Raw genomic sequence first — 60948 nt, forward strand, 5'->3', positions numbered from 1 at the left:
TCTAGTTATGAAGCTTCTTTTCTTTACAACCCTAAAAACCAAACTCCTAAGCTTCTTACTTGCCATTTTCATAACTGGACCCGTAGCTTCCTCTCAATTTCAGTTTGCCTACTGGCATTGCCTAGATGTTGGGAACTACACAATCAATGGCGCATACCAATACAATGTCATTAACCTCCTTCATAACCTAACAAACCAAGCTTTTCTTTCAGGCTTTGGTAGCTCTTCCGTTGGTGAAGGACAAGAAAAAGTATACACAATTTACAATTGCAGAGGTGACCTTGATTCACAACAATGCCATGATTGTGTGAAGGAAGCAGCACAGGAGATCCTAGAGAGATGCCCTTCTGAGAAAGAATCCATTGTTTGGTTCGAAGAGTGCATGGTTCGGTATGCAAATCGCTCATTAATCTCCCTCAAAGAAGAGAGTCCTTATTCTTGGGGTTATTTAGCAACAGTAAATGATGACCCTAGTCCACAATTATATTCTATAGTTGCAGAGAAAATTGAAGGTTTGATAGAGCAAGCAGCCTACAACAGAGCTACAAGAGGTTTCGCTTTAGACATAGCCAATATTGCACTCCTTGACAACCTATATATACTGGTGCAATGCACTGCAGATATTTTAGGAATGCCATGTGAAAGATGCTTAAGAGCAGCATTCAAATCTATGGCTGAATACGCCGAGATGGGAAAAAGTATACCTTTGATGATGTTGTATCCAAGTTGCCACATTCGCTATGATCGTGAACCCATTCTGCTAAATGGGGCTGACTATTCCCCAAGTTATCCACCATTGCCAGTTGCAGCTTCTCCATCAATTTATATAATGCCACCAACCACAGGTAGTATGCTACTGAAATAATGTTTCTTCTTCAATTTCTTTTAATTACAATACGCTTGTTTGCTGAAATTACTATTCTTGATGTGCACAAGCCAACTGATTAAAGTTTTATTTAATTATGCAATAATCCAGGAGCGTGGAGTCTCCTTGTTCTGGCATTTCAAAATGTAACTGCGGACTTTTATTCTATTCTATAGTGGGTAATGACTTTGGGTGCTTTAGTAGATTTTAGAGAAGGGTATACATGTTGGATAATCGTTTCCTTATAGTAGATTTATCAACGTTCATCGGGGTTCATCAATTCACTTTCTAATACCACTTAATACAATCAAAACTGATGTAACTAATATCTATAAGAGAATTCATATTGAAATAGAATAAATAGAACAAACTCAAACTGAAAATCATCTCGACAAACATATATTCAGTAGCGGACTGTAGACAGTTCTTGAAGCTGTTGTATGCAGGTCAAACTCTGCATAAATTGCAAGCAGTAAATACATAGAGTTGATACCAAGAGTTGAATTATGCATTTATATGCAGGGAACAAACTAATGATTATGAAGTCACATTTGAACCTTTTGCCTAAAAAACATCATATAAGTTGGAAAAGAATAGGAAGACACTGATATATTATGAAATCAGGGGAAAACAGAGGAAATCTTAGGGATTATATTTCCATTTGAAAGGAATCATTTCAAACTCAAGACACAGTTCAGAAGAAAACATGTACACCAGAAAGGTTTGGAACAATAAATAGATGCATGAACTCAATCAATCTCTATACGACAAAATTATAGACAATGGAGATACGAATTCCACAAAAAATACTAGAGAGATTCTTTAGCAATTGGGAGCATCCACAGCAACCATTAAACCACACACATTATCGCGACTCCACATAAATTTCTAAGTCCTTGAAGTAAGAGTCACAGTTCATCATATAGAAGTACTACTACATAGGAAAACTCACGAAAGTTTCATTCCTGACATTTCAAAATTCTAAGTTCTTCTCCATGAACAAGCCAGTGGCCACTAATATATACTTCATATACATATTTGAGGTATTTTAAAAATAAATCTCTTCAACCTCCGTATCAAACACAATACTTTAGAAGCACAGTTGTTTAATCTTTCAGCATAATACACTTCTTTTATCAATTCCCTTTGATTTTCTAACCTTCAATTAGATAATTCAACTTCTTATATTAGCTAAAAGTCTAAAACCCTTCTTTCAGTAACATCAATAATTTCACAACCACAATCAAACGTAGTCACATAATTAGAGAAAACATAATTATTCAACCAAACGGAAGATCAATTTTCCAATAATTTCAAATGACGACAAAATAAGAAAATTGAAATTACATTGCAATTAATGTTCAATAATTATTTTCCAAAAACCCCGCAAATATTATCAATGAACAAAAAAAATCATAGGACGGCATTTATATGCAGGAAATAAACAAATGATCATGAAGTCATTTCTGAACGTTTAGCCTAAAAAATATCATATAAGTTAGAAAAGAATAGGACGACATATATTATGAAACCAGGGGAAAACAGAGGAAATCATAGGGATTATATTTCCATTTGAAAAAAAGTCATTTCAAACTGACACAATTCAGAAGAAGACATGTACACCAGAAAGGTTTGGAGCAATAAATAGATGTATGAACTCAATCAATCTCTAGACGACAAAATTATGGACAAAGGAGATAGGAATCCCACAAGAAACACTAGAGAGATCCTTCAATATTCGGGAATACTAACAGAGTAACAGCCACAACAATCGCAAAACCAAGCACAATTCAACTGATGCTGCGACTCCACATAAATTTCTAAGTCCATTAAGCAAGAGTCACAGATCATCATATAGAACTAATAGAAGTTTAACTTCATAGGAAAACTCACGAAAGTTTCATCCTTGACATGTCAAAAGCCTTACAGAATTCAAAGTGATTCTCCATGAACAAGCCAGTGGCCACTAATATACATTATGAATTTTGTAGTGAACTTGTCGCAGCTCATCTTAACACCAAGATCATATCAGCAAACATACAATGGTAGCATTGCGGAATTCCACCTCATTCGCCTCAATTACAAGTTTTCAGCCAAATTTGCCTTAAAGGTATTTTTAAAATAAATATCTTCAACCTCAGTATCAAACACGAGACTGCCTTGAAAATTCTCTTCCTTTTAAAAGCACAATTATTTGATCTTTCAGCATAATTCACCTCTTTAATCAATCTCCTTTGATTTTCTAACCTTCAATTAGATTATTCAAAATCTTGTAAGCTAAAACCCTTCTTTCAGAAACACCAATAATTTCACAATCACGATCAAGCATAATCACATAACTTGAGCAAACATAATAATTCAACCAAACGGAAGATCAATTTTGTAATAATTTCAAATGACAACAAAATAAGGAAATTGAAATTACATTGCAATTAATGTTCAGTAATTTTTTTCCAAAAACCCCGCAAATATTATCAATGAACAAAAAAATCTAAAGAACTAACACGATTAATTGCCTGAGAATCACACTAATTGGAAAAACACAAGAATTTCAACCACAATTATGAATAAAAGAGTGTATCAAACTTTACCCAAATGAAAATGTGAGAAAATTAAGTACTCACCTTTCGCCGGAATTAGTCCGCCGATCACCGGCGCTACTGTTTGACCAGAAAACATAATTTCGCCAGAATGTCGGTGGAGTGTTTTGTATGGACAATTCAACAGAGATCAAATACTATACTGACTAGGAGAGTAGGAGCATCTAGTTTTTTTAGCTGATTCGTTAGATGAAATGACAAGGTTAACCTTCATTTATAAGGTTTTTTTTTTATTTTATTTTTTTACAAAGAGATCAATTAATTAATTAAAAGACAAGATTATAACCTAGACTAAGTAAAAGGAAATAAAAGGCAACACACACTTAAAACTAGCTCCTACAAACCAAATTGAAACAAAACAATAAAAGTTGGTAAATTGCAGCTTTTGCACTTGATGGAGCCCTGTTGTTGGATGAAATCCACAAACAATGGCAGCCAAACCTATCAAAACTAACTTTACTTATCCTATGCCTTGACATCAACCCATAACACTTGTTGGTTGCACAATTGTAGGAGATAGTGTAGAAGTTGGGTCGAATACTTGAAGATGAACCGGTATACACCAATAGAGCTTGACAAAACATGAGAGTAGTAAAAAGAACGAAAATCCATGGCCTGATTGAGAGACACTTACGAGCAAGACTTGATGCTCACAATATGAGCAATCCCAATGACCCAAATTAAGAATAGTCAAGTGGGATTCTTGGCTCATTACCACAACTCGAGTCACATTTCCTTGTGACTTGGTACCCATTTGAAAGGGTACAATTGGTCTATCCTCCTCGAATGGGGTAAGACACAATTTCATTAGAGCGCTATGAACCTCCAAACATTGTGGTAGGGGAGCCTTTTTAGATAGAAATTTTTAAAAACAATGACTTCGAAGATCATTGCTAACTGGCATAGGGAATTACCTTTCCTTATTAATTCCCTCACGACCCTCCTATACTCAATCATATCAAAGACCAAAAAACACAGTACTTCGTCCTTCCACAATCAAATACCAGACCACTACCTATAGTCACCCTGCTTTCAAAACCCTCTAACTCTACAAAGTGAAATAGGATAAAAAAAAATCCCATAAAACTAGCCCTATCGAGGATAACACAGCCTAACCTCGAAACCACATAAAGAAAAATAGCCTGTATTAATAAAATAAAAAAAATAAAAAAAAATTCCCAAAACAACTAGTACATATTAATAAAAAAAAAATTAGATCTCATAGTAAAATTGAATGTTGAAAAGGGTACCTAGGGAAGAAAAATTATATTATTATTGTTAGAGTAAAAAAAAATGCTTTTCAGAAAATAATATAGCTGGAGAATTTTAATAAAAAAATATAAAAATCATAAAATGATGACATCATTTATAGTTTTGGAGGGAAAATTTTTAATAACTACATGACATGTGTCTAATTTTAGGATAGGATGATGTCAGCGGTTGCTACTTTAGTATTAGTTATAAATAAAAAAAATCTCAATAAGCAAAAGTGAGAATAAGTGGGGATGAGAGAGAACATGAAAAATATTAAAATATGATGTGAGAGGACCACTAATGCGGATAATAATAGTAAAATATTGTTATAAATTTCCAAAAAAAGAAATGGAACAAGTAATAAAATAAAGCGCGAACACACCCCTTTATATCTTGCACCGAAAGACAAGTCCATTGTGGGATTTGACAATTCTTCATATAAATTTCTCGTTTTATTATTATAAATGAACATATGATCAGTTGTAAAGCTATCAAAACAAGGGAAAAGTACTAGCTCATAGACCCTATATATTTTGCAACTAATAGAAAGGCAAAGTTGTAAATAAAAGTTAAACAGTTGATTAAAATTATAAAAAAAAATATCTTTATAAATATACTACTCTTCGTATCAATAAACGAGTTTACGAGTCAATACAACTAAACTGGGTTTAGATGTTTACATCATCGTCAAATTCATCACATTCGTGACCCTTATACAACCAATTATTGTATTAGAACTTTAATTCCTAGTTCGTAGAGGCGAGTGTATCATGGGCATAGTACATCCATTTCCAAAAAAAAAAAAAAAAAAAAAAAAAAAAAAAAAAAAGGAACATGTTGTAGAAATATAAAGAACATATAGCTATAATGAAAAGGACATATGGTTAAAATTAAATAGACATATACCTAGAGTGAACAAAACATATTAAATAATGTTTTTTTATCATAAAACATGATGTACTTTATTTTTGTTTGTAATGTACAATTAGCTATTAACATTATGTTTCTTTTATATGTCCATTATATCAGATAATAATCTTTATTAGATCTTTTAATAAACTAATGCAAATGTCTAAATTCTTTGATTTTTTTTTTTTTGAGTTCCACCCGATTCACCCTTTGGGTAATTCGGATTAGGGGCTCAATTCTGGATAGTTAGGTTCCAGTACCCTCCTAATTGTTATTGCGGGGGATCATACGGTCCTTCCTACCAAGTGCAACTCCAATCACCACTGCACTAACATCCAATTGGTATGTCCTTTGATTGTAAGTGTAATATACTTTTAGTTATGACATAATGGTCATTGCTTATTGTAAAATGTTCTTTAAATTCTTGTCTTTAGATCATGGTGGGTAAATATAAATAATGTTAATTATATAATTTTATAATGTTCTTTATTAATACTAAGAATGTTCTTTAGGTACTTAAATCAATAATCAATAGAGAAGGTAGCTATATATATAGAGAGAGAGAGAGAGTATACATAGTTATTAAATGATAATTAATAATATTTTAAAAAACATAGAATTAAAAAATAATATTCAAAATTATTATTATAATAATTAAAAATGGTGTTAAAAGCTAATTTAAGAATAACATATATGTTAAATCATAAATTATGTATCGCTCAATACTTGAAAGAACATAATAGTTAAATACAAAGAATATAAGGGCTAAATTTAAAGAACAATGTGCTAAATTACATACAAGATTAACGAATAAAACAAAAACTTAGAAGAACTATATAAGAGAAATGTCAAAAGAACATAAGAGATATATAAAAAGGACATAAGTAACATTTAAACAGAACATGTGAAATTAAATTAAAATTCAACATTGATTTCAGAGTTATTAATAACAATGAACATAACAAATTTATTTTTTTATTTTTTTATTTTTTTTTTATTTTTTTTATAAAGAACATCATCTTCCACCTTTGTCACATTGATATCAAATTTAACATACAGATTCATCAAGAACACCATTAACAAAGCGACGATCAAAATCACGACGAAATTCTGAATACGCGCATCCATCGTCTTCGATCTCTGGAACTTCTCTCTCTCAAAACTTTCTTTCTCTCTCTAACTAATTAAAAAATTGAAAATATAGAGAAATATACAAATTTCTAAATTGATATCCTATTAATATGGAAAATAATTTCCAAACTCCTTCAATACGAAGCAAATAATTCAGTTTAAAAACTCAAAACTTGGATGTTCTTTAAGAAATAGTAGTATTGTAGGCGTTGCTCGAAGTGCGCCTACGTGGAGCATGTGTCAATATTCTTGGCAATCATATAGCCGGATTTGACATATGATGATAGGGACAAAAGTAGGAAGTTGTCAACAAGTTTTTCAGGAACTTGTAAACCATTCATGGATCATTAAAAGCAACCACGAAAAGGGACAAACTGAAGGCAACAATGACTTGATCCATGAAGGTTACACCCCATTCATAATCCATGAGATTACTAACTCCATAGTGGTCCTGAACCACAACTGGATATTCGGGGATGATGGTAAGGATTGAGTAATGAGCACAATGCCGCCCGTATTGGCCTCTACTCGATTCTTATAGTGACATGTATTAATTGGAACCCAAAAGACATTTAAACAATATTCAATTCGCTCCAAACTAATTAATCTAAGTTGGTTGAATATTTAATGCACACATAAATCTAGCTATTGTGATCACTTGAATTAAACGAGAAGATTAATAGAAACCTAAACCGATTGTCCAAATTATCTTATCAGTCATGATTTTCTGTTACATATTCTCAATTAAACATGCAATATTAGTGATCATAAAAATAAAATAAAATAAATGAAATAGATTAAATAAGTATGCATAGAAATATCGGAAGCAACTCAATAATAATTAGAGAACAAATTAAAAGCATCCTAAACATGATACTAAATGATTATTAATAAAATCCTATGCATGATACTAACAAGATTAATTTAAAGCCTAAACATGATGTTAATAATTAAAAATATACTACTACAAAAAACCCCTAATAAGTTGGACTTTTAGAGTCACCTGTATATAAGGTGCGATTTATAAACATATCGAGTCACCTCATACTTATTAGGCGACTTGTTAAGTTGGGATTAAAATCATCAAATCATCTAATGAGTCAAAGCACCTAACGGTCGCCTAATATACATGAGACGACTTGATAGGTTTACAAGTTGCACCATTTATGCATTCAACTCTATAACTCGACTTATTTGGTGGTTTAAATTAGATTTTAAAAGTCACCTGTATATAAGGTGCGACTTGAAAACCTATCGAGTCACCTTATATGTATAGGGCGACTAGATAGGTTAATGAGTCGCACCTTATATACAGGTGACTTTGAAAATCTAATTTAAGCCTTCAAATAAGTCGGGTTATAAAGTCACATACATATATAGTGCAACTTGTAAACCTATCAAGTCGCCTCAGTATATTAGGCGACTCGTTAGATGCTTTGTTGATTTAAACCCCAACTTAACAAGTCGCTTAATAAGTATGAGGCAACTTGATAGGTTTATAAGTCGCTCCTTATATACAGGTGACTCTAAAAGTCCGACTTCTTAGGTGCTTTATCATACTTGACCACTACCTAATAAGTTGTGTAATACGAATGACGCGACTCGATAGGTTCATTGTTACAATTTATTTAAAATATTTACAATCTCTTATATATATAATGTAACTTTGGCATAATGGCAAGAACTTCAACCTTTCAGGCAGATCAAGCATGTTAAGTAACATAAACATTGACATTATTATATGAGATAATAAAAACAGTTGGAAAAATTGTTGATTTTTTACGAGTAGTCTCTTTCAACACAAGCGACACAATAGATTAACCTATGAAGTCGCCTCTTTCAACAAAAACGACACAGTAGCTTAACATATAGAGCCTCCTGACAACTAATGTATCGAGTCGCCTCTGAGGCGACTCGTTATATCATTTACAGGCGACTCGATAGGGGTTTTTTGTAGTAGTAATAACATCCCTAAACATGATGCTAGCAAAAATAAATATTATATAATTAATTAAACGAAAGAATAATTAAATCTACATACTTCGATTGCGAAAACTTGCAAATACATCATGAATAAACGGTTAGTAAACTTCAATAAAATACGTAAGTTGAAATAAACTAAATTATATCAAAGAAAACAAATTAAATTGAGTTTAGATTGAAACCCCCAAGGTTTATGATCAACCTTTCACGCCTTGGACTACCGATAGAGCTTCGGATGAAGTATTGATGTCTAGGATCACTTGAAGGAGGAATTTTGAAAGGTTTAGAAAGATGAAAGATTAAGATAATAAGAGTATAAAATAAAGAGAATATGAGCAGAAAACGGTCTTCGTAAACCCGAAAGGCTACGATTTATATAGGAAAAAGACGGAAAAAAGATAAAAAAATACACCGCCGGAAGGAAACGACCATCACACCATGTCATCACCTGGCGACACGCGATCGCTCAGCAACAATTCTTGGCGCCAAGAGACAGTTTCTGGCGCGTTGCGCCAAAACTGGCGTTTCACGACAGAATCCCGATTTTTGCGGCTTTTGTTTTATCATAACTTTTGATCCCAAACTCAATTAAGGTAAGTAATATATTGTTGGAAAGATCTAGAAGTCTACTTTCCAACCCAATTAAAGTCAGGTCAATATATTTTCTATTCAAAAGATATTGTCAAAATAGTGCAAGGGTGTCGGTTTTAGATCGAGTTTGGTATTTTGATCATATCTTTTTTGTATAGCTCGGAATTGGGCATATGATATATCATTGGAAATATTTTTTCAAGGGAAATCCAATCATGTAAGATTTGGGTAAAAATTACGAGGCACAAAAATCATATTTGCTCAGTTTTGGGACTACAGTTATGAAAACGGAAAGTTGGACCAAGATATGTGGATTGTGGACTAAGAAAAGTGTTTGGGCTATTGAAATGGCAAGAATGGTTCATGAAATGATAGAAAATGGAAATGGTATGGATATCTAAACAAGAATCAAGTATTCCTTTTTTTCAATACTCTACTCGAACCAAATGGCAATGAAAAGTTTTACTCATCATTAGGTTTCGATCAAGGAGTCATTTTTAGGTGTCTACTAGTATGTTTTGGAGTTAGTAATGCAGTCGAAAAGGTTTTATGTCATACTTAATTGGGTTAGTTCTTCCGATCGAGAAGGAAAGAGTAACTCCTTGGTCGAAAACTCATTATTGTACAATTATCCGCTATATGGTCGTGACCTTGTACTACACGACCGTGTGATATACATGGCCATGTACCTTACTCTGCACTGTCGTGTGGCTTTGCATACGAACCTATCTATACGGTCGTGTACCCTCTTCTACATGACCGTGGGCGTTAGGTATTATTTAAAGTGGTTATCAGTTGGGCCTAGTAAGGCACAACATAAACTGATCGGTGGTTTGGATTTATTTTTTTTCTCTGTTGGAACTTTTATAAATACAAACAACGGCCTCTTCAATGATATGACTTGTGAAAAAACCCTAAACACATCAAATACAAACCATCCCTTTGAGATCTGAACAATTCTTGAGCAATTCTATGCTTCGAGTTCGGGTACACGAATTACGGAGGTCATGGTGTAAACATGGGGGAGGGGGCGTGCGTCACTAGGAAATCTTTATTGGTGGTGGCGTATTTCGTTTTTAAGGCAGTGGTTCCTAAACCACAGCACAACCAAAGGAGGACAGATTTTTGATCCAGAAAGTGCTTTAATTCTCCGTTGTTTTTCTTGGAATCAACAGGTATTTTTCCAATAATTTAGAAGCGAAATAATATTCCTAATCGTTATACTATTGATTTCTTGAAATTGGAGATTGTACAAGAAATCTTGAAGAATAAATATTTGACGAAATTCAAGAACCCTAATTTATGGGATCTGTTAATTCAAGTGTCAGATTGTGAATTTTGTGTCCACAATTGATCGGATGAAAGTTTTAAAGAAAATTTTATTGAAATTTATTAAATCAATTTATTTAAGTCTCTTGCAATCAAGATGGGTCTTGTTTCTATTCGACATGGAATATAGAGAATGTGCAGTTTCTTATTAACTATGTCAACCGGCTACAATGTTTAAATCTAGAAAGGAAGTTTAATGGATTAGTGTCAAAGTATGAATCCATGAATGCACAAGGGACATAACCCACTAAATTATCAAGCCTCAAGTGTTATTATGGGTGTGATTAGTTGTCTTAAGTCAACTGTGCTAGTGGTCAGAGGTGTTGAGATTGACACAATCATCATTTGATCATACTCTACAACCTATCATTATCAATGATGCTGTTGTACAACTCTTGGTTGTGAGTTCATATGCCAGTTAGCAGATGCAATGGATCAGCTTGATAAGGTCTACGGGTAGCTTATGCCAAGTTTGGACGAGTGTGTAGCAAGAAGAATGAACTGCATGGCTATGCGAGTAGCGGACACTAGACAAGAGTGATCAATGTCACATAGATGTCGTAGCCCGTAAGGGTTGAACTAGCTATAATGAGCTTGTAAAAATATTTGATAGTCTTTATGTTTAACTGTTTCTCTAATCTTGGAAAAATATTTTATTAAGCATGGATTATGTGAACTGCTTGTGAGGTTCCCTTCTAGTTTGTAAAAGGGGATTTAGTATTAGTATTGTTAATTCTTGTGCTTTTAGCTTTTCTATTGAGCTTGACATGTGTATAATTGCTAGAGGATTAGCATTTAACTTTTCTTGTTGAAGGTCTAGGTTTGACTGATTTTTCTCGATGCTTGAGAGCAGAAGTGAAAGGTATAGGTTGACAAAGACTAGTAAGGTTGTACAAGTCTAAATGATATGGACTCCACATGTGGTATGTAAGAATAAAAATTAAGTTTCTATGTTTTAAATGTTGAGTTTGTATTATGTGAATATTTGCTACGTGGGGATAGCAATATAGTTCAGCTTGTTATGTGTGTAAAATGTTATTCACCCAAGTTGTTACACTACAAGAAATAGGCCAGATTCCGACGGAAACTTTCCGACGGACTTAAATTCCGTCGGAAAATTTGACATTTCTGAACGGAATTTTGGTCTGTCAGAAAATTCCATCGGAAAAGGTAAATTCCGACGAAAAATCCCTCGGAGATATTCCGACGGATTTTTTTCCCTCAGAAAAAACAGCTTCCGACGGAATATTTAGTCGGAACATATATTTCCGATGGAATATTCCGTCGGAAACTGTTTTTTCCGAGGGAAAAAAATCCGTCGGAAAAAATAAAACAAAAAAAATTGGAATATCAGGGTTTTCCGACGGAATATTCCGTCGAAACATTCCGACGGATTTTAAATCCGTCGTCGGAATGTAATATTATATAAACCGAAACCCTAGCCTTTCTTATTTTCTTTCTCCTCTCACCGCCTTTCTTCTCTTTCTCTCTCCTCCCCTCTTTCCTCTTCTCTGCTTCTCTGCTCTTCCTCTCCTCCTTCGTCCCTTCCTCCTCTCCTCCTTCTTTCTTTTTCCTTCTCCTTCTTAGTCCTTCCTCCTCTCCTCCTTCATTCTTTCTCCTTCTCCTTCTTCCTCTGCTTTCTCGATCTTTTCCTTCTTCCTCTTCCTTTTTTTTTAACAACATCAACAACACAATGGAAACAACAACAACAACAACGCAACGGAAACAACAATAACAACGCAACGGAAACAACAACAACAACGCAACGGAAACAACAATAATTTTCTGATTTTTGTAATTTTTGTAATTTTCCGATTCTTGTAATTTTCTGATTTTTTATTTTTGTTGATTTCTGATTTTTATTTTTTCTGATTTTTTATTTTTGTTGATTATCTGATTTTTGTTGATTTCTGATTTTTTATTTTTGATTTTTTGTAATTTTTGATATTGATTTTTGTAATTTTGTAATTTATTTGTAAATTGTTGATTATGGTTAATTGTGGATTATGGTTAATTTGTATGCCTTTTTTTCCGGGTTATTGGTGTTTGTGGAGGTGGCGGGTTTGGTCGGTGGGTATGGGTGGTTGGGGGAATCTGGGTTGTTATGGGTTGTGGGGGTACAGTGTTCTTGAGGGTGTTTTTGGTGGTGGTTCTGAGTTGTTCTTTGATTATGGGTGTGAGCTGGTGGTGGGGGTGGGGGCTTTTTTTTTAATTTTTTTTTAATAAAATTTCCGACGGAATATTCCGTCGGAAAAAGCAGATTCCAACGGAATATTCCGTCGGAACATTCCCCCTTTTCCGACAGATTATTTCCGTCGGACATTTCCGACGGACATTTCCATCCCCTAGTCACCAAGCTCCGACGCCTTTTTTCCGTCGGAAATTCCATCGGAAACGACCTTTTTTCGACAGACATTTTCCGACGGAATTCCGTCGGAAATGACCATTTTGACAGAAATTCACTATTTTTCGACGGATAATTTCCGTCGGAAATAAGCTTAATTCTTGTTGTGTTAGTTGTCTTTCCTTGAAATTTTGACAGGAGTCAGGTTTTATTATCACAAGGTGTGTGATGTAGGGGTCTTCCAACTATGAAGTTTATTTTGCAAAGCATTTTTCATATGGCATGTATGATAAGTATGTGAATGTGCAGGTGATGTACTTGTTGAACTAAGCGCTACGTAAGTATGTATGACTTTGATATGATGAATCATGTATGTGAATTTCCACAAGTACGGTTTATATCATGTATTAACCTGTTAACCTTGGTTGATCATGTGGTTGCTTTGTTTCTTAAGCTTTGGTCTTGCAGTGTAGTTGATGAGTGGGTCAACTAAGGTAAGTATAATGATTAAAGTTTACTTGTGTTTACTTTCTTGCTTGAAAGTTTAGATGGATTGGTTTTTAGATATTCAAGTAATGGTAGAAACCCGGAACCACATGAATAGACCATGATAAATATAATTTGAACTAGTATTGATGAGAAGAAGCTTGTGAACATGAAAGTAAGCTCTTGTTAAGTTTTATGTTCTTGAGGTTTATATGTCTTTCCTTGCCATGAAATATCTCTCAGTTGTAAGTGTCTTTCAAAGGAAATTGGATGGTGTTTGTTTGCATTGGAAGCAGGTTGAGGGTAAGATATTGTGTTTCTAGGATATACATGTAAGTTTGGTATTGACCCAATTTTGTTATTCATCTGTCTTATGAGTTTTTCTACTTTGCAGTAAGATTGCGTGAGTTTCCTAGCATGATTGATTAAAGATCATGGTGTTTGTTAGTGATACACTCACACGAGGCAACTCAAGGTATGAGGTATAGCCTTCATGTATTAAATTACACTTTGCGGTTAATGTGGTGAGTGGACTAGACAAGTCATGTGGGGGTCAAGTGTAAGTACCCAAACTATGTCAAATGTTTTTAATTCTTTCATGATGATGTACTGTTGTAATGCATGTGTGTGTTCATTGTGGTAAGCATTGATATTAATCAGATGCTAAACTAATCATATGTTGATAATTACACATGTATGTGGATGATTGAGATTAAAAGGTCTCAAGTTGTATCTATGCCAAGATGAAAGTACGAGATGATGAGATAAGTGGTGTGGTTATGGATGGTAAGATCATTGAATCGGCCAAAGTATGCATTAATCTCATTCTCACTGTGTAGAGAAACTGATATGGTGAATATGTTAATCATGTTAAAACTAGAGTTATTGATTGTGGTTTAGCTTGATGCATAGTTGATTCAATATGCTAATATAATATTGATTGCTTTGCAGAAAGAAATTTGTCGGTTCACTTTTTTTTTTTTTTGTCTAGATAGCATTGTCTAATAGTTGTTAGAGTTGGAGCAATGAAGGGGACAAAGGTTAAGAAACGACAAAGATTATGATTGCCCTACCACTCTACCAGTGTATGTTTTACAAGTTGATGGGTTGTACTCTATTTCGAGTGAGTTACAATGCAAAGGTGTGATACAATATCCAGTAGGAATCAAGGTTAATTGCACTGGATGATGTGAGTTAAGAATATGAGTTATTGCAAAGTGAACTTTGATAGTTCTTCCATTATGGGGTAAGTAAATCCTAATGTTTTATACATTATTTTCACAAGTGTCTTTATGTATGTTGTCAGGAACTACATACGAATGTAGTGCCAAAGTAAGACAAGTCTTGTGGAGGTGATACTCTTATTAGAGTATGTAAAAGCAGAGAAAAATCAAGTGGTTCCTTACACAAGGATGTAAGATAGATCTTGTGGAGGTAATACTCTTGTTAGAGTATGTAAAAGCAGAGAAGAATCAAGCAGTTCTTTCCACTAGGATGTAGCACAGGTAAGTGCTTGATCGTCTGAGGGAATGTGTTTAAAATCCCATGTGGTGTTTCATTCCAGTGAGGAAGTCTCAGACAATGAGTCTACGCTGTTGAGGTATCTAGACTTGTAACTATCTAATTTGTATGGTTATGAGATGCCTTACTAGACATGCTACTTGATATTAATAGGTTGAGCTTTGATTGCTTTTAATGTGTCCATGGCCCATGTTACATGGATACACTAATGTGCTTTTAAATTTGAAATTTTGTTCTGAATGAGTCTGGAGCGTAGTTTTGGTTGAGTAATTGTTATTTTACACTGTATGTGTATGTTGAGTCTAACTCTTTTGAGTGGTTGTTAACCAAGTAGATTCAAGACAATACAGGTTGAGTGTGGCTCTTAATGTGATTTGTCTGGATATTCTTTAAGTAGGGTTAGGTAGTGATTCTTAAATGTAGCTAGAAGCACTAACCTAGATACTCCTAGAATAGGACTAATAATGACACAGAATGTACTCGATGAGCTATACTCTTAATACCTCTAGCCTAGTGGTTCAAGAGTAGGGAACGATAGTGATTCTTAAATGTACCTAGAATCACTAGCCCAGATACTAATTTAGTAGGGAACGATAAAGGTACCGAAGAGATGAGATTAGGTTTAGCCCTCAATGCATCTAGCCGGCTCGTTGAGAAGTGGCAAGATAGATGCATCGTCGATTTGATGGAGGTTGAACTTAAGTGTTCTAAATTTTCTAATTCCAATGCATGAATAGTCCTTGGATTTGCAAGGTGCATGTGAGTTACACATGTCTCGATGAATAGTCCCCGGATTTGCTGGGAATGTATAGAAAACCTGTGTGAGTGCGAAGAGTGGCGCTCTTCTATAGAGGACAAGTTTTGTTCTTATGAAGTACTCATGAGATCCCAAGTGTAACCAAGAATTTGCAGAGTTGCTTGAGCTCTACAGTCAAGGTATGTGCTCCCAAGGTCCCTTCCTCACTCCTAGGAGTTCAAACCTTTGGATACTTACTAGGGAAGTGTTGAAAACCTTGTACACTAATGTGTTAGTTCAAACCGTTGGATACTAGCATTTAAGTACTAAGACTTTCTTTTACTGTTCAGATTTCATGATCTTTGGTATGTTTGCATCAGTGGGGGATTGTTGGAGTTAGTAATGCAACCAGAAAGATTTTATCTCAGACTTAATCGGGTTGGTTTGTCCGACCGAGCAGGGGAGAGTAACTCCTTGGTTAAAAACTCATTATTGTACAACTATATGATCGTGTACCTTGTACTACACGATCGTGTGATATACATGGCCGTGTACCTTACTCTACACGGGCGTGTGGCTTTGCATACGAAGTTATGAACCTATCTATACGGTCGTGTACCCTCTTCTACACGATCGTGTGTGTCAGGTATTATTTAAAGTGGCTATCAGTTGGGCCTAGTTGGGCACAACATAAACTGATCGGTGGTTTAGATTTATTTTTTTTCCATGTATTGGAACTTTTATAAATACAAACAAGGGCCTCTTCAATGATATGAATTTTGAAAAACCCTAAACACATCAAACACAAACCAACTCTTTGAGATCTGAATAGTTCTTGAGAATTCCAACATTCGAATTCGGGTACATGGATTACGGAGGTCGTTGTGTAAAACTTGGGGACGTGCGTCACTAGAAAATTTGTACTGGTGGTGGCGTGCTTCTAAGGCAGTGGGTCTTAAACCACGACACAATCGAAGGAGGGTAGATCTTTGATCAGGAAAGTGCTATGATTTTTCGTTTTTTTTCTTGGAATCAACATGTATTTTTCCAACAGTATATTCTTTTGTCTTTTTCTTTTTCTTTTTTTTTTGTAGGCTAAATGTACCAAGCTTGATACATCCGCCTCCACCATAAAAATTATACATGAATATTACAACATTTGGGGGTCTCAATTTTAAACAAGACAAAAAACTTGTAGCTTGCTAAACCGGTTACCCATGACAAGTGTCATCATGTAATTGGTTTAAATATTAAATTTAGATTTTCTAAAATTAAAAAATTTATTTTTTTTTAAAAAAATCCCTCCCAACCCCTTCCCCCGCCAGCCATGGTGGTCAGCCCACCTCCCCCTACCCTCAATTCTACGCACACATACATCCCCGACGGTCCGATCTCCGACCGCACAACCGGCCGACTGTTATCCCCATCTTAACTCCGACCATACCCTTCCCCAATCCCTCCTAACCCCATTTGAAGGGGTTTCGATAATGGAAGGAGGGGCTAGAATCGGTGGTCAAGAAAGGGAGTAATCGGGGTTGTTGTGGTCACTCGGGGCTACAATTGTGGAATCGGTGGTCGGGAAGGTGAAGAATCAGCGTGTGTGTGGGAGTTTTGGTGGTGGGGGTTAGCAACAGTGGTCGAGAAACGGAGCTTCGGCGTGGTGGTGGGGTGGGGAGTGTCGGCGTGGTAGTGGGAGTTAGCAGCGATGGATAAGAAAGGGAGCCAGCGGTTCTGGTGGTGGGGATGGGGACTGGAGTGGTGTAGTGGTGGTGGGATGGGTGGAGCAGTGGTGATGTTTGGGGAATGAGAGAGAAAGGAAAAAAACTAAAAAGTTTATTTAAGCCAATCATATGGCGACATGTGGCATTATTAACTTGTTTATAGGTTGCATCTAATTTTGTCTTGTTTAAAATTGAGACCCCTTAAAGGTTATAATATTCATGTGTAATTCAAAGGTTGTATTATTTAAAAAGAATGGCCCAAAGGTTGTATTATTGATGACAATTTTTCCTAAATTAAATATATATTAAAAATAGATCTTATTTTAAAGAAGTTTTTAAACGAATTTTTATGATCGAAATAGTACCTAATTATAAGATATTTATTAAAAGTTATGATTAATTTTGTATATAAGAAATATTAGAAGGCTATCGATAATAAAACTCTATACAATATTTTTATCTTTAAAAATCTATCCAAACTTCGCTTACTTAGCATCATATGTGTCACAATAATACCTAGTTTTCGCCTACATGATGTGACACTTAGCAAAAAACTGACATGTCAAGTGTCTCTATCTCGTGGCTTGGCTACGAGACCGGCTTTATTTATTAGTGATATAATATGATATGATATTAAATTTTACTTAATTATGGTACTTGATTATGGAATGGCACCTACCTTATATACACCCTCCTAAGTAGCAGCTGGTTGAAATAATGTTGTGAATTTTTTAATGTCAAAAAGAATCTTCCACATATGAATTTTGGATGTTAACTTTACAAAATAACATAAATCCATATGTTCAACTATAAAGAAAAATGTTAATTTCATCAATAATTGACTTGTAAACTCCTACAAGGAACATGATTTTTTTAAAATCGAATTTCTTGATTTAATCGTTCCATAGCACTCATAGCAGTGTAAAGCACAACCTATATCCTTTTTCACATTAGATGAAACTTTTAATAAGTTTTATTTATTTATTTTTTTTGACAAAGAAAACTACAAACAAACCTAAAAAACACAAACTAAAAAGACTAACAAAGGAAATGTCGTTGTCGAGCACGCACAGCCAGCCAGTGCACTGGAGTAACCCATCCTCTAGGGGCCTTATATATCCTGCAAGCAGAAAGTCGAGAAAGAATTTCCTTACTATCCTGAATTAGCTAAGCACATGAAATATCAGTCGAACTAGTGAGCCGGAACAAGGAAACCAAGGCAGCGCAATCCGTATAGATGAGAAGGCGAAGGTAACCCTTACGAGTAGCTGCCTTAAGAGCTCACAAGTAAGCCTGAAGAGCAGACATAGTTCTACCGGCCCTAGCACTACCGCCACGCACCTTATCCGAATGAACCTCCCTAAAAATCCACCCTACCCCTACATTGTTGTCATGACAATTCCAGGCACCATCAAAAAGTAGACAATGGTCAAGAGGATCAGTAGGACCACCACTCAGACACAATGACATAGAAGCTCTCTGGGGGGAATATCGACACCTGTAGGAAGAGGAGAGCTGATGTTGAAAAATTCCAACCTGAGTAGCCCGATCAACCCAGTCCGCAAAAAGGTGGAAGATCATGGAAAGAGACCAAACCGCTTTCTTGAAAATTCATTAATTACGCGTAAGCCAAATAGCTCAGAGGAAGGAGACAGAAGACACAAGACCTCCAAAATTCTTAGATTGCTAAAAGTCTGATATCAAATCCGTAAACCACTCATTAATAGTTTTGCTCGCAGAAGACCATCAAGTGTCGAAGGACCTTTCTCCCAAAGTTGACGTATAAACGGAAAATCACGTAAAAGATGAGAAACCGTGTCTACATCACCATGAAATAAAATACACATGGATTTACAGGAAGACCCTTCGAACTCAAAGTCGACGATAGGGGTAAATCATCATGAAACAACTTCCAAGAAAACATCTTAAACCGGGGAAGGAGAGGCAAACCCCAAAAAAATTTCCACCACGGGGCAGGAGTGCGTTCACTAACAACCAAATGCATGGACTGATGAACCAGCAAAGTATAAGCCAATTTGGTTGAAAATCGACCATCCCATGTAAACTTCCAGTAAACAAAATCATCCATCGGATGCTGAGGCCGCTCCGCCGAAAGAATATGTTGCGTTGTAGCATTGTCGAAAAGCCGATGGATCTTAGAAGAGTCCCACGCGCCAGATTGCGAAATAATGATAGAAGAAACGTGACTTGGAACCTCCAACTTAGACACAGAAGATTTATTCCACCGAACATCCCAGGGCCCAATCATCCTCGAGAATGCGAACCTTTGAATTTGAACCCACCTTCCAAGCTAGACCCTTTACCAAGGTAGACTGTCCTTCCAGCAAACCGCGACAACCCCAAGAAGGTCGCGGAATCCTAGCCAAGCCAAAGGAATGAAGAGAAGGATATTTCACACACAATACTTTAGAGAATAAAAGCTGAGTATGGTGATGAATCCGCCAACATTGCCGGACGAGCAAGGCCTGATTAAAATGCTCCATGCTTTGAAGACCTAAACCACCCAAACCCTTAGGAAGATGAAACAAAGAGACGGAACGAAAGGCCAACCCCCTGGAAGAGGATAAGGAGCGCCACCAGAAACGGGCAAGCATGCTATCAATGTGATGACATATCGAGGCTAGGATATGAAAAATCGACAAGACGTGATTAAAAAATGAAACCAATACTGAATTGATAATGACCAATTTAACTGCCGCCGATAACCTGAGAGAGGAAAACTATGAAAGACGATTAGAAACCATATACCAAAATTATGATACTTTCTTTCCCGGGTTTACAAGTAAACCCAAGTAAGAACTAAGGGACGACTTGTGTTGAAGACTCAAGCACTGAGCCATATAATCACGGTAGTTAGGCGAAGTATTCAGGCTAAACTTCATAAAAGATTTTTGAAGATTAATCATTTGTCCAGACACCTCACATAAATTTTGAATAACAGCTAGAAGATGGTCACAAGCAGCAGGAGACACCTGAAAGAACAACAATGAGTCATCAACAAAAAACAAATGTGAAATAGAAGGGCCCCCTCGTGAAATTCGAATGCCCTGGATCACAGATTGCTCCTCCACTCGATGTAACAATGCAGAAAAAACCTCCATACAAAGTACAAAAAGATATGAAGAGAGAGGGTCCCCTTGACGAAGACCGCAACAAGGCTGAAAAGCGGGTGAAGGATTACCGTTTACCAAGACCTGATATGAGATTGTAGAAATGCACTGGTGAATAATATGAAGCAAATACGAGGGAAAACCAAAAGCCTGAAGGGTACGCAACAGAAAGTCCCAACTAACACGGTCATATGCCTTATTCATATCTAGTTTAAGAGCTGCATAGAATCGTTTACGAGCCTTACAAGCATTTATAAATAAAAAATTCTTCTGACCAATCAAACCACTATCTAATAACAGTCGCCGAGGAACAAAAGCATTTGATAATCTGACACCAAGGAAAGTAAAACCAGCCGAAGGCGACCCGTTAGACATTTAGCAATGCACTTGTAAAGAACATTGCACAGGCCAATCGGCCAAAACTGAGAAACCAATTCAAGACAATAAACCTTAGGAAGCAGGACATGAAAGGTACGATTCCAGCCCTTAAGCATATAACCATGAGCAAAAAAGTACTGAATCGTAGAAACGACAAATGGGCCTACATCCTTCCAATGAGTCTTGAAAAAAGCAGAAGGAAAAGAATCCGGACCAAGGCCCTTATTGTCGTCGATGGCAAACATAGCGTCTTAAATCTCGATGTCCGAAAAGGGAAGCATTAGCTGTTGAGTTTGTTCTGAAGAAAGAGAGGGCAACTGCAACTGGTCCCACTAGGAAGATTCTGGAATAATAGACGTATGAGCTCGGTTATATAAATCCTTGTGGAATGAAAATACAAGAGACCGAACCCCTACCGGGTCAAAAATCAACAACCCATTCGAATCCTTCAAACAGTGGATGACATTACGCCTACTCCAAAACTGAACCAAGGAGAAAAGCAACTTAGAATGGACTTCCCCCATGGCATCCCATCTGATTTTAGCACGTTGGCACCAATAGGCCGCATGAACATCCGCTAACTTTTCCTCCTTCGTTGTAATGAAAAGACAACGATTAACCTAACGATCCATATTGAATTCTTCTTGATTAATATCCGAAGCCAAGGTTTTCCAATTAATCCCCCAAACCTTCTTATAAGAAGTACACCAAGCTAGTAAACGAGCCTTAAGAATCGAAAGCTTTCATGACAACGAAAACATTGGTGAACCAGCAAAAAACAAAGATAAAACCGATACTATAATGGATTAAACTTCCTTTGCCGACAAACACCAATTTTCAATTCTATAAGGTCGCATGGTCTGATCCCGGCTTTCTGAGTCGAATTAAATAACAGCCGCATGATCCGAAAACAAGATAGGTTGATGAAAAACTGTAGTATTGATAAGTGACTTTTATGTCAGTTTTAGGGGTGTCTTTAGAGTAGTTTTCCAGCTTATTTCCCAATAATTTAGCTCTTTTTAACCCTTATTCCTTTTATTTTCATTATTTCGTTATTTGTCTCTTTTTATGAGCATTTGCTTGATTTTAAATAGTTTTTAAATATATTTTCATAGGTTATGTTTCAAATTTTATTAGTTTTCAGTTAGTTTTAGTTAATCATAATTTTCTCACTTTTCTCTATCTATTCATTTTATTTTAGGTTTAAGTTTGATTTAATCATTTTATTTCACTTGATTTTATTCTTTTCTTTTGTTTTATTTTATTTTTATTTAGTTCCGATTATCCCTCGTGTTTTATTGTTTTTGTAGGAGTGTTTGGGTCAAAGCTCGCGTTTCAAATTTGGAGTCAAATCCGAGTTTCGAGTCAAGTCAAACCCACAAATTCTTCCCCTTACCTTCCCCTGCTTCACAAATCTGCTGCCCTCTTTACCTACACCCCACAATCACCTAAACCTACACTACACCAACTCAACCAACTCTCTCCCCTGCTTCCTGCTAACGCACCAAAACACTCCCTTGTTCCTCTCCCACCAACGCCGCTGCCCAAGCCACCCAAAGCAGCCCCTCCTCACCGAAATCAATCACCAACTGCCGCCCAAATTAGCCCCTGCTCCACCGCACCATTTTCCACAATTAAACCACCCCCTGCCATCATTGCTCTAAGCCGAACCGACAACAACAACAGCAGCTCCCACACAACCCTCGCGGCTCCCTCACTCAGCCACCAACTGACCCAGCCACCTAGTTCGGCGGTGCCGCTCCACCATCATCCGCAACGCCCACACCACCAATCGAATTCGGCAGCAACCTCCAAAGCAGAGCAACCGCGCCAAAAAGCCCACAAATCAGCCCCAAATTGCAGACCCTTTAGAGCGGGAGCTGAGTTTCAAAGCGGTCTGTTGGTTTATTTTGGGGGATTTAGTTTTGTTTTTATATTTTTCCTTTTTCTTTCTTTCTTCATTTATTTCCTTAATTTTCTTTTATTTTATTTTGTCTTTTTAGTTTTCTTTATTATATTAAGGTTTTTTTTAGTCTTATTTCCCTATTTTATTAGCTTGTATATAAATAGCCCTTTTGGGGTTTATTACTCTTAACTTACATTTTACCCTAGATTACATTAGTTTTAGGTCTCTCACTTTTATTTTCTCTCTCTTAATTTAGGTTTAGCTTAGAATTTTTATCTTTAGAGAGAGAAAGTGAGAAAAATCATAGAAATATGGAAGATTTGGATGATTATTTGATGACAAAGTGATAATTGAGCATTTCTTACTCAGTCTCCTTTATTTATTGTTTTATTTATTGTTTTTATTTAGTTACTTTTATTAGTTTAATCTTTGTTTGAACTTGTTAATTAGTTGTTAACCTTTGCTTAGTTATTGTTCATTTGTCCTTAATGCTAAGTTTAGTTGCATTTTTAGCTAGTTTCTTCTTCTATTTTACTATGCTAGGCTAGGTTCGTTTTCAATCTAGGGTAGTGGGTGATGAATGTTTTTGATGTTTGATGATGATTTATGATTGTTTGATTGGGATTATTGGATTATTTGAGATATTTGATGATGTATTTATTGATTGAAGTTTTTTTGGTCAATTGATTTCATGACAATATTTTAAAATTTACTTATTTAAAATAGACGCTCACAAATTATCACGTTTGTTACATTTTAGTTATATGTTCATTTCGGTTCTATAACATGTTCTTTAACAATATGTTCTTTTCATATTGGCTATATGTTCTTTACAATTCTATACTATGTTATTTCCGCCTTTTTTTTTTGGAATGGATGTACCATGAGCAAGGTACATCCATCTCCACGAACCACTGATTAATTATCTACTAGATATTAAATTATAAAGTTACTGAAATTAGAAAACTAAAAACTCATCTCTGTATTAGAATGTAAAATACGGATTTTTCACGAGATACCCTTGAGTTCTAACAAAATTCACAAGATACCCCTTTGATTTTAAAAATTCACTAGGTAGGCAAGTTGTTAGAATCCGCCTCTTTCTCTATGTATCCCCCTTCCTTTTTCCTTGTATTTTCCTTATGTAGTGTCTTCTAAGTCTTTCTTTTTGTTTTCTAGGCTCTAGGGAAAATTATTGTGTTACTGTAGTTTCAGCGTTCACTAGTATTTCTCCATGTAATCAATATAAAGCTCTTTGTGGGGCGAATGGTTGAATGAATGAAAGCTCCTATCCGGGTTGCCTTTGCTTTAAGACTTGTGTGTTGATTTAAGCCTTTATAGATATTGTGCTTGCCTTGTTTTAAAGCCTCCCCACCAAACCAAGAGAACCTCAAAAGACGCCTTACTTATCGTCGGTCCCGCTTGTGCCCGCTTCGAAATATCGGCCGTCACAAGCCCCGACTCAGCACTCGTTGTTGACGAGTGCTTCGTAGAGATACCTTTGGTCCGTGCTGCTGTGTGCCACGAACCCCCTTCGCTCTAGGCTTGCGTCCTTGTCGTCAAGAGATAAGTGCGCGCCGCACGATCCAGTGTCAAAACTCTCGGACCGTGACAGTTGGTATCAGAGCCAGGTTGCTCGAGATATGTCGAACGAAGAGATGCCAGGATATACGTTGGAAGAAAGACTTGCTTGGCTTGAAGGCAAGTCGGAACAGTGGGCTATGCTGGAAGAAAGGATGCCCAAGCTCGAAGATATTGTAATAAAGCAAGCCGAGCAACTGGAGAGGCTCGCGTCGACGGTGGATGGGTTGACGGAGCAGCTTAACTTTGTGCAAGGCTTAGCTGATGAGGCACAAGACAAATGTGCCACCTTGATGCGTGCCCAAAGAGGGCTCGGGGATAGTGGAGGTACTAAAATAAAACCTCCTAAACCTCGAACCTTTAATGGCACGAGAGACTCGAAGGAGGTTGAAAACTTCATCTTCGACATGGAGCAATACTTCCGTATATGTCGGTTGGAGGATAAACTGAAGATTGATACTGCCACGATGTACTTAGTGGACGATGCTAAGCTTTGGTGGCGTACCAAGTACGCCGATATTCAAGCTAAGAGAACGTCGGTAGACACTTGGGAGGATCTAAAGAAAGAGCCGATGGCTCAATTTTACCCCGAGAATACTGAGTTTGTCGCTCGCACCAAGCTTGCAACACTGCAACATAAGACCACTATTCGGGAGTATGTGAAGGAATATTCGGCGTGCATGTTAGAGATTCATGACATGTCAGAGAAGGACCGCCTATTCAACTTTGTGCGGGGTCTGAAAGATTGGGCTCAAAGGGAGATATGGCACCAGAAAATTGATACCTTATCAGGTGTTATAGCTGCAGCTGAAAGGTTGATGAATTACTCGTCAGACAAAGCACCCATCCAGAAAAAGGGAAATAGTGGGTCAACATCAAGCACCCCAAGGAGCACCAGTGGTAATTCTCAGGTTAGCTCGAACAGTGTGGGGAATAGGTTCAGGAATGGGGGAGAAGACTCGCGAAAGAATGTCTTCACCGCGTCTACGAACAGAGGTGGGTCCTCGGGGACATCATCATCATGGAACAAACCCCTCACCTGTATACTTTGTCGAGGGCCGCACAAATGGTTTGAGTGCCAGCATAAGTCAGAAATAGACAACCTCCAAAAGAAACTCTCCTCCATGTCCTCTGACCCTCATAAAGGAGATAACAAAGAGGAGGACGTGGGAAGCGAAGAAGAACCCTCTAAGTTGGGGGCAGTGTATTGCATGTACGCTATGGGAAAAGAAACATCGGAAGATAAGGGTCGGGTTACCAGCCTGATGTACATAGATGTCTGGATAAACGGGAAGAAGGCTCGGGCGATGGTTGATACAGGGGCAACTCATAATTTCATCACGAAGCGCGAGGCAAATAGGTTAAGGCTGAGAGCCGTGTATAGTGGTGGTCGCATGAAGGCTGTGAACTCTGAAGCACAACCGACTTGCGGCGTGGCAAAGAATGTAAGCACCAGGATTGGGGAATGGAATGGGAGCCTGGACTTCACAGTGGCAACAATGGATGATTTTGAGCTGGTCCTTGGGATGGATTTCCTACACACCAGCAAGGCTGTCCCGATGCCCCACCTAGGGTCCTTACTTGTGACAAGCCACCAACCATGCCTCCTACGGACATACGCCCAAGCTGAAAAGGGAAAAGAATTGAAAGGCCCTCTTCTCTCGGCGATGCAACTCAAGAAGGGGATGAGGAGGAACGAGCCCACGTTCCTCGCCACCCTCTCGATGAAGGACGAGGAGGTCAAAGGCGATATCCCGGAAGTCATAGGAGAGTTGCTCGAGGAATATGCAGACATACTTCCTAAGGAGCTCCCAAAACCTCTTCCTCCTCGAAGGGCCATAGATCACAGCATTGAATTGATGGCAGGTGCTAGACCACCTGCGCGAAGCCCCTACCGGATGGCCCCTCCGGAACTTGCAGAGTTACGTAAACAGTTGGACGGGTTGTTAGAAGCTGGGTTCATCCGGCCTTCCAGAGCTCCCTATGGAGCACCGGTCCTTTTCCAGAAGAAGCAAGATGGGAGTTTGAGACTGTGTATCGACTATAGAGCCTTAAACAAGCTGACAGTGAGGAATCACTATCCGATACCGTTGGTAGCAGACTTGTTCGATCAGCTAGGAGATGCTGTGTACTTCACGAAGCTTGATCTAAGGTCCGGCTACCATCAAGTCCGAATTGCTCAGGGGGATGAACCAAAGACAGCTTGCGTCACCAGATACGGCGCGTTTGAGTGGTTGGTCATGCCGTTTGGGCTAACAAATGCGCCCGCAACATTCTGTACCTTGATGAATCAAGTCTTCCACGACTACCTTGATAAGTTTGTGGTTGTTTACTGACATCGTAATCTTCAGCAACACCCTAGAAGATCACTTAGAACACCTAAGGAAGGTGTTTGAGAAGTTAAGACAACATCACCTGTTCGTGAAGCGGGAAAAATGTGCTTTTGCGAAGGAAGAAGTAAGCTTCCTTGGCCATTTTGTAGGAGGAGGCCGCATAAGGATGGATCCTAAGAAAATCCAAGCTATTAGTGATTGGCAAGCTCCGAAGAACGTCTCAGAATTAAGGTCGTTTTTGGGGTTGGCTAACTACTATCGCCGCTTCATTCAGGGATATTCAGAGATAGCAAGTCCCCTCACGGACTTGTTGAAGAAAGACAACAAATGGAATTGGTTGGAAAAACAACAAGGGGCTTTCCTCAAGCTCAAAGAAGCAGTAATGAAGGAACCAGTTTTAGCCCTCCCTAACATTAACAAGCCGTTTGAAGTTGAGACGGATGCATCCGACTATGCATTGGGCGGTGTCTTACTGCAAGAGGGCCACCCAGTTGCTTATGAGAGCCGGAAGTTGAGTGGAGCCGAGAGAAGGTATGCCGCCCAAGAAAAAGAGCTGTTAGCCATTGTTCACTGTTTGAAGGGGTGGAGACACTACTTGTTGGGAGCAAAGTTTATTGTTCGCACCGACAACACTGCGGCCAGCTACTTCCTCACCCAACCAAAGTTAACGGGGAAGCAAGCTCGTTGGCAGGAGGTCCTAGCGGATTTTGATGTGGAGTTCACGTACAAGACTGGAGCCAGTAACAAAGTAGCCGATGCCTTGAGCCGTCGTGCCGATCTGGCCCCCCTACAAAGACTGTCTCCCATGTCAGCGAGCAATGTCACCACCTCAGTCAAAGAACAAGTCAAACACCACCTCTCAGAAGACCCCATGACGAACACTATTAAAGGGCTGATAGAAGAAGGAAAGACAAGACGCTTCTAGATAGAAGACGGGCTCATTTTCACAAAGGGTAACAAGCTATTCATACCAAAGGCGGGAGGCCTGCGGAAGATGCTCTTGAAGGAATGTCATGATACCCTATGGGCCGGACACCCCGGGTGGCAGAGGACTTTAAGCTTACTATCCTTGGGGTATTATTGGCCGGGAATGAAAGAAGATGTCATGAGTTACACCCGGACCTGCTTGGTTTGTCAACAAGACAAGGTAGACCGTCAGAAACCTGGAGGCCTCCTAGATCCTCTTCTCGTGCCGACACGTCCGTGGGAAAGCATATCAATGGACTTCATCAGTGGTCTCCCCAAAGTGGACCAGTACTCTGCAGTGATGGTGGTGATTGACCGATTCTCCAAATATGCCACCTTTGTCCCCATGCAGAAGGCTTGTGGTGCGGAGGAGACGACATCATTGTTCTTTAAACATGTGGTGAAGTATTGGGGGTTGCCCTAGAGCATAGTCAGCGACCGAGATACAAGATTCACGAGCATATTCTGGACAGAGTTGTTCCAGCTGCTGGGGTCAGACTTAAACATGTCTTCAAGTCACCACCCTCAATCTGATGGCCAAACAGAGAGATTCAACAGTCTCTTAGAGGAATACTTGAGACACTTCGTTAGCGCCAACCAGAAGGATTGGGTGAAGCTCCTTGATGTCGCCCAACTTTGCTTCAATTCCCAAAAGAGTACCGCATCCAACAGAAGTCCGTTTGAACTGGTGATGGGCCAACAACCTCTCCTGCCCCACACCATAGCAACATCCGAAGATGGGAGGAGCCGCGAAGCACGAGAGTTTAAGCGAGAATGGCAGCAAAACATGGAAGTTGCTCGCGCATACTTGGAGCGGGCATCGAAGAGAATGAAGAAGTGGGCCGATCAGAATAGAAGACCGGTGGAGTTTGATGTGGGGGATATGGTGATGGTGAAGGTCCTCCTAGAACAGCTCAAGTTCCTTAGAGGAAGAGATCGCAGGCTGATCAGAAAATATGAAGGCCCCATCCGCATCACTAAACGGATTGGGAAGAGTGCGTACAAGGTTGAGCCGCCTACGTGGATGAAGATACACCCTGTCTTCCACGTTAGTCGTCTCAAACCCTATCATCCAGATCTAGAAGACAGCAACCGCAACACCAGCAACCGCGCCAACATCAGAACCAGGGCGAGAGCCACACCAGCAACAGAGGAGTGAAGCTGTTATTTCCTTTTCTTTACATATATGTTTTGTTTTTGTAAGTCGACGAGGTCGTCGACAGCTTAAGTGGGGGAGGATGTTAGAATCCGCCTCTTTCTCTATGTATCCCCCTTCCTTTTTCCTTGTATTTTCCTTATGTAGTGTCTTCTAAGTCTTTCTTTTTGTTTTCTAGGCTCTAGGGAAAATTATTGTGTTACTGTAGTTTCAGCGTTCACTAGTATTTCTCCATGTAATCAATATAAAGCTCTTTGTGGGGCGAATGGTTGAATGAATGAAAGCTCCTATCCGGGTTGCCTTTGCTTTAAGACTTGTGTGTTGAGTTAAGCCTTTATAGATATTGTGCTTGCCTTGTTTTAAAGCCTCCCCACCAAACCAAGAGAACCTCAAAAGACGCCTTCCTTATCGTCGGTCCCGCTTGTGCCCGCTTCGAAATATCGGCCGTCACAAGCCCCGACTCAGCACTCGTTGTTGACGAGTGCTTCGTAGAGATACCTTTGGTCCGTGCTGCTGTGTGCCACGAACCCCCTTCGCTCTAGGCTTGCGTCCTTGTCGTCAAGAGATAAGTGCGCGCCGCACGATCCAGTGTCAAAACTCTCGGACCGTGACACAAGTACCCTTGAAATTTTTGTGTAATATACCAAACACCCCTATAAATAACCGATATTGCATATGTTAACTAAAATGACTCAAAATCAGTTGACCTATAATAATGTAATTCCTCTAACATTATATACTAAGTCATAAGAAGCCTTATAAAAGCAAACAAAATTGTTAAAAAGACACTTTATTGAATCTATTATAACCATTGATTCAAGGCATCTCCTATTGATGTTAGAGGACATTTTTGATAAATTATGGGTTAATAGGTGAATTAAGCTATAAGGTCACTAATTTTAGATTATTTAAGTTAGTGGAATTAATAAATGTGAATTATTAAGAGTATCTGGTACATTATATCCAAATCTCAAGGGAACCTAATGAATTTTAAAAAACATAGTGATATTTTGCGAATATTGTTAAACCTCAAGGTATCTGGTGAAAAATCTATTTAAATTATCTATTCATTTATCTCATCCTAGACAATAATCCTTGGGACGTAGACACATAGTGCGTAGAGGACGACTAGTACAAATTGTTCATGCGGCACCTGGATTGACCGACTTACGTACAACAAGCACATAAAAAATCTATAGACGAGGAATACAATACTCAAATGACCCTAATTTGTATGGAGTAACAAGACTTTGACATCAATATAAGCACACATTGACACATACATGGGGAATTGCCTCATATGTAACACAGAAACTAACTATATATGGCATAGGATCGAGGAAACTGTGAGCACGTAACAAGTAGAGAGCTCTGAATGAACTATGTTTACTTCTATTTCTTACTTTTTATTGGTTGCCCCCTCCTCAGGCACAGGCATATTTAATTAAGTTTACGCATTACATAATACTTCTTCCGTTTTTAATTTTTAGTTGATACCATTTGACTTTTGCACTATTTACAAACTATGCTTTAACTAACTTTTGTGATCTATAACTATAATAAAATATAGTTATATGAGATCTTATTTAAATTGTCCAAAAATGTATATTTTATTAATATCCACTTTTTATGAGTTTACATTGTTTATAATTAGAGATATTAATCGTTAAAATTGTGCATTGACAAACATAATAATAAAATGATGTCAACTATAAAGACGGAGACGGTATGATTTAGTCCCACATTATCACATCTAAGGTTTTATTGAGTACACTGTACACCTATTGTGCCTCGTATTATTTGGCTGACACCTAATTGAGAACTATTTTCATTACCTTCTGTTTATTTATTTTCTTTATAAATCTAAGCTTTCTTCTCAAGCAACACATAATAAAATTTATCTTCTTTACAAATTATACTGTTATGAATCATGATAGATGAAAAAAAAAAAATTAACAAACAAGAACACTAATTTTACGTGGTTCACCGTTCACTCACGACAATTTTATACTACAATCCACAAACAAGTGAGAGGAGAGTTTTGTTGATCTCGAGTATAGTACAAAATATAGATAAGTTAAAACCTAGCGAGCTAGGAGTTTATATAGTACTTCAAAAACAAAAAGATTATATTGACTGAAAAATATAGATTCAAAAATTGAAAACCCACCATGTTATTCAAAGAGGGGTAGCACATTCAAGGCATATTTTAACAAATAAAAACACATGTATTCTATAATTTTGGGTTCATATGTGTATTATTGTGCAGGATGACTTCGACCTTAGGGCAACAAATTTTTTTATACTATGACATCACATTAATTCATTGTTATTGATTACCTCCGTTTCTTTTTAGTTGACGCGTTTTTTTAGTTACGTTTGCCAATGCACAACTTCAATTATATAAAATATCTTTAATTACTGATAAGCAAAAATTATAAAAAGTTGATATTTGAAAATATATATCGTGACGAATATAACAAGATCTCACATGATTATATTTTTCATTACGTGTTAACTAAAAAAAAACGGAGGTATTTGAACCTTATTAGCCATGTTCTTATCAATCATATCAAAACTTATTAGCTCCAAAAATATCCTACTAGAATTAATATATTTTTTTTAGTAGCTCCTACTAGAATTATTTAGATCTAAAGTAACTAAAGCCTTTAACTTATCAAAACTTATCCAAACTTATTTTTTGCCTTAAGATTATACTAGTGTTATATATAACTTATATGTATGAACTTGTTTGCTATTCCATCGATTTGTGTGCCAAAAAATGTTATGTTAAGGGTTTACGAGTTATTTTAGTCCTTAAAATTCCAAATTGACCTCGGAATTGGCACGCAAAAAAAAAGAACGTAAGTGCCTCGTTTTGCGTATTAAAAATGTATCAATTTGTGTTTAGTCGTGACAACGAGGCCCTTATGTTAATTTTTTTGTCAATTCCGAACTCAATTTGGCTCCTTAGAAACTAAAATGGCCCCTAAAACCTTAACGAAACATTTTTCGGCACGCAAATCGATGAAAAGATTGAATTGGGTTGCAGTTTACAATTTATTACTACTTTTGGGCTGCAGTTTACAATTTTTTTTTAAATGGTTGCAATTTGCAAAACACAAACTTTAAATGGTTGTAGTTGGCAAATTTTCCTTATCTATTTAACTATTACTAAAACAAAATATGCTGACATCATTAAGGAACACATGTCAACTTCTCATGAAATTTTTTCCCTCCTAAACTATTTTTGACATTATTTTTTTTATCTATTTATTTCCTTCTATGTTTCAAGACTAAAAAAATACAATACTTCTTTTAAAATTAATTAATGAGATTATGATTACACTTTTTTCTAATATATAAAGAATATTGACAATCATTTTAAACAAATAATAGCTATTTAAATTGTGCAACGCGACTAAACTAGTAACTTCTATATGTAGAAATAGGGTTGGCTCCAAAAGTGATGCATTTTATAAAAACGATAAGTATTAAAAAAGGCCGAGCCGGAGTGAAGGGATATTTCTGGCAATTCCATGAGTAAGGGTAGAAAATAAAAAAAACATCCTAATCGTCCATTTCCCTCCGTGAATTTACCCAGTTACCCTAAACACACACTAAACCAAATCGGCCGTTTCCCTCTCTTCATCCCGTTTCCGTAGATCCGACGCCTCACTGGGTTTACGCAACGTCTCATTAATCTCCATCCTCTATTGAAGCGTGCTCTGATTTCTCCATTGAAGCAGCTTCTGAGCTTTTTCTCCCCATTAAAACAGATTCTGAGGTAACATTTTGTTTTGAATATCAACCTAGGGTTTAGTTTCACACTATCGTTGATTTCATTGTCGATTTAGGGTATTGAACTATTCGTTGTAATTACTCTAGATTATTACGAGTGATTTTGAATATCAATTTCACAATCTAGGGTTTAGTGTTGGTTTATTTTTCATTATAGTCGATTTAGGGTTTTTCTGAGGTGGATTGTTGAACTATTCATTATAATTACTCAAGTTATGAAAGATTATATCGAGCAATTTTGTTGCTAGACTAGAATTTTTCTATTGATATTCGTAATCGAGAATAGTTTTTATGGAGGAGGAAAGAGATGGAAATACGAAGAGACGAGATGAAGGAGAAAGGAATGAACGTGGAGGGAGCGATTCAGAGTATTCTGATAAAGAGAGGGATAGGAGGAGAAGGGTGGAGGAGGATGGAGATCGTAGGAATAGGAAGAGAAGAGATAATGGACGTGGAGGGAGTGATTCAGAGAGTTCTGATATAGAGAGGGATAGGAAAAGAAGTGAGAGGCAAGAGCGACCGAATAGAAGGGTGGAGGAGGATGGCAATGGAAATAGGAAGAGAAGGGGTGGAAGAGAAAGGAATGGGCGTGGAGGGAGTGATTCAGAGGGTTCTGATATAGAGAGGGATAGGAAGAGAAGTGAGTGGCAAGAGCGGGAGCAGGAGCGACCTAGGAGAAGGGTGGAGGAGGATAAAGATGGGAATAGGAAGAGAAGGGATGGAGGAGAAAGGAATGGTGGGCGTGGAGGGAGTGATTCAGAGGGTTCTGATAAAGAGAGGGATAGGAAGAGAAGTGAGAGGCAAGAGAAGGAGCTACCTAGGAAGAGATCTGATGATGATGGGGGGAATAAAAAGAGAAGAGATATTAGTGACAAGAATGGGCTTCGAGAGAATCATTCAGAAAGTTCTGGTGATGAGAGGGATAGAAAGAGAGGTGAGACACAAGCACAAGAGAAGCCTAGGAAAAGGTTGGATAATGAAGAAGCTGGTGATGGGAATAGAAGTGGTAATAGGGAGAGGAATGGGCGTCAAGCTAGCGATTCAGGGAGTTCTGATGAAGGGAGGGATTGGAAGAGTAGTGGGAGACGAGAAAAGGAGCAACATAACAAGAGGTTGGATGACAAAGAAGATGGCAAGGAAACGGTTATTGAAGGAAGGCATGGTAGAAGAATGAATGAAAGAAACAGTTATACTGGCCGTCGAGGGAATGACTCAGAAAGTTCTGGTGAGAACCGGCGACGGGATAGGGAGAGACGCAAACAGAAAAGAGAGAGGAGAAGTGACTCAGAAAGTTCTAGTGAGGACCGGCGACGGGATAGGGAGAGACGCAGACGAGAAAGAGGGAGGAGAAGGCACCGATATGACACGGATGATTCCTCTGATTCTGATGGGCGTAGAAAAAGGCATAGCATGCGAAGGAGTGATCGGAGAGAGGGTAGGACTAGTAAACAAACACATGATCTCGAGGAAGGGGAAATCAGATCTAGGAGAGAAACGAATGATAAAGCTTCTGAGTTGAAGCAACAAGGCAGGGATGTTATAGGAGAAGAGCCTGCAAAACCGCAAACACAGTCTACCACAGCAAATATGAATCCGGGTGGTGATCTTAGTACCCTTGGGAGGACTGGAGGAGTTTACATTCCACCATTTAAGTTGGCTCGAATGATGAAGGAAATTGAGGACAAAAGCAGTGTGGAATATCAGCGTTTGACATGGGATGCTCTTAGGAAGAGTATCAATGGTTTGGTAAACAAAGTGAATGCCATTAATATCAAGAACATTATCCCAGAACTGCTTGGCGAGAATCTCATCAGGGGAAGGGGTCTGTTTTGTCGATCATGCATGAAGTCCCAAATGGCATCACCAGGTTTTACTGATGTATTTGCTGCTCTGGTTGCTGTGGTCAATACCAAGTTCCCTGAAATTGGGGATCTTCTTTTGAGGAGGATTATTTTGCAGCTAAAGAGAGCTTACAAGCGTAATGATAAGGTTTGTATGATTATTACTGCTTTTCCAATACTTTAAAAAAAAAAAAATCTTTTCATCATTTATAGAGTTCTAATATGCTGAATTCGTTTACAGCCTCAACTGATGGCTGCTGTAAAATTCATAGCTCATCTAGTTAACCAGCAAGTTGCTCATGAGCTTGTTGCTTTGGAATTGCTCACCATTCTGTTGGAGCAGCCTAGTGATGATAGTGTTGAGGTTGCAGTTGATTTTGTCAAAGAATGTGGCTCTATTCTTCAAGACCTTTGTCCCAAGGGTCTGCATGGTTAGTTTACTTGTGGCACTATCTCTGCTGTTTAATGTTTTCATTGTTTTCAACGTGATTCATTTTTTCTGTGTCCTTCCATTTTGCATCTTTAAGTGCCAAACTTCAAAATTAATGGTGTGTTTGTATTACATTTTTGACAAAGAGAACGTTAAATATTTCAAAGCTCAGTACATTTTTCTAAGCTTGGTATCAAATGTGAGAACATTGCAGTGATATCTGTATTATCGTTTTTTTTTTTTTTTTGAAGTTAAATTAAAATATTAATAATTAATTGTGTAACAGACTTAGCCAAAACAGTTTAAAGTCAAGTACCTAAAAGAATGAGTGGAAGTTGGTACCTGAGAACCCATTTTTGATACTTCGGACAGTGAAGCATTTCTCATGATGATTAGTTAGTGTGATTCATCTATATTGTCTGTTGGTATATTGAATTCAGATGAACGCTTAAATGGTTTGTTCAAAGTGCTAAATTAAAATCATTGTTAAATTTGAACAAAATTTGTAATTCTGCATCTTCCGAGAGGTTGACTTTTTAGTTACCCTGTCTGCTTTTCCAAATTTTCTCTGGTCTTCACACTGTGCCATCTTATTTATCTGCATAAACTCTCAGGTATTTTTGAACGTTTTCGAGGAATTCTTCATGAAGGAGAGATTGACAAAAGGGTTCAATTTCTGATTGAAGGCCTGTTTGCCATAAGAAAGGCCAAATTCCAGGTTTGGTGTTATATTTAACTTATGATGGCTTGTTTATTTATTTGAATTCTCAAAAATGCTGAAGTATTGAATCTTCCAAGGTTATTTGGTTCTGCAGGGGCATCCAGCTGTTAGGCCTGAACTGGATCTTGTGGATCCAGAAGATCAGCTCACTCATGAGATGTCACTAGAAGATGAGATAGATCCTGAGACTGGTCTTGGTATTTGAACTATTCCCGCTATATTTATTTATTTATAATTTTTGCATTTATTAACTTGGATTAGATTGAGTGGCAATGTATCATTTTTGTTAGTGGTTCTTAGCACTACTATCTTGTTTATATGCAATTTCAGATATTTTCAAGCAAGATCCTAATTTTGTGGAAAATGAGAAAAAGTACGAGGAGCTGAAGAAATCCATACTGGGAGATGAGTCAGAGGAGGGCGAGGATGGCTCTGATGCTGGGTCTGATGATGATGAGGACGATGAAGAAGAGGATGAAGACGAAGAAGAGCAGCAAATGCAGATTAAAGATGAAACAGAAACCAACCTCATAAATCTTCGAAGAACAATCTACTTAACAATTATGTCCAGTGTAGATTTTGAAGAAGCTGGCCACAAGTTGCTAAAAATCAAACTTGAGCCTGGGCAAGAGGTTAGCAATTCTTCTCTGTGAATTTCCTCACCAGATTTTTGTGCTGCAATGAATTCATGGGACTTGATCTGAAAATTTGTCTGTCTGATAGTTTGGTCCCTTTGGAATATTCTTTTCCTTGCAGCCTTCAGTGTTCCACATGTTTTGTGTAAATTTACTTGAAACATTCTTTGCACCCTTCAGTGTTCCACATGTTTTGTGTAAATTTACTTGAATCATTCTTTGCACCCTTTCACAAATATTATGTAGACCTTTGATATATTATCCTACCCAGGCTCTGATATATACTTCCTGCCGCTTGAAATGTTAATGCTGCATTATGATTTGTTCTGCACTTTGAGTTTTATATGATCTCCCCTTTGTTGTCTTCCGTTGCTCTGAAGCTGATCATTAAAATTTTCATATTCTTGCCTCCATGCTGAATTTTGGCCTGCGTGTTGCACTGGCCTTTTCTGTATCTGGCTCATTGCATCTGTCTTTGTGCTGATCTCAAATTGTTGCTACAGATGGAGTTAAATATTATGTTGCTGGAGTGCTGCAGCCAAGAGAGGACATATCTCAGATATTATGGTCTTTTGGGCCAACGGTTTTGTATGCTTAACAAAGTGTATCAGGAAAATTTTGACAAGTGCTTTGTTCAGCAATACTCGATGATACATCGCCTTGAGACAAACAAATTACGGAATGTGGCCAAATTCTTTGCTCATTTGCTGGGCACTGATGCTCTTCCTTGGCATGTGTTAGCTTACATACGTTTGACTGAAGAGGACACAACTTCTTCATCTCGTATCTTCATTAAAATCCTTTTCCAGGTATCTAACAATAAGACTATTGTACTATTTTTTTTTTTTGAAAACGATAAGACTGTTGTATTACATTATTGAAGAATTTTATATAGTTTGTTTTATTTTGGATACACTTCTGCAGTTCTGCCTCATTGTCTGATTATTATTTTTGTTAAAAATCATTAATGCAGGAATTGTCTGAGCACCTTGGTATCCGGTTGCTGAATGAACGGCTTAATGATCCAGCAATGCAAGACTCCTTTGATTCGATTTTCCCAAAAGATAATCCCAGAAACACACGATTTGCGATCAACTTCTTCACATCCATTGGTCTTGGAGGAATAACTGAGAACTTGAGAGAGTACCTGAAGAACATGCCACGATTGATAATGCAACAACAGATTCCAGAGTCTGAAGCCAAACCTGAACCTGAATCTGCTTCTACTTCTGATACTTATTCAAGTTCAAATTCATCAGCCTCAGAGTCATCCTCCGCTGAATCTGATTCTAGTTCCGATGCAAGTTCATCAAGCTCAGATGATGATAGCCGTAATAAAAGGAAGAAGAATGATAGCGGTGGTGGTAGACATAGGAAACGAAGGAAGGGAGACTAGGAAACACACTGAAACCTTTTCTTCCCTCCTTGCATTGTAGAAACAAGTTTTATCCTCCTTAGTCTCCATCAAATGTAGATGACACTATTTATAGAGATGGAAACAGAATTTGTACTAGCATAGCTTATAATTTTATTATAGGTTTTTACAGTTTTGTAATAAATTGGTTCAATTTGTCTCATTTTTTTGGTTGAAATTACATGGTTTTTGTGACAGACAAACATTTGCCAGTATAATAAAAGGGAGGAATTAAGTATAATAATAGTAGTACTAATTATTAGTTAACATAAGTAGTAATTAATATAATAATAATATTTAGTAATATTAATTATTAATAATAATTAATACTAATAATAGTAATTTTTAATAATAATAAAAATAATTAATATAATAGAAATAGTAATAATAATAATACTAAATTAATAATAATAACTAATACAATTCCTTCAAAAATAATAACTAATGCTATATATATATATATATATGATACACGTCCTTCCTCACTTTGTCCATATCTTGGTTATATGTATGTGAATATTTTTTTTATACGTGGCAGGCCACATCGTGTTGCCGTGTGGCCAATCATTGTTGGGGTTACTTTACTAGTGTTATCGGGGTTACTCACTCAATTAGGGGTTACTAAGTCAGTCAGAGGTTACTCGGTTAGGGGCTACTTGGCCGGTTAGGGGTTATTCGGTCGGTCAGGGGTTACTCGATCAGGGGGTTACTCATTCGGTCAGGGGTTACTTGGTCAATCAGGGGTTACTTAATTGGTTAGGATACTCGTCGGTTAGGAGTTACTCGGTGTGTGTCAGCTGGCCACACCATGTGCCACACACAAAAGTTGCTGTTTTAAAAAAGACAATGGAAACCGTTGCGTATATGAATCAAACAACCTAGAAACTAAAATTACATATACATATTGTAGTTTACATTAAGTAATGTATGTAGTCGATAATAAAACCAATATCATAAGGATATAACTTGCCATGAAATTGCGGTACCCATTGCTAAAGAAAGACTCGTTATTGAATTTCATCAAACAATTATAACCCAAAACTCGTCCACCTATAGCAACTGGCCGAAATGAAGAATATAAACTACTTATGCAATTGCTGCAGTTCATAGCGGATATATCAGGTGTACATTGAACAAGTACATAAATTTTCTCCTGAGATCCCGTTACATCTATCACCTTTGTCGCGAAATTAGCCTTTGTCCAATTCCCATACTCGGCTTCTCTTGCGAGTTCTTGCAATGTACTCATCAACGTCGTGTTGTATTGCTGGTTATGTGCCAAGTCGTCTCCAAATCCATCACCAGTGAAAGTAGTATTTTCTCTATACACGAATGATCTAGAGTTGTTTGCATAGTGTACAACACATTGGAGATCCGTGTTAAATGCAATGCCGTTGGAGTAAGATTCAAGTGGACGTCGATCTAAGACATATTTTCTTACGTCCTTTAAGCAATTGTTGCATTTTTTAGCACTAAGATCACCTCGGCAAAGGTAAAAACCATAAGCCCTATTGGAACCAACATCACCCGTAGAGGTATTGAAGAAGCCGAGTGAAGACTCCGATATAAGGTTGGAGAGGAGGGAATCTACATTGTTGAGATAGTTTGGGTTAACAAGCTCGGAATCACGGCCGCCTATGCCAACTTGGTAAACATCGTCGGACCCGGAAGTCTCTTTTGCACTAAGGGAAAGAATACTAATTTGGCAAAAAATTGCAAGGAAAAGAAGGTAGTTTGTTAGTGCCATAGTTCTATGCTTGATCATGTATCAATATTTTTATTATGGGTGAGTCTATATATAGGGAATAATGGAAGTATTTAATTTTGGATAATAGATAAATCGTGGGATGATGAAATAAACATTTCAAAGGTAGTGCCGTGGTAAACTATTATAGAATGCGTGTTATGAGTTGTGAGTGATATATTACATGGACCATTACTCCATTAGTAGTCGCCTCTGATTTCTTTCTTTTTTTTAGAGAAAAGATAGTCAAACCAAGATGCTAAGTCTTGAGTTGTATTTTGTTGACCCAAGTTGTCAATTAACTAAGGATTACTCTTTTGGTTGTCTAGATTTTCATGATTTAAACATATGCTTACATTTAAGGAGAGTCTGATCACCTTCTTTTTTTTTAAGAAAAGGTAGAATGGATATTTTATTACAATAAGTCAATTTCCACCAAGAGTAGAATACCTTGAGGGAAAGAACCAATACATACACGTTCTAAACTACTTCCCGTCTTCAATCAAGCTATCGGATGAGAAACAGTATTACATATCCGTCTAACATGAGAAACTTAAAAACAAGATCTGAACATCAAATTATCATTTTTCACATCCCCGATTACCACACAACATAAATATGTAACCATAAAAACATTGCTGTTATTCTTATTAAAAAAACAGATATATGAAAAGGTTAAGTCGACTTTTTCGGTATTCTAATTTGCTTAGACCTTACTCAGTCAACTCTATTGAAAGATTAAACTTTGAGATATATAATTGTATCATACTTCTTGGGCTTCCTTTGAAGCAACTGGACCCAAGGCCCAACAACATCACCGCCCTGTTTTGTTAATAAAAAGCCCTTCTGTGAGACTTTTTGGCGCAAATAAACGTGTGTTGTGAGTCTTGTAACATATTTGTGCTTTGAAAAATTTTCAAATCTTAAATATTGGAAAAACTTATAATCATACCCTCAAATGCTCATCAACATCCAACTATCTTATTCTAATCAGGCTTAATTTACATGTTTCACAATTCACAAATCTCAATTTCTTCCATCAATATAATTCCCTCTTTTAACTACAATTACAAGTTTACAACACAGCTTTTCCCATTAGTTACTATATTAATGCTTGACCATATTATTTTTTTCTCCTATTCCTCTCTATTTTCCTTAAAACATGCATCTACCGTTTTACGCAGTACTTGTATTTCTTACTTTTCATATTATGGAGTATCACTGAATCACATGGGTTGACAACCCACTTTGCGTTTTCTCTCATCTTACATGCTATGAAAAGTGTTATAATATTAGAGAAACGGAGGATTCATCAATAGCATAGACAAAGAATGCAATCATACAAGTATATTCTACTATGAATAATGAATTTGAGAACAAAAATATGCAAGTTCACATAATTGTGAGGTGCATAGTAAATAACAAGAGAAATATCACATGAATATAACTTGGCATAAAACTATGACTAGCCAAGCCAAAGAAAGGCTGATTATTGTACTTCATCAAACAATTAGCATGAACAAGAACTCCACCTTGAGAACCATTGCAACAATCTGGAATATAAGAATACAATTCTCCTAAGCATTTACTGCAATTTACCGGAGATAAATCAGCCGCGCATTGAACTAGTGCAAAGATTTTCTCATGAGACCCCGTTACCTCAACAGCCCTAGTCGAGAAATTAGCCTTAGTCCAATTACCATAGCTAGCTTCTGTAACGAGTCCTTGCATCGTGTTAGACAACGTCTCATTGTATTGCTCATAGTTGGACACATTTTTCCCAATCGAATTATAGCTAAACACAAGCCCCTCTTGATACCCCGAAAATTTTGAGCTATTTGAGTAATGTACCATGCACCAAAGAAAACGGCCAAATCCAATACAATCCGAATTGTCAGTCTTTAAATCCGACATAAAATTTGTCAAGTTTACTAAACAATTGTGACATTGTCTAACACTTAGATCCCCTCGACAAAGGTAGGAACCGTAAGCCCTCTCCGCAACCCTGCCTACCGACGTACTAATAAAAGTCATTGGTGGATGCAACGAAGTAGACTCCGAAACAAGAACTGAAGAAGTAATTTAACATTGTCTTGATATTCTTGACTTGTAGAATCTTTCGTCGTTGTGGAGTTTCCATAGCAAACTCTACCAACACCATCGAAATCGACTTCCTCGACACCAAGGGTTAGATTGATACATGAGCATGTAATTATAATAATAAGGAAGAGAAGAGAGTTTATTGAACATGCCATGGTTGTTCAATTTGAAATTGGGTTTTGGTTGTTTAAGGAGGAAAGTCAACTAGAAAAAAACAGAGGATTTTGTAGAGATCGAATGGAAGGTTCATAGTAAAGGACATAGGATGATTTTTGCATGTGATATACGGTGTACAAATCTTTTAAATCACAAGTTGCTAGTTTCCTACAATCTAAGTTATGTTTATTTTATAGTACTCTTGTATTTATTAGATCGGATCGTAAATTGTAATTAATTAGTGTGCTATTTAATGCTAATTTAGTCAATGATTACGTAACATGTTCAAGATTTTTTGGGTCTTCCTTAAAATGGAAAGTTGGAAAATAAAAAGAAGGAACGAATCTGGGAAGTGATAAAACAAGTCCTATATTTTTTTTACTCCACTTTTTTTTATTAATATTTTTTTTTTTAATTTGTAGAACTGAGCACATTTTTGTTTAGCAGACTAGTTTTAAACCCGTGCGATGCACTGCTGCTTAATGTATTATAATAATTTTTTTTGTATTTGTATTTTTGTTTAGTATTTCAATTTCATATAAGAATAGTACTCCATAGAAAGTATTTTAATAGTAGTGTTAAGTAAGTACTCGGTATTTTAAAAGTACTACTAAAAAAAAGTATTATAAATTAAAACATAGTTAAAAGTCTATCAAAATTTTTAAAAAAATAATAAATGTATGTCATATTGTGAAAAACTGCATCTCCTAGTTGTTTAGTCAAACTTGCAAATTTTATTTTTCAATATTAATATTCTTTAAATTTCTCTAATTATTAATATCCTATAATATGCATTGCATTTTGCATATATGTAAGGTTTTCTTTAAATTTAACTTTTTTTTTTCTTCTGTCATATGCAATATTGTGACTTATAAAGGCAGATAAGTTTTGAGCCTCTAACTATTTTTATTATCGACACATTTGCTAAAATATAACTAGCTATGAGTACAAGCAGTTTGTTTGACACATTTAAAAATACATAATTTTGAACATTAATATCTGTAATTTAAAGCAGATATTATGAAAGTATAAATATCGTGACTAGTTCATCAACATATTTATTAATACAAGTATATTATTAAAACATCAAGTTAAAGTTGGTATATGACAATATAAAAGTCAACATCTTACATTAGAGGAAAAAAAAACTGAAAATAGGAGTAGCTTTTTTTTTTTTTGAAACAGTGTCATTTTTACAGTATTTTATTATCAAGAAGGGACATGATTAATGCATTTATGCATGGCAAAAAAAATTAAAAAAGATAACATCGGTAAATATAAAGATTTACTTTGTAAATGGTTTATTGCTTGGCCTTGTTGTGTCAGCCCCAGCTAAGTACAGCCGAACAGAGGTTTTTAAACAATAAAAAAATGAGTTTCGAAAACGTGTACATGACTGGGAAACGTTGACTTTTACTTTTCGGTTTTGGATAGAATTGTTGGATCAGTTTTCTATTCCAAGCTCAAAATTTGAGAACTTTTTAATTGGTAAGCATTTTTTAAAAAGTATTATTTAAGGACCAAGATGCTTTTTCCAGCCCAGTTTTAACACAGGCCCAATTTTGATATTGGCTTGGCTTTCTTTTGCCAAGATCTCAGTCCCACCTAATCCATGATCACCTCTCTATATTATCGTACGTAAATAACGGGATTTACTAAATGCGAAAATCAAGAAATATGAAGTATGTGGTTTACATACGTCTTTGTGGATATCCTGCTTGCTTAGTTGTGCTAATCAAGAGTATTGATTAATGTCAATCCAATTAATAAATATAGACAGTGGGAAGTACTAATTTTTAAGTACCATTCAAAAGAAACAAGTTGTCCTAGAAAAGTAACGAAGATACATAGACCAATTATTTATTTATTTATTTATTTTTGTTCGAATCTTGAAGAGCTAACATTCCATAAATACAATGTACACAGTCACTATCAAGACCAATGTATGTAACATGCCACAAATTGGGCAAAAAACTATGGTAGGTGCTGCCAAAGAAAGATTGATTATTGTACTTCATCCAACTATTACCATACGCAATGTATCCACCTTGAGTACCATTGCAGCAATGATGAAGTCTCGAGCATAATTCCCTAAACATTTACTACAATTCATGCCGGATATATTAGTAATATAGTATATAAACATATCCTGGGCTTCAATCACCAGCTTAGATATTTAATTGAGTTGGTTCTTTAACATGATATCAAGAGCCAGCATTACGCAAAGGATCTTGTGCTTCAACCATCAGCTTAATTTTTTGGTTGAATTGTCCTTTAAACAATCATGCGTGCATAAATATTTTCATCAGTAGATCCTATTACGTCTATTACCCTGGTCTCGAAATTAGGCTAGATCCTATTACGTCTATTACCCTGGTTTGGAAATTAGGCTCAGTCCAGTTTCGCAATGGGGAATTCTCTAATGAGTCCTTGCATTGTACTCGATAATGTCTCATTGTAGCTCTGGTAGTCAGCAACCTTCTCCCCAATTGAATCAGTATTAAGTTCCCTCCCATTTTCGTACACATCGAAAGTTGAGCTGTTGGCGTTGTGTACTACGCATTGGGGGTCTTGATAGTAGACTCCGATACCATATCAATCTGTGTTGGTGATGTCTGCTCGTGATAGAAATCCAGATCGGACACACATGACAAACTCGTGCTTTTCGATTACCACGGAAAAAGTAAGAACCATAAGCCCTTGGAGAAATTTCACCAATAGTAGAGGTGTTGTAGAAAAAGCTCGGCGATGAAGATGACTTAGATGCAAGCACGGAGGTAAGTGAATCAACATTTGTTTCGAAGTTGTTAGTCGTGGAAGTATTATCATATCTTGAATTTCCGTAGCATCTTCATTCTAGTAAAAGCTTATTTCTTCAGCTAGCAATTGTTTCGAGATTGTTCGATGAAAATATTATGATGATGATGATGATAGAAATAAGAGAAGAGTTTATCGGTTTCATGTTGGCTTGGCATAGTAACGTTGCTTTAGAAGCTCAAATTTATAGGAACATTTTATAAAGGAAGATTTTATTAATACGAATAATCATGTACGACGTGGTGGTCCTGGTGTATTATTGGATGAAAGCTTAATAAGTTAATAACATATACGAAGCACAATATGCGCATTGATCTTATCCTTAGTCAAGTTTATGGCCGGCAATTATTAAGATGGTCCAACTGCTCCAACATATATAAGAGTACTAATAGGATAGTGACAGTGTCTCCACAATGTCTAGTGTTGCGATTATTATGAAATAGAGGGGGTATATTACATTGTAAGCTATGCTTGTATACAATAACAGGACAATTCAAACATCTACGAAGTATATAATTAACAGTATAAACATCAATATTTATGAGATGAAAAGTAGTATCACCTCACCTTGATGGTAAGCGTAGAATAAAGATCGATGCTCAAGTATGTTCCTCATCTCTAATCACTCGTGTCTATCTAGGATCAACTTCAGTGACAGAGTCATCATTGTTCATAGATATAGGGACAGATTTGCTGGTTGATTGATCTGAATCAACGCCTTGACTTTTATATTTATTCATTCGTAATCTTTGACCAATTGTATTGTACATACAAAAAAGAAAATGTTATTTGTTATATATGTTCTAGGATAATTATTCTCAATGCATAATTTCAATATATTAAAATTTTATAATCTTTACTTATTAGGTATATAAATATAGTAATGAAAAAGATCGGAGACTTATGCTAGAAAATCTGTCATACCGAAGATGTAATGGTCAAGGCTCTTATTCAGCACATATTCATACACTAGGAGCTTCTCTTCTCCCTCCAAGCAAAATCCCAATAGTTTTACTAAATTTCTGTGCTGAAGCTTAGCGATGAACAAGACCTCGTTCTTGAATTCTGCTACACCTTGGCCGGAAGTTTTAGACAATCTTTTAACTGCTATTTCTTGTCCATTTGATAATGTACCCTGTAAAATTATTGACACACCAGCAACGTTTACAAAAACAATGTACTTGTACATTATGTTATTACACTTTTCCGTTCATAAACACAGACTGCAAAAGATTCATTTCATTTCTCCTAAAGTTTTGTCTCTAATAATAAACGCCTCAATTTTTGTTTCAGTGAAAATCTGTGTGCTATCCAGTTTCCACTAACTTTTTTTTTTATTTTTTTTTATTTTATTTTTTAACTCAATTTTAGTCAACAGAACATCTATCTCTTACTCCATTACGTTTTCTCTCACATTCCTTAAAAACGAGGCATTTACAATATAATCGCAATATGAACATTTTCGTGTAGCAATCATGACAAACTTATTAATCATGTGTGTGTTTTATGCTCTCTATTCCATCTCTTTAGTTTCTCTTTAATTTCGACAGTACTTACCTTATATACACCACCAAATCCACCTTCAGCTATTTTACTCTCCTCGGAAAAGTTATTAGTTGCCAATTGAAGTGTTGCTAGATCATATTGCAACGACTCAAGGGTTGTCAAATCCTCCCCTACAACCATAGCGACGGATCATAACCAGGAAAATAGAGATAGAACTAAGTAAGTAACTCTTATTATTAGTAACTGATATAGTCCTCTTACCATTTTGAATAGGTACTGCACCATACTTTTTAAATCTCTTATTTACAAAACAGATTTCTAGAGCAAGTATTACTGCCGATATAGCAACCACAGAAAAAACAATGGCTATAATTGCTGCAGCTGATACTTTCTTCCTCCCTGCATTATATATATTTCATACAACAACATATCAATTTAAGGGCCCCTTTCACTTATGGGCTTTGTGCGATTGTCTACTTTACACTTGCTCAGAATCACCCCTATATAAATGTAATTATTATTACTCCATCTGTGTGTTTCTAAGTGTTACACCTTGACCGACACTTAATTTTAGGCAATTTATTAATTGACTTAAATAAAATAAGAGGTAATTAGGGATAGTAGGAGTACTAAAAAATTGTAGAAGAAAGACAATGACGTTAATACTTTATTGAAAAGTAATAAATGTGAAAAAAAGAAATAATATTAAAAAAAAAAAAAGTGATAATGAATATAAATGAGGACTATGAGAAGAGAGGGATAAAATATTCAAATGTAGCTTTTAGCCCAAAAAAAAAGAAATACAACACTTAAAAGCTACACGGAGGGAGTTTGTAAAATGTAATTGAATAGGTCTAGTGTTGTCTCAGACATTAATGGGGCTCAAAGCAGGAACTAAAAAAGTGGCCCCTTATAATAGAAAAATAATAACTTAATTTATAGAACCCACAAACTCTTGTACGTTTATAAATTCACTAACATAACAAATTTTATGGTAGTCACTTGAAAATCTTGTCCTCTCGATTGTGAAGCAAATTCATCAATTAAATCCGCACAAGCTATAAATTGATAAATGGGAAAAACATTTATGAATGTCAAAAGGAAAAAAATTTACTTAATGGAAAGTAAATATCTTAGAGTGGGATAATTATTATAAACTTACAAGAATTAAGATAAAAATTAAAAACAAGAGCAGTAAAGAATGCTATCTAATTCTTAGAAAAGACTTTTAAGTTTTTTTTTATAAATAACTAGGGTTTTTTTTTCTTTTTTCTTTTTTTTTTTCTTTTTTCTTTCTTTTTTTTTTTTAATACGGGTTTTCACCAAATAACACTGAATTTTAACTTAATACACCAAATAACCACGACATTTTTCAAATTTACCATATAACCATAAGTTTTACTAAAATGTCACCACATGCCATAAATGACTAGTGCCGTTAGTGATAAGGTAAATTATGCACCGTGACAGCCTATGATTGGCAGTCATTTAAATTATTTAATTAATTAATTAAAAAAACATTTAAAATATTTATGAATAAATTTTTTTAAAAAAAACTCCACCACCCAGCCCCTTCCTCCACTCTGGCGACCGGCCACCCCGACCCTCCCTCCTCACTCGTTGCGCGACTCGGCCACACCCTAACCTGAACCCCCCTGCCGGCGCCACCCTCGACCACGACCTTAGCCGGCTCCCTTCCCCTTGAACCACCCTCCCGTACCCTAAATACCCCTACTCTCCCTCGAAATTCCCTCCCCCTACCCACCAGCCAGTGCCCAATCCCCCTCTCGCATGCCGGCGAACCCAATTCGGCCCTCCCCGGTGCCATCTCCACCCCATTGAACCACCACGTATGCCGAAACCCTAAAACAAAAATCTAGGATTTCGATTTTGGTGTTTTAGGGTTTTACGGTGGTGGTTTATTTTCGGTTAAGTTGGGCGGCGACGACGTGTGGGAGGGGGTCTGGGCTACCAGCGAAGGGGTTTTGGGGTGGTGGAGTGGTTTTCGGCTAAGGTAGAAAGGCAGGAGGCTTTTTTGGGTTCAAGGCGGGGAGGGAGAAGGAATTCGAGGTGAGGTGCTGCAGGGAGAGGGCTTGGGTTGGGGTTGTCGCAGGCAAGGGATGGGGGATGGGTACGGTGCTGGCCAATCGGGGGTAGGGGTCAGGCTGGGCTGGGGGCGGTGGTGGCTAGGTAGGTGGTGCTTTTTTTTTATAATTTTTTAAAATAATTTTTTTAAGTTGATTAATTAAATAGTTAAACAAATAATATTAATAAGAATTAATTACAACCTACCAAGTGGCACAATTAACGCTAATCACTAACTGAGTTGACGAAAATGATATGTGGTGACATTTTTTTGAAACTTGGTTATATGGGGAATTTGAAAGATGTCGTGGGTTTGATAAATTTAGTTAAAACTCAAGGGTATTTGGTGAAAGATTCGTTTTTTTTTTTTAAAGATGTGAGGCCCCAAAAAAATGAAGCCCTAAGCCATTGCTTTTGTAGCTGATGCAATTGAGTCAAACTCTAAACAAGTCACAACATATATTTCTATAATATTAGTATTTTATATTTTATAATTTATAGTATTATAATTTTAAATCTATTAATCGTCAAATTTATGCATTAGCACATGTATATCAATCATGCAAAGTGATGCATTTACTTTGAAGTTTGAAACGAATAAAGTATCATCGCTTAATTGATTGAAGATTAATAAGATATAGGGTTTTTTTTTGCCAGAAACCACCTAATAAAACCTAATTTTGGTGAGAAACTACCTAATAAAAAAAATATTGTAAGAAATTACCTAATAAAAGGTAAAATGTTGTAAAATACTACCTTTGGCCGAATTTCCACCGTTAACCTAATTTTATGGCGTTGACTCACCTCAAAACATCCCCGAAACCACCATAGGGGTTGGTTTTCAAGGTGGCAAGATTATTTTCGTGGTGGTCAGAGCATATTCCGAGTTGGTGAGGGTAGTTTTGTGATTCGGGATGTTGGTTTTTTGGGATCAGAAGTGGTAGTTTTGGGGTAGGAGGGTGGTTTTGGCATGGTGGAGGTAATTTCAAGTAGGTTGTGTTGGTTTTGGGGTAAAAGCGGTGGTTTTGGGGGTGTTATGAGGTGGGTTAATGGTGGATTTCCTGCAGAGGTATGATTTAACCTTTTATTAGGTAGTTTCTTACAACATTTTTTTTATTAGGTAGTTTCTCACAAAATTTGTGCTTTATTAGGTAGTTTTTGAAAAAAATCACTAAAAGATAATGAAGATATGCGACTTTTATTTATACTCCATTTGTTTCGTAATAATTACAACACAATGCACACTGCATACACATTTAGAAAAATTATAGAGAGGGGACCAATGGATCAGAGAGAATTTTATAATATAAAGTAAAGGTGGTGAAAGGTATTTCCTCCATTTTTTTTAATTGCATTACTTTTGTTTTCACGGACTCCTAGGCAACTTTTGAAGTAGAGAGAGGTAGAGAGAAAAAATAAATGGGGTTCATGTGGTAGGAGAGAGATAGAGAGAATTCATTTGTTGAAAAGTAAAGTAATGCAACTAATTTAAAACTTTCTTTTCAGGAAAGTGATGCAGCTAAAAAAACGAAGGAAGTATTTGATTGTCAGTAGGAGAGCGAGAGAAGCATAAATAAAAAGTAAGGAGTATTGTGAATGGGTTAGTTGTAGATAGAAACCTTTAATATATGTGAAAGTAGGGTTATTAGAATAGGAAAATAATAAAATAGCAGTAGGTTATTACTAATTAATATTGAATAAGAAAGTGTTCTGATTTTTATTAAACTAACGTAAAAGAAAAGTGTTACGATTATTATGAAATGTGTAGTTTATCATGGAATAAATAAACTTTTATTAGGAGACTAAAAGAGTATTACAAAGAAAGAAAAGGAAAGAAAAAAATCCTTATAAATAATAAAAAGAATTAAATGATAAATGTTATGTTAATTAAACTGTTTGCTCGTGATGTTATAAAGTTTCAACTTTATTCTATTTTATAAGTTTATTAATGTTTATATGAAGTCATTAGAGCTATATATATCATTATTTTTCATAAAATTTTAATTTGTATAAAGTAACTTAATAAAAAAATACTCCCTCTATTTTTTTTAGTGCCTTATTAGCAAATTTGGCACTATTTATTTGAGTGACTTTGATCAATATTTGTGATTCATACATAAGAAAAAATATAATCTTGTGAGTACCAAGGTTGTCGGGATCGGAATCCTACTTTGGATATGTGAGAGGAGTAGGATCAAATCGGTAAAATCGGATCGTAGAATTGTAAGATCCTACGAAATTGATAAAAGGAGTGATAAAAAGGTCGCTACATAAATAAATAACATTTTTTAAGCCATAAAAATGCTAAATTTTAAAGTTTTAGTAGTTAGATAGTTATTTTCTAGCTTGGAGAGAAGTTTGATTGCTTTAGGCTCATTTTAATAAGTAAAAAGTAGGATCGTACGATCCTGACCGATCCTACCCGATTCTGACCGATCCTACACGATTTTGTCCAATCCTGACCAATCCTGTACAATCCAATAATAATTTAAGTGAAAAACAGGATCGTTTAATCCCACCCGATTTCGTACGATCCTACACAATCCTACCCGATCCTTACCGATCCTACAAGGATCCTACTTGCTCTGCAATTCTGCATCCGATCTGAATCGTTTGGCTAAAATGGGATCGTAGGATCGCACAATCTACGATCCGGATCGCAATTTTGACAATAATGGCGGGTAGTTGTTAGAATCGTATCAATAGTAGATTATTAATATTCAATTATTATAATTTATTCTTATTAATAATTAAAGATATTGTTGAATAAAATTTTACATCGATATACGTGTTATGTCACTATAAATCACTTAATAAAAAATGGTGGGAGTATACAATTATCCATTTTCAAAAGTTTTCTTGAAACCAACTCCGAGAAATTAAGGTTATGAGTATGAATTGACTGAACCAGACGTCCATGCTCTTGAGTCTTGAGTTTAACGCGGTCCCCAGACATTCACTTCTTCTAACCATAGTACCATACCGTGAAAATACAAAATTATTGGATGACTTGTCAACTTTCTTGACTTGGTGTCAACCAAGTGGATGTCATGTTATATGTCATAATCTCATGAATAATGATATCATACATTCATACTCTCTTGTTTTATAACAAATCCAGGCCACAATTCACATCTCACATTAAAGTTGAATTTAATCATTTATCAAAAATATTTAGACCGTGTTCTCTTAATCTTTATATTCAATTACTATCTCCATTTCTTATTCTTCCATTTGTTTCATAATATCGCAATACTTTAACTAGTACATATGTCAGTGCATGCGCATACTTTTGACCATTAATATTTGAAATAGTATACTTCCTCTGTTTCACAAATATTGCAATAAGCATAAAATTACGCATCCCAAAACACATTTTATATGCTAAATATCTATAATTATATAAGCGTAAAAATCATGAAAAGGTGATATTGTGAAAGTATTTTACGAAACGAATCTAACGACCCCACATGAGTATATTTGAATTAATGTATAAATCATAATATGTGGTCAACCAAGCGTGATGAATAGTGTAAAATTTCAATTGTTGCAATATTTACTAGAACGGAGGAAGTATTATTAAGAAATATAAAAGGTTAATATAATGAAAATATATATATCAACTAATCCAAAAATATTTTGCAAAACATGTTTTTTTTTTTTTTTTTTTTTTTTTTGATAAATTAGTAAAAAGTATAGTCAAATTGAGCTTAAGAGTGGTGTAAAATTCAAATTGTTGCGATTGTTATAAAATGGAGGGAGTGTATATATGCAACAAAGAGGTATTATTTATGAGACATAAATTATTCTTTTGTTGCAAATCAAAAGAAAATGAGGTAGTAAAAATTTTCCATATAATATAATTACTTTGTGTTCAACAAAAATAGATTAAGTTTAGTAAAAAGAAAAATTACAATCAAGGTAAATCAGTTATTTCAAAGAATAAATATATTACCGACAGTAGAAATAATTTAAATTTAGTAAATATAATTGGGCAAAGAGAACAATGACTTACTATCTCTTAAGATGTAAGTTTATCAACAAAGATATATGGATTACAATGACTTACTAATTTTTGTTATTCCGGCTTATTAAAGTACACATTTTAAATAAATAATTTTAACATATTATTGTAATCTTTTTTTTTTTAAAAGAAAAGTATAGTTTATACAATTACTCAGTATATTTAGCCTAATCAAACATAATATCTCATCACTTTCAAAATTACCATACAACTTTCCACAAAAAATATTAACATAAAAATAAAAAGAAAAAGAAAAATGCCAATAATGCACTATTTTCTTTACCTTAACATAATAATATTCAGCAAAAAGAAATTCGCTTCATTAAAAATAATTCTAGTTCATTAATAATTATTTTTAACTAGTGAAAATCAGTTACGTCAAAAAATACTCCCTCCGTTACATATTACTCGCAACAATTACTAAAAATGGTCATTACATGTTACTCGCAACAAACTTTTTTTTTCCCTTTATAATAAGTTTTTTTGTGTGATTTTACAAAATTCCCCTTACTCTTATTTTTAACACCCTAATTAAACTACTGATTTTATCTTATTAACTTAAACCCTACATCGATTAACTTAACCATTTCCACCAAAATCATTCCCCTCCCAATTAAATTCATCATCACCTTCAATTGCCAACCACCACCACTACCATCACCACCACTACCACCACCACCGATCTCCACTCTATCTTCATCTACCCAGAAATTTCTCTCTCTTTGTTCATCTCCCTCAATTCGACCGCAACACCTCGTCGGAAGTCACGCTGCTGCTGTCCCCTCGCTTGTCGCCGCCTCCGTTTTCTCTTCTTCCTTTTCTTGTTGTTTCGTCATTGTCGCTGAAGGTTAATTTGAAGGTTTTATGGACAAAATTAACCATGAAACCTCTAGATCTAGAGTTTTGATGGTTAAATTTGACCGATTAAAGCTTTAATTGATGATAGAGAAGGGTATGTGGGTTCGTGGTTGGTTAAATTTGCGCGACGGACACTCGTTTAGAGTCAAAACCAGCTCCGACAGAATTGATTCCGTCGGAATAGTGGCTTCAGACGGAATTTTCCCTCGGAAAACGTCGAATTTCCTACGAAGGGTATTGAGACAGACATCAATTCCGTCGGAAGGCTGTTCTCCGACGGAATTTTCGATGTTTTCGACGGAAAACTTCCGCCGGAAAACAACCTATTTCTAGTAGTGCATGCAACATAACCACTAATAATCCACCAACACCATTCTTTTTCTACCTCCCATCCTTTCATACTCTCCAGTACTTCCCATCCACAACATAAAAACCACCCAGTTTAAATAATTTTGTAAGAGTAAATCATTTTTGCAAAATCATGAGCATGGTGGGGTGACATTTGGATTTGTGGTGGTTATTTGTGGTGTTGGTTAGATGGTGGTCAATTTGCGTTGGGGGTGGAAGATAATGGTGGTTTCGTGATGTAATTGGGTTAGATGGGTGGTGGTTTTAGGGTGGGTGGTTGACGGTTTTGTAGTGGGTAGGTTAGACTGGTGGTTATGTGGTGGGGTAGCAGTGCGTGTTAGATTTGGCTAGGTATGGGAGGAGAGATAAGGGAGGAGGAGCAGTGGAGATTTTTTTTTTAAATAAAGAGAGAAATAGAACCAATGAAACAATGGCATGTGTTCTACTTAACCGGTTTAACAAGTAAGTTCAAGTCACGAACCGTTTAAAGAAAATATGTACAATAGTTGGGAATGCCCTTAGTTATTCAAAAGTTGGAACCTTTTAAAGAAGGTCGCCCATAGTTGAGACTTTTCTTGTTAATTTTTCCTAATATTTATGTATATTGAACAGTAATAGGTTAATTTTTAGCTAATTTAAGGTAACTTTTAACCTTGTTTGGATAACTGTTAAGGTTTTTTGGAATAACAATATGATTATATTAAATCACTGACATTTAATTTTCAATCATTTAAATAGTGTAACTTCATTAATAAAGTATAAATAACTTTTTTTGTATTGGGGTAACTTTTATTTATATATGACTAACTTTTGTTCATTCCAAAGGTAACTTTTCATCATTTATGAACAACTTTATAACGGTTAACAAACTGTTTTTTATTTTAAAGTTTGTGTTACGTCAATATATACTCTTCATATAAGATTAAAGCGTCAATCAACTTCATCATAATGTCACAAATAAAATAAAAATAAAAATTATCTTTATCCTTAACATATCATCACCTAACCATTCACATCTATCCTTAATTTTTATAGGTCAGTAGAATGTTCTACTGAAGAACCCCTACTCATCATGGGCTCTAAAAGTAAAAATAAAAATAAAAATAAAAAAACAATAATTGTTATCCATAAATATCTCTAATTATCAATATGAAAAAATTATAAAAAAATTGATATTTAAAAAACACACATCAAACGGATTATAATAAGATCTCACAATCTCACACAGTTATTATATTTTTTCCTATTATAAATCATAAAATTTGGTTAAAGTAAAATTTATAAATAATACCAAAAGCGAAAAACATGTAAGTGTGTCATCTAATTTAAAACTGAAAAATTACTTTGATTAACAAATTCTGTTATTAAAATGTGTAGTTTACCTCGATCACCATGAATGGGGGAATTAGAAGAAATCGGTAATGGCAACGAATAATTAACGGCACCAATGTAAAACGTGTATGTCTCATACCGAACATGACAACTAGGCAACAAAATTCGGGCACCTCTCATAGTTTCCAATAATCCGATGGCTTTCGCCAAGCATCGGCTACAATCATTAGGCGTCAAGTCCGGTGTACACTGCTCCATTGTATACAAGGTGACTGATTTAGTAATATTCACCATTTTTGTGGTGAATTTCTTAGCGGTTCGATTATTAGCAGTTTCACCAACCAAATGGTTCATGGTATTCCACATGATCCCAAAGAATTGTGTTTGGTTCCCCTCGTAACGTTTCGCGTTCATAAAGGAAGCTGAGGGATCATCGGCCATTTTAGCGTAAAGGGATTCGTTGGAGAATCGTACCATACACTCGTCGTACCATATTATTGCGACTCTTGAGTTGGGGCAGTACCTTTGTAAGTCAGTCGTCGTAGCGGTTTTGACACAATCGCCACAACCCGTGATGTTCTGATCACCACGGCAGAGAAAGAGGCCGTAGACGGCATCGCTGGTGCCGTTGCCGGTGGAGGTGATATAAAAACCTCCGGGAGGGAAGGGATTAGTGGTGGCTTTTGTTGAGAGAGATTTAAAGAGGGTGTTAAGGTTGGATTTGTATTTGCTGTTGGTAGCAAAGGTAGAATTCGGGCAGTTGTTGGCTAGATAATGCGGTATGGAAGTTGTTTCATGTATTGTTGAAAGAAGATAGAGTGAAACAAATAGTATTGAACTCATTTTTCTTCACTGTTGTTTGTTGGACTAGAAGGAAGAGGAGGGAAATGAAATTGAGTCACTTGAGGATTAGACGAGTTAATAGATGTTGTAAAATTAAATGGACTTTCAATAAAAACTTTTCGTCGTTTATCTCTTATTTTAATAAATTATTTTCACCAGTTTTTTTTTTTTTTTTTTTTTTTTTTTTTTTTTTTTTTTTTAATTTTTAATTTTATTTTTAACGTTGAATTTGTAGTTATTACCACCTTCGGATAATTTTGATTTACTTCCAAAAGGGACCCAAAAGAAAGGTATATCTCCTTACTTTATTACTCGTAACTTTTACTACTACGGAGTTTTAATATTTAACAATGAGTAACCGAGTAAGTGGTCCATGTCTGTTACGAAGAGAACTTGCAATGGATGGGCTTGTAGACGAGGATTAAAGATGGCACTGTGCTGGGCCGGCCCAAGGCCCAGTATGACACGTTATTGTGCGTGCCGGGCTGTGGACCGGCCTAGACCACCTTTATTTTTGAGAAGTATGATAAGGTACGACATGGTCCGACACGACAAACCACGCTAAAATCAATGAAATTTTGCTTAGGCACGTAAGCCCGGCAAGATGGTACGTTTCCCTAGGCCGTGCACGGGCCAACCTTTTGAAAATTTCGGCACAGCTTGCCACGGCATGAAACTCATGGGTTGAGCCATGGGCTGGCTCTAACCAACCCTAAGGCTAAAGCACGTGGGCCCGACACAAGGCACGACTCGGAACAGCCCAGAGCCATCTTTACGAGGGATGAATTGAGTAGGATGACAGTGGGATGGGTCAAAAGACCCACATGTTAGGATTGGTGAGTGCGTAGCTCAAGTTAGGGGTTTTCAAAAATCGGTCCAGAGAGAAGAAACCAGCCTTGTTTCTGGGCCAAGAAATTTAAAATAACAGGCCTTTAGTTGTTCAAAACTCTTTAAAAACCAATTTTGGACCGAATTGATTTTTTTGTTTAAAATTATGAAAAAAAACTTTTTAAATGTTAATTTGTTACGTTTAATATGCTAAAAATATTTTTATATTATGAGTGAAGTTTAGATGTTCAAAATAGCTATTAAATAATCATTTTTCACAATTTTTTTTTCCTTTTTTTTCATTATATAATAAAAGCTAGTATAATAAACTGAAAAAAAAAAAAAGAAAATCGGTTCATACCGATTCTTGAATTTTAAAATTCCAGTCTTCGGTCTAGTCTGGTGCGGTACCGTTTTATAACGGCGAATAGCCTTTGCCGAAATAAATTAAAAATGTTGAAATTGAGAAATATTAATCGAAAGAGAAATAAAGACAAGACAAATTGTTAAAGAGACACACACTATTTTACAAGGAAAAAATTCTAAATAAAACAAAAAAACCACGAACGACAATCTTTCAAAAATAATTGATGGTATGAAAAATAGCAAAATAGGAAGGCACAAATGCCATAAAATGTTAGGGGTGAGAGTAGTACAAAATAACACTCATTATTAGAAATAAACTCACAAAAGAGTAATATAAAAGAATACTATGTTAGGGAGAATATGTGTAGAAGGAACACTCAAAGAATGTATGATGTCCAAAAAGTTGTATAAATGCAAGTGGATTGCATGCTCTCAAATGATGTCCAAAAAATGGTATTTATATAAGACGTATATATGGAGGGTAATGGAGGTAGAAGAAATGTGTGAAAATATCTACACTCATACTCTTAACTTTGCCATCACATTAATCTAGAATCTTCATAAACATTCACCAATCATCAAATTTGGCCTAAAAACCTTTAAATAATCAAAGCCATGTAGTACCGGGTCGGCATTAAGCATGTGGGCTTGTCGATGGGTTTATCATCGTTGTCGGCGTGGAAATAAACCTAGGAAGCTTTAGTGATGTTGTTGATGTTTGTGGTGGTTGTTGGTGTGAGATAGAAAGAGGGAAAAAAGAGGAAAAGGGAAAGAAGAGAGAAGAAAACAAAAGAGGAAAGACAAGAGGAGAGAGAAAGAAAAGAGAGAGAAGTGGAAAGAGGCAGAACTCAGTACAGAAAAAAGAGTAGGGAAGAAAGAGAAGAGGAAAGAGAAAAAGAGGCGGAAAGTTAAAGGGGAAAGGGTGCTCCGATTTAGGGTTAAAGGATTTATATTCCGTCAGAAATTATAAATATTCCGACGTCAGAAATTACAAATATTCCGACGTCGGAAATTTCCAATGGATTGTTTGAATTCGTCGGAAATATCCGACGGAATATAATTTCGTCAGAAATTTTGGTTTTACCGATGGAATTACGTGTCCGTCGGTACCGGTCCGTCGAAATTGACCCGATTCTTGTATGTAGTGGATGTTGATGGTAGAAGGTCTATGACTGGTTATGTGTTCACTCTTGCTGGTTCTGTTGTTAGTTGGAAAGCTACTTTGCAGCCTACGGTGACTTTAATTTGTCTATTACTGAAGCAGAGTACATGGCCTTGACGAAAGCGGCCAAGGAGGGAATCTGGTTGAAGGGACTAGTTAGTGATTAGGGTCTATATCATGATCAAGCGATAGTATATTGTGACAGTTTGAGTGCAATATGTTTGGTTAAGGATCAAGTGCATTATGAGAGAACTAAACACATTGATGTTCAACAATGGACAATGGGACAAAACGCAAGGACGGAGGGAATATATTTTACCCAAGTATGTTTAACAATTATTACTTATTTGTTTTCCTCATGCATGTAATTTACTCAAAAGAGTCAAAACCAATACTACCACAATGGGGCAAAAAGTAAGAATGGAGGGACTTAATTGTAAAGAAATATATATAAAGGGTTTAGTTCATCACAATTAATTGTAAAGAAATATTGAGAGACTTACAAGGACATCAGAGATGACTCTAGACAGGTTGAGAGGCTTAAAGAAAGCGCAAAATATTGCTAGTAATAAGAACCATAGACATTTGTAAGAGGAGAACGGCGAAGGAGAAATCAGGATGATTATTATTAGCACTTTGAAAAAGTATCGAGAAGGCACGACTTCGACAATTCCTTTGACAAAATATCTCAACAACTTAGCCATGATAATCCATCATAACAGACCCATTTATCATGGGAACAGTTTGGTCCATAACAACTTAAATTGTTGATGACAATTCAACTATGTAGAGGAGGAAAGAAACACTACTTTGTTTCAATCGTCTTTCAAATGATAGAACAACCTGCGTGTGTACCGCAACAATTTCAACAACTTAGGTAATGATGCATTGATTACCAAATCCATAATATTATCACAATCATGCATGAATAATACTATATGACCATGCGAGCAAAACTTAAAAAATGAAATTAAACTAAAAATTGCATGATAATTTTATGCTATGTTTCTATTTATTTCTCCCCCGTTTTTTTTGCTCTTCATGCACTCGTATAGTGTTATTTTTTAAAAAAAATTTCCTCCTAAATTAGGAAAAAAAAAACAAAGGAATTAATATGTATAATAAATTATCAACTTTTTTTCCAGTTAGGATAACTAGTCATAAACACAGTCTACTAATTTTAGATATCATATTTTAATTTTCAAATTACAGGATGATTCTAGATCTTATCATGCTAGGAAAATTTTTAGAGTAGCTTGAATAATAATTTCATCACTATCATCATGGTCCTAATCACAGGAATCACATAATTATAGGTAGCATGTCATGAGCTTGTTGTACATACTTTGTATAGCTATCTCTTTTGAACACAGTAATTGATTTTGATTATTATTAACCTTTTTTTGTTTTTTTGGGTACTTATAGGTATTCGAAATTAGGATCCAAACTAAGAAAAATACCCATAATTTATTGCATTATTGTACCATTATTTTGTATTTTTGTCCAATATAATAATCAACAAGGTGAAAATGAGAGAAAGTGAATAGTGTAAATATTCAAATGTTGTTACTAAAATAGAATAGAGGTTGTACATACATAAGATCATATCAAACATAGTCATGTGTGGACAATTTTTAAATATTAACTGTTTTTGGTAATTTATACTTCTTGATAATTAAAGATATTATTGGTCAAAGAAGTCAGTTTCTTAGTGTCATATATGCCGGTTAAAACAGGGCACTAAATTACTTTGAAACATTAGGAGTATATGCTTGCTTAATAATTTTTAATCATATGAAATTATCTACAAGAATTATTTACTTATTGAAGCTGAATTTTACATCCTCTGAACGTTTTTTGTTCTGCCCATGCATCTTGATCTTTTTTTATTATTTTAATTTTTTTGTGAGACAACAAAAGTCAAAGTGGAAAGGACAAATTTTTTGTAAAGAGTATTATACAATAGTCTATATTTACATATTAAATTGATTTAAATCTTGTAAAACCAAGTTTAATCTCATGTATTAGTAAAACAAAGTTTGGAATAATATTTCATGTACCCATTCATGATCTGTGGCAACTCATCTGAGAGGTAATAAATAAACTACGAATAAAATTAAAGGAAATTGATTAAATCTAACATGTTTACAAAAAAAAAAAATTAAAATAAATGTCGCACAAAATCTAACTTAATGGCAAGCCAAAGAATTAACTCGTTTATTTCTCAACACTTGTTGTTGCACTACCAGTATAGAGCCTAAAGTATTAAAATCAGCTGATACTAAAAAAATCACCAATCAATCCTAAGTTGGGATTTTCACTCCATTCTAATAATCCCTCCAATAAAGTTGGATTAATTCCATTCCCCCTTCCTACAATCCAAATATCTATCGAAGCACTAGAGTTCAATGATTTTATAGTCGTAACTGTTTCAAAACCATTGTTTACGACTACTTCCCTGTAAACAACTTTTTCATTCCTCTCATTTTTTACCCAAAACCAAGTTATCACCCCATCATCCATTTTTCTTTCCAACTTTATATCTCCTATTTGTTCATTTGCCAAGAATCGAACCACAATCAATGATACATCTGGATGTTCAACCATGTGGCTTGCTAATGCAAGAGCCTCACGAGCATCAGGCCCTCCAAAAAACAATAGAACAAATTGGCGATGAGTGCATCGATTTAACTGACACGGAAATGTCTCTCATGTAGCAGCATTTACATGCTAGAATTCCCATGGAGCACGGTGCATGGGTTAACGTATTTGCATAAGTGTATTGTACCCCTGGCCTAAGTATGGCAGTCGAAAAATCATTCCCGTCTTTAATACATTTCTTGTGGAAGGGTAAAATAATAAATCTTACCTTGTTTAACAAGGCACTCTCACAAATGTCTTGGTACATTGTTTGATTAGGGGTAACACTAGTAAATAAGTTCATTGTAATGCAGTGCATACGATCCTTCTCGTATAGCTTGATGGCATTGTGGACGGCGACATTGTTGTTATCCCA

General features: G+C 36.0%; 6 protein-coding genes across 7 annotated transcripts; 3 read left to right on the forward strand and 3 right to left on the reverse strand.

The window, feature by feature from the left end:
* Positions 1-7: 7 nt before the first annotated feature.
* Positions 8-865, forward strand: LOC110687173 (cysteine-rich receptor-like protein kinase 25). Its single transcript, XM_021863787.1, has one exon. The coding sequence runs from the start codon at positions 8-10 to the stop codon at positions 863-865; it is 858 nt and encodes a 285-aa protein (XP_021719479.1).
* Positions 866-24528: 23663 nt separating this feature from the next.
* On the forward strand, positions 24529-26802 carry LOC110687174. The gene has a single exon (XM_021863788.1). It carries the CDS (start codon positions 24529-24531, stop codon positions 26800-26802), a length of 2274 nt encoding a protein of 757 aa, XP_021719480.1.
* Positions 26803-32414: 5612 nt separating this feature from the next.
* Positions 32415-37921, forward strand: LOC110687287 (pre-mRNA-splicing factor CWC22 homolog). Its single transcript, XM_021863917.1, has 7 exons — positions 32415-34711; positions 34805-34994; positions 35608-35711; positions 35809-35911; positions 36045-36346; positions 36853-37158; positions 37323-37921. Exons 1-7 carry the CDS (start codon positions 33014-33016, stop codon positions 37743-37745), a joined length of 3126 nt encoding a protein of 1041 aa, XP_021719609.1. The 5' UTR covers positions 32415-33013; the 3' UTR covers positions 37746-37921.
* A 758-nt stretch (positions 37922-38679) lies between these two features.
* Positions 38680-39510, reverse strand: LOC110687176 (putative cysteine-rich repeat secretory protein 5). Its single transcript, XM_021863789.1, has one exon. It carries the CDS (start codon positions 39508-39510, stop codon positions 38680-38682), a length of 831 nt encoding a protein of 276 aa, XP_021719481.1.
* Positions 39511-40899: 1389 nt separating this feature from the next.
* LOC110687177 (putative cysteine-rich repeat secretory protein 21) lies at positions 40900-41421 on the reverse strand. Its single transcript, XM_021863790.1, has one exon. The coding sequence runs from the start codon at positions 41419-41421 to the stop codon at positions 40900-40902; it is 522 nt and encodes a 173-aa protein (XP_021719482.1).
* A 3513-nt stretch (positions 41422-44934) lies between these two features.
* Positions 44935-56147, reverse strand: LOC110687291 (cysteine-rich receptor-like protein kinase 10). 2 transcript variants are annotated; one of them, XM_021863921.1, is made up of 5 exons: positions 54784-56145; positions 46348-46485; positions 46138-46256; positions 45505-45715; positions 44935-45327 (listed from the first exon to the last, which is right to left on the reverse strand). In XM_021863921.1, the coding sequence occupies exons 1-5, from the start codon at positions 55574-55576 to the stop codon at positions 45317-45319; spliced, it is 1272 nt and encodes a 423-aa protein (XP_021719613.1). In that variant the 5' UTR covers positions 55577-56145; the 3' UTR covers positions 44935-45316. The 2 variants fall into 2 exon arrangements, with proteins under 2 accessions (XP_021719613.1, XP_021719614.1); XM_021863922.1 differs by lacking the exon at positions 46348-46485 and having other exon boundaries at positions 54784-56147.
* Between the last annotated feature and the right edge of the window lie 4801 nt (positions 56148-60948).

Source organism: Chenopodium quinoa, unplaced genomic scaffold (assembly GCF_001683475.1).
Source record: "Chenopodium quinoa cultivar QQ74 unplaced genomic scaffold, ASM168347v1, whole genome shotgun sequence".
NCBI lineage: Eukaryota > Viridiplantae > Streptophyta > Magnoliopsida > Caryophyllales > Amaranthaceae > Chenopodium > Chenopodium quinoa.

Coding starts and splice junctions, on each gene's coding strand:
- LOC110687173 (XM_021863787.1), top strand. CDS start 8: ATGAAGCTTCTTTTCTTTACAACCCTAAAAACCAAACTCCTAAGCTTC.
- LOC110687174 (XM_021863788.1), top strand. CDS start 24,529: ATGTCGAACGAAGAGATGCCAGGATATACGTTGGAAGAAAGACTTGCT.
- LOC110687291 (XM_021863921.1), bottom strand. CDS start 55,576: ATGAGTTCAATACTATTTGTTTCACTCTATCTTCTTTCAACAATACAT. Junction 46,257..46,347: donor TGCAGTACCTATTCAAAATG/GTAAGAGGACTA, acceptor CTATGGTTGTAG/GGGAGGATTTGACAACCCTT. Junction 45,716..46,137: donor GATTTGGTGGTGTATATAAG/GTAAGTACTGTC, acceptor ATAATTTTACAG/GGTACATTATCAAATGGACA.
- LOC110687176 (XM_021863789.1), bottom strand. CDS start 39,510: ATGGCACTAACAAACTACCTTCTTTTCCTTGCAATTTTTTGCCAAATT.
- LOC110687177 (XM_021863790.1), bottom strand. CDS start 41,421: ATGTCGGATTTAAAGACTGACAATTCGGATTGTATTGGATTTGGCCGT.
- LOC110687287 (XM_021863917.1), top strand. CDS start 33,014: ATGGAGGAGGAAAGAGATGGAAATACGAAGAGACGAGATGAAGGAGAA. Junction 34,712..34,804: donor CTTACAAGCGTAATGATAAG/GTTTGTATGATT, acceptor ATTCGTTTACAG/CCTCAACTGATGGCTGCTGT. Junction 36,347..36,852: donor AACTTGAGCCTGGGCAAGAG/GTTAGCAATTCT, acceptor TTGTTGCTACAG/ATGGAGTTAAATATTATGTT.